This window comes from Bombina bombina, chromosome 3 (assembly GCF_027579735.1).
Source record: "Bombina bombina isolate aBomBom1 chromosome 3, aBomBom1.pri, whole genome shotgun sequence".
NCBI lineage: Eukaryota > Metazoa > Chordata > Amphibia > Anura > Bombinatoridae > Bombina > Bombina bombina.
In genome coordinates this window covers 697,284,412-697,348,182 of record NC_069501.1, presented here as the reverse complement: position 1 = coordinate 697,348,182, position 63,771 = coordinate 697,284,412, and the positions used below count along the sequence as shown (strand labels likewise).

Genomic DNA, 63,771 nt, shown 5'->3' with positions numbered 1-63,771 from the left:
CTGCTACAGCAATACTATTTGTGTCTCTTATTTCTATTTTTTTTTACCTTGCCAATAACAAATGCCTTTAATTTTAATTTCCTTTTTTTGTAAAGTTTGCTACTTTAAAAGGATTTCTCTCTCACCTTTTGCTGCAATATATTTGCTCCAATTTTCTGTAGTTGAGTTAATGAAATGAATATTCTAATGAATAATTGTTTTGTAAATTGTTTAATATTTATTCTTTCATTTTTGCATTAGGTAATTATTTTCCCCCTTCAGAAATAATTCAAAGCTGCAGACTAGGTGCAATCCTTCAGTATGCCTTTCAACCAGAAGTCAAATATGGGTAGTTTTTTTATATATATTTCCTAACACCATTAATGTAGTAATTCTTTTCATGGAAAATAAATAACACACCCTATATTTGTAATGCTCGAGGTTGCTAATGTATTGGGCTCCATTTAAGAAGGGCCTTCATCTGGCATTGCGGCTAATGGGCAGCAATACATTGCCCGCATTTGTCATTGCACATTTCGCTGTGTGTGCAACACCGCCCCCTGCTGTCAATCTCCCCGGACATAGAAGTCTGGGGGGTTTAGAAACACTACTTTAGTTGGTGAAGAAGATTAAGAAGCAGCGGTCTGATGACTGCTGCTGCTTAACTCTCGGCTGCAGGCTCGCACATGCAAAGACGATCTGAGGCTACCTTCATAGATTCTTAAATGGAGCCCATTGTCCACTGTAATTATTATTGTCTTATCCTATAAGAGTTACTTGGGAAAACAAGTAAATAAAAGTTAGGAATAAATCTGCTCGAGCAATCTCTAGCAAAGCAATTAGACATTTTGTAATCTGTAAAAGAAAATTCACACACACACACACACACACACACACACACACAGGCCTAGATTACAAGAGGTGGGCTATTGATAGCCAAGATTAGTACACAATCTGGTATTATAAATCCATGGTAAAACTGAATACCCAGAAAATGTTTATCACTGCTGTATACTTTCAATTAATAGAACATTGCTGATATTACAAGTTGAAAGTTACTGTGACTTTAGATCTGAAGTAAAGTGTTAAGAAAAAAGTATAGCAAAACACATGTAAAACAATAATATATAGTATTACAATTATATATATATATATATATATATATATATATATATATATATATATAACTATAAAATATGTTTATTATTAAAATAAATTTATATGTGTATATATGTGTTTATACATACATATGTATAAACAATAACAAATAATTCAGCCCAAACCATATTTCTTCAACAGAATATCAGTCCTGTATACAGTGTAGAGAAAGTCCATTCTTTGACCCAAAAACAGAAATCATAAAGACAAAACTTGATTAGCCTGGTGATATGAGAACTCAATAAGCCAGTCATTGTCCTCTTAAAAATACAGCTATTTTTTCATGAGATCTAACAAGCTTTTACGTCACCCGTAAAATCAGATGTCTCAATCAAATCAGCTTCTCACTCCAGCTTCATCTCAGTATTTGGATAAAAAGAAAAGAACTGGCATCACAACCATTACATTTAATAATCCCCTATTGCAGAGCATAGTTGCAGTTCCTCCTGCGCTGACGCATACATGGATGCAAGTGAGCCCACCCACTGCTATTGGGACATGTCACCACTCTGGAATAGCTTTACTAAGCTATCAATGGTTGTATCCACAGGTACAGAATATTCACATGTATTTGCCACAGGTAACAGAATATGTTAACTCCAGAATATGCCAACTCTATAGCCTCTGCAAGGCTATCAGTTAGCGATAGTACGCCAGGGTGTCACATGACTCTGAATGTTGCAGGTGATCACTGTAAAAATGTCCCCTATCTCCACCACTGTTTGGGCTAGATGGAGAAGTAACCCATCATTTGAAAGGACATACTCCCCTTTTTCAAATGAGGGATCACTTGCCCCCTGGGATGCAGCTGATAACTGTTAAAAATGTTGATCACCTTCCCTACTGGAAACAAAGTGATTTCTAGCTGTTTGGGGGTTACTACAAAGCCCCTATCTCCCCCTCTAATTTATTTAGAGGGGTTTGTGTGGGGATATAGAAAAGCAAAATGGGAGGTGATCGTGTATGTATGTACATCTGGTTTTGTATCATATATCAGTGCATAATGCAGTTTTATTATTAAAGGGACATTGAACACTAAATAAGTGCTAGATAGAATGAAGCATTCAAAGAAAAGATTAGTCTGAGAATAACATGTAGATGTATTTTTTAAAGTTTCATTAGTTGTTTAATATTGACAAAATAAGTGTAAAGTTTTAGTGTCTATAAAACAATGAGAGCTGCCATGTTGTAACTAAGTTTACATTCTCTGCTGTGGCCAGTTAGGGACAGTTATAAATAGGTCACTTGAGTGTGCAGCCAATGGCTGTGTGGAATATAACAGTGTTCTGCACTTCCATTTCTAACAGGAACTGAAAAGCTCACAATTTCAGAATGGAATTACAAGAAAAGGGGACAAAATAAATAATGAAAGTATAATGCAGAGTTATTTTTATTTATACAGTTTATCATTTTATATTACAATCTCAAAGTGTTTAATGTCCCTTTAAATGCTCTACTGAAAATTTCCAGAGAAGAGGTTTTACAATCCTGATACAATACATGCACACAGAGCGTAGAATAGGAAGAGTGACACACCTTCTGCAAACTTGTCTTTTAGATACACACAAAAAAACAATACAGAGGACAGAAATACTGCAGCCTTCCCCTGTACTTACACAGTTAAAAAAATTTCTCTAGCATAATAGTACAACACACAAACACAAACTTCCCATGTCATCATATGAATTGCACAATAAATGTACCCCTGGCCACGCTTGTCCCACACATTGCAGAACTGACACAATATAGTAATCTCTCAGTTTAAGACAATGCACTGAGGACAGAAAAAGAAAGCAATATGTGCTTGAGATTGGTTGGAGAAAGTTTTTCCCCACTAAAGGGAACTTTCCCCTCAAATATAAATATTAATAATGCTTTTATAATATACACCAGTGTATTCAATTATTCTATTGTGCTTTTATCATTTCCAAAACCAATTCGGTATATCTCTGCCACAATAACTACTAATAGTTAATTGCAATATTACAACATAAATTGACCAATCAGAGCCCAGAACTACTCAGGTTCTTGCTCCACCTCTGATACTGTGTATAGAAAGGAGAAGCAGCCCTAGTAATGCTCAGTTAAAAGAAAGTCACAAAACCTAGTGATCCCAGGTCATCTGGAAACTCAAAAGACAGAAGCCAAGAAGATTCACAGACAACCTCTAAGAAGATCCACAGACAATCAGCGAGGATTAAATCTCTTACAGCAATGGGAGAGCCTTACATCAGGCACGTGCAGCTGCTGGGCTTTGAGAAAAGATTCTACCCAAGCCAACACTATGTGAGTAGGAAATACTTTTTTTTTATTTTGGAGAAAAACATTTACATTGACAATATAAGTTAATCATTTGCATCTAGAAATATATGATTTTTGTGCTATTTGTCAATTATTTCGACCTTATAAATCTATAATCTCTGAAAATGAATTTAGCAAATGGACTGATTAGGACATAAGTACTTTGATAATAATTGTATATATAATGTATCGCTAGATCATATTTAAGTCACAGTTGAGAGTAATAGGTCATTTTGTAACTTCTCAAATTTTTGTCACCAATTAAATACCCAGCAGTTTTATAATGCCTGAAATTAATTTCAACACGGCTATAATGCTTAGAAAAAAGTATTTTATATTATTTTTTATTATTATATTATTTTTATTCCGTTTGGCTCGTATAGATAATTATGCACACACAGTAAGAAACTACCTATGGACACCCCTACACTTACAGGATAGTTTATATTTTTATTTTAAAAAATGAGACCTTATTAATATAACTGCAATATTTTCTAATGAAGTTCAATGTATTTTCTTAGTAAGTAGTTGTTGTCATGGTTAATATACCAGCTGTAATTGATGCTAATAATACTGGACCCCTTTTGGCTTTCTTATTGCTATTGTAAAACAGTCAAGCCTAACAAGCTGTTATTCCCTGATTCTCTTTTACACATGAATATTGCCTGTTTTAAAGACAGTCTAGTCAAAATTAAACTTTCATGATTCCAATAGGACATGTCATTTTAAACAACTTTCCAATTGATTTTTATCATCAAATTTGCTTTGTTATCTTGGTATTCTTAGTTGAATACCATGCTCATATTCTAATTTCTCAGCCCTTGAAGGTCGTTTCTTATCTGAATGCATTTACAGTCTTTCACAGCTAGAGGGCATTAGTTTGTGTGTGCCATATAGATAACTTTGTGCCCACACACGTGGATTTACTTATGATAGGGTACTGGTTGGCTAAAATGCAAGTCTGTCAAAAGAACTGAAATAAGGGGGCAGTCTGTGGAGGCATAGATACAAGGTTATCACAGAGGTAAAAAGTATATTACTATAAAAGTGTTGGTTATACAAAACTGTTGAATAAGTAATAAAGGGATTATCTATCTTTTTAAACAAACACAATTCTGGAGTAGACTGTTTATTTAAATCTGTTTTTTTATTCTTAGGTTTACATGTTCTTGGTAAAATGGAATGATCTTACAGAAAAGATGGTTTACAGAAAATTCACTGAGATTTATGAATTCCATGTAAGTTTTTTTTCTGTTTTCTACTTTTTCCGCACAACAATGCGTATGTTTTTTAATGCTATTATTTTAATCAAACTATTTTTTATTTGCTTGTTATTGTTATTTTAAAGACACATAAAAGTTAAAATTAAACTTTTATGATTTAGATAGAGCATGCAATTTAAGGGACTTTTTATTTTACTAATATTATCAAATTTAGGCCTAGATTACGAGTGGAGTGCAAACTTGCGCTTTCACAAGCGCAATATTTGCACTCTACTCAGTAATACCAGGGCACATAAAGAGAGCGTGCTTCCATAGGCTCCAATGCTGTGGGACACGGCAAACCACCTAGCACAGCGCAGAGGGCAATGCCCGCAGTGTTGGGCATCAAAAAATAAATATATATGTATATGAAAATATACATATATATTTATGTGTGTATCTTTGTATATACATACAGTATATTAACACATAAACATATATGTATATAAGCATATACAATTATATTTATAGTAAAAACACCCATAGACCGCAATGTAAAAGATACTTCAGTGCTGTATTTTTTTCCAAACACCCCATATTCCTTTACCATAACCCCTTATAACTGATTTGTGCAGTTTTTATTTTAAAAAAAAAAAATGCTAATATTTTTATTTTACATTGAACTACTGTCCACTTTATTTGGGGAGAAACTGGGGCACATTTTTTTTTATTAACTAGAGAACTAAGCACAAGCTTGTGGCAACATTAACCAGTCACTTTTAATGGCTGCTTATTTAACATTTACGAGCGCACATTAAAATAGCGCTCTGCTTGTAATCTAGCCCTTACTTTGTTTAATTAAATCTTGATTAAACAGCACACACTTTTAGTATAAAGGGCATAGAATCTTGGATTAGCCATTGCAAATATCAGTAAAGAAATTTGTTTAAAAATGAACCTTTATTGCCCCATATCAGGTTCAGGAACAAAACAAAGTTACGTGCCTAAAATCAGCCCTTGATCATCATGAAAGGGACAGTCTAGTCAAAATTAAACTTTCATGATTCAAATAGGGCATGCAATTTTTTATTTTTTTTTAGGGCATGCAATTTTTTATTTTTTTTTAGGGCATGCAATTTTTTTTTTTTTTTAGGGCATGCAATTTTAAGCAACTTTCTAATTTACTTATATAATCAAATTTACTTTGTCTCTTGGTATTCTTTGTTGAAAGCTAAACTTAGGTAAGCTCATATGCTAATTGCTAAGCCCTTGAAGGCCGCCTCTTATCTCAGTGCATTTGAATAGCTGTTCACAGCTAGACAGTGCTAGTTCATGTGTGCCATATAGATAACATTGTGCTCACTCCTGTGAATTTACCTATGATTCAGTATTGATTGACTTTATTGCAAGTCTGTCAAAAGAACTGAAATAACAGGGCAGTCTGATCACAGAGGTAAAAAGTATATTAATATAACAGTGTTGGTTATGCAAAACTGGGGAATGGGTAATAAAGGGATTATCTATCTTTTTAAACAATAAAAAGTAGTAGACTTTCCCTTTAAGGGTTGATTGTAAGCCCAAATGTATTTATTTTTTCCTGGACCCTGATATGGAGTAATAAAGGGCTCTTTTAAAATGATTTCTTTAGCAAATTTACTCTCTTGTTTACTCTCTTGTTATACTTTGTTAAAAAGCATACCTAAAGTAGGCTCATTGTCTCACCAGAGGTGTTCAGCTATATCCCAATGGTGCATTGTTTCTCAAAGCTGACTTTATATTTGTGTAATACCTTGGCAGTAAAAGTATAAAAAATAAATACTGAATGTATATTGTAAGCTTTTTTCATTTTCAATAATGTATTAATTCATGGGAAATGAAATTGTGGAGTCACAGAGAGATGTAAAAAAGATATTTATTTAATGAGTAAACTATCAGATTAGAAAATCTTTTTAAACTGAAAAGTACCCCATCAGATTGCATAATGATTGTAGAGGTCTCTCTCACATCTATACGTCACTTTATTTTACAAATAGTGATGTTTTATTGGCATCATCTAAAAGTAAAACTATATAAGTCAATAGATTCAAGTCTAAAGTCAAAATTAAACTTTCATTATTGAGATAGAGGGGCATATTTATCAAACTACGTATGGAGCTTGATGCCCCGTGTTTCTGGCGAGCCTGCAGGCTCGCCAGAAACAGCAGTTATGAAGCAGGGGTCACAAAGACCGCTGCTCCATAACCTGTCTGCCTGCTCTGAGCAGGCGGACAGACATCGCGGGAAATCAACCGGATCAAGTACGATCGGGTTGATTGACACCCCCCTGCTGGCGGCCCATTGGCCGCGAATCTGCAGGGGGTGGCGTTGCACCAGCAGCTCTTGTGAGCTGCTGGTGCAATGCTGAATACGGTGAGCGTATTGCTCGCCGTATTCAGCGAGGTCTGGCGGACCTGATCCGCAGTGTCAGATCAGGTTCGCTAGACCTTGATAAATAGAGCCCACTGAACGCAATTTTAAGAGACTTTCAAATTTAGTTACATACAGTTTTTTGTATGAACACTTTCTGAGGCACCAGCTCCTACTGAGCATGTGCACAAGTTCACAGTGTATACGTATACTAGTCTGTCATTGGCTAATAGCTGTCACATGATACAGGGGACGGCCAAGGTGAAAAAAATCTACTGTTTATTTGAAATTTAGAGTGTTATTGCATTGTCTTTTTGTTATGTACTTGTTAATTATGCAAGTCTACTGTATTTAATGGCCCTTAACTGCAGAGATCATCTCTCTAATTTAACACTGTCCTACTCAATGAACCAGTTTATAAGCTGCTGCATTGCAAATGGACTGAACTCAAGGATATATAAACGGGGTTAGAATTGTGGCACAGACATCACACCATTTCCAACTTAACACTTAAATTAAATGTTCATGATTCAGACAGAGAATACAATTTTAAGATACTGTCCCTTTAACTTCTTTTATGAAATATACATTATTCTCATGGTATGCTTTGTTGTAAAGAATACTTACATAGGCTCAGGAGCAACAATGCACTACTAGGAGATAGCTAGTGATGGTAGCTACACAATTATGTCTCTTTGACATTGGCTAACCAGATGTGTTCAGATAGGATCCAGTTGGTTTTAACTATGTGAAAAGAATTAAACACCTAGTTATGTGTGGGCAATAGTGCAATAATAAAATGCTCTAAAATTGGGGGCATGAACTTACGGGGTCACTTAAAAAATGTTGGGGGTCCCCAAAAGATTTGATAATGTACTGTGCAATAAGAGACAGGAGAGGAGTCCTTGGTACAATTGTAGGCTAAGTTTCAATTACTAACCATACACCAGCAGTAAAGCAATTAAGGCAGAAAACAAGAGGAGTTTGCTGTTGAGCTCTGCTTGTTCTTCAAATGTACATTTTGTTTGGGTAAATGTCTTCAACTCTTCATACAACCTAGTTCATAAGGGGACATTAATACAGATAAAAGTATCTATATTAATGCCATGGGAAACCCTTGGTGTGTGTATGTATATTCATGTGCGTGTATAATACATGTATGTTTATGTATGTGTATTGTATATGCATGTGCGTGTATAATACATGTATGTTTATGTATGTGTATTGTATATGCATGTGCGTGTATAATACATGTGTGTTTATGTAAGTGAATGTATGTTTATTGTATATGCATGTGCGTGTATAATACATGTGTGTTTATATGTGTAAGTGAATGTATGTGTATTGTATATGCATGTGCGTGTATAATACATGTGTGTTTATGTGTGTAAGTGAATGTATGTGTATTGTATATGCATGTGCATGTATAATACATGTGTGTTTATGTGTGTAAGTGAATGTATGTGTATTGTATATGCATGTGCGTGTATAATACATGTGTGTTTATGTGTGTAAGTGAATGTATGTGTATTGTATATGCATGTGCGTGTATAATACATGTGTGTTTATGTATGTAAGTGAATGTATGTGTATTGTATATGCATGTGCGTGTATAATACATGTGTGTTTATGTGTGTAAGTGAATGTATGTGTATTGTATATGCATGTGCGTGTATAATACATGTGTGTTTATGTGTGTAAGTGAATGTATGTGTATTGTATATGCATGTGCGTGTATAATACATGTGTGTTTATGTATGTAAGTGAATGTATGTGTATTGTATATGCATGTGTGTGTATAATACATGTGTGTTTATGTGTGTAAGTGAATGTATGTGTATTGTATATGCATGTGCGTGTATAATACATGTGTGTTTATGTATGTATGTGTATTGTATATGCATGTGCGTGTATAATACATGTGTGTTTATGTATGTAAGTGAATGTATGTGTATTGTATATGCATGTGCATGTATAATACATGTGTGTTTATGTGTGTAAGTGAATGTATGTGTATTGTATATGCATGTGTGTGTATAATACATGTGTGTTTGTGTGTGTAAGTGAATGTATGTGTATTGTATATGCATGTGCATGTATAATACATGTGTGTTTGTGTGCATGTGTGTATATGTGAGTGTATGTATGTATGAGTGTGTGTATATGTGTATCTGTATATATGTGTGTGTGTATGAGTGAGTATGTGTGTTTATTTATGATTGTGTTTATATGTGTGAGTGTGCTTGAAAAGAACTACCATCGGTGCAGCAGGTGCGGTTGCACCAGGGCCCAAGGATGGGAGGGGCCCATAGCAGCCAATCTATATTCATAGGCGTGTGCAGAAAGGTAACTCAGTAGTAAGCAATAGTAATAATATACATGGTGCTCTGTATAATGATTCTAAGGATAGACAGAGAAGAAGGACCTGCTACCTGAACTAATAAATGGCTCCTCTGCATTAGAATTGCACACATACAATTCTAATTCTGAGAGAGGAGCCATTTATTAGTTCAGGTAGCAGGTCCTTCTTCTCTGTCTATCCTTAGAATCATTATACAGAGCACCATGTATATTATTACTATTGCTTACTACTGAGTTACCTTTGGGCGGGCCCTAACATTTTTGTGCACCAGGGCCCTCTGTTCAGTAGATCCACTACTGTGAGTGTGTGCATATGCGTATCTGTATATGTGTGAATGTGCGTGTGTATGTATGAGTGAGTAAGTGTGTGTATTTATTAGTATCTGTGTGTGTATGTGTATGGAAGTGTATGTGTATGTATGTATGAGCGTGTGTATATGTGTATCTGTATATGTGTGAGTGTGTGTTTGTGTATGTAAGTGAATGCATGTGTATGTATGAATGAGTATGTGTGTTTATTTATGAGTGTGTTTATATGTGTGAGTGTGTGCATATGCGTATCTGTATATGTGTGAATAAGCGTGTGTATGCATGAGTGAGTAAGTGTGTGTATTTATTAGTATCTGTGTGTGTATGTGTATGGGAGTGTATGTGTATGTATGTATGAGCGTGTGTATATGTGTATCTGTATATGTGTGAATGAGCGTGTGTATGTATGAGTGAGTAAGTGTGTGTATTTATTAGTATCTGTGTGTGTATGTGTATGGAAGTGTATGTGTATGTATGTATGAGCGTGTGTATATGTGTATCTGTATATGTGTGAGTGTGTGTTTGTGTATGTAAGTGAATGTATGTGTATGTATGAATGAGTATGTGTGTTTATTTATGAGTGTGTTTATATGTGTGAGTAGGTGTATATGTGTATTTGTTTATGTGTGAATGAGTGTGTGTATGAGTGAGTAAGTATGTGCATTTATTAGTATCTGTGTGTGTGTGTATGAGAGTAACTTTTTTCTGTATTCTGTAGGCACATAGCAAATTTTGATAAAACAAAAAGAGGGCGCCTCATAGTGTGGTATGTCCCATATGGGTCAAAAGGTATGGATTGTGAATAGGCTTACCAGATAAGGTTGCACTGTGCTATGACCGGTGCCAGCAAGCAGGCTAGCACTTTGCAGTGGCTAGTACACTGATCGGGGTATCCCCGGCGTGATTCTTGGCTGGTATCCAAAACTAAACAGGTTCATTATGGTGGTCAATATGGTGGTTATATATATACACCATTTTTGCTTATGTTTTCATACAGTCAGCATTCACCCTAATTTCGGCATCACAGACCACATTTCTTTTTCAAGGTCCAATTTATTTCTGAATTCAAGATGTCGTTTAAACTATTCAGCATAATAACGTTCATATTCATACATTCACTATGTCTCTTGGTCCGCTTGAACCAATCACACACATCCCATTTGCTTATTTATTTTTAGTCTTTGGATTTATTTATGGTATCAGCCTTGAAGATGCAATGTTGCGATTTTCATGTGTACATATACATATGCATATTTTTAAAAACACAATATCCTTTTTTTTCTCTTTTTTTTTCCTTTGTCACACTTTGACATGCAACGTTGCTCCTCGCTTGTATATACACATATACACACTCCAAAAACAAAAGTTCAAACACACTTTGTATCTTTTGGTTAAATCGCAATATACACCCTGTTACAAATTATTATGCCAATGATATCTTTCTCATTTACCTAAATAATTGATGTAAACAACAGTCCGCATAATTCTCATGTTATCAACTATTAAGAGTACAATTCAAATTTTATTGAACAAACCTCCTAATGATAACAGTATTTTTTTTTTAAATAAAAAACTTACAATGCTCTGTTCCAAATTATTACGCACAGTAAGTTTCAAAGCACTGTATAGGTTGTAAAGAACTGAAAATTGTCATTTGTTGTGTTTGCAGCATATTTACTGAAATCAAAAGCTATTTCAATCAAACTTTGAACAACATTTTAACTTTTTAAACATTTTAACAGGTCACGTTACATTTTAACATAGGACCCCTTATTTGATAGCAGCTTCACAAGTCTTGCATCCATTGAACTTGTGAGTTTTTGGACAGTTTCTGCTTGAATTTGTTTGCAAGATGTCAGAATAGCCTCCCAGAGCTGCTGTTTGGATGTAAACTGCCTCCCACCCTCATAGATCTTTTGCTTGAGGATGCTCCAAAGGTTCTCAATAGGATTGAGGTCAGGGGAGGATGGAGGCCACACCATGACTTTCTCTACTTTTATCCCCATAGCAGCCATTGATGCAGAGGTATTCTTTGCAGCATGAGATGGTGCATTGTCATGCATGAAGATGATTTTATTACGGAAAGCATAGTTCTTCCTTCTGTACCAGGGAAGGAAGTGGTCAGTCAGGAACTCCACATACTTTGCAGAGGTCATCTTTACACCTTCCGGGACCCTAAAGGGGCCAACCAGCTCTCTTCCCATGATTCTGGCCCAAAACATGACTCCACCACCGCCTTGCTGACGTCGCAGCCTTGTTGGAACAGGGTGGCCGTCCACCAACCATCCACTACTCCATCCATCTGGACCATCCAGGGTTGCACGGCACCAAATGCAGCCGTTTGTTCTTGTGAGCATTGGTTATTGGTGGCCGAATGGAAGGTTTATGCACAGTTGCAAGACTCTGGAGGACTCTACACCTTGATGTCCGTGGGACTCCAGAGGCACCAGCATCTTCAAATATCTGTTTGCTGCTATGTAATGGTATTTTAGCAGCTGCTCTCTTGATCCGATGCATGGATCTGGCAGAAATCTTTCTCAATGTGCCTTTATCTGCACGAACGCGTCTGTGCTCTGAATCAGCCACAAATCTCTTAATAGTGCGATGATCACGCTTAAGTTTTCGTGAAATATCTAATGTTTTCATACCTCGTCCAAGGCATTGAACTATTTCACTCTTTTCGGCAGCAGAGAGATCCTTTTTCTTCCCCATATTGCTTGAAAATGGTGCTCTGCTTAATAATGTGGAACACCCTCCTTTAGTAGTTTTTCCTTTAATTGGGCTCACCTGGCAATCACAGGTGTCCGAGATTGTTTTCGTGATCAAAAGAGCCCTGAGACACAATGCCATCCATGAGTTAAACTGAAAAAAAAAATAATAATCTTTGTGACACTGAAATAGAATTTGCATAATAATTTGGAACAGGGTGTAGATATTTAACTTTGAGAGATGAGTTCAAACAGAGAGGAAAAGATTGACCATTGGTGCTCTTTTGCTAATGTGTGAATTAGTTTTTTATTATTTTTATAAGAGTTTTTTTTAGAAGGTATACATCATCTTTAGTAATCCGTATTTAACATTTTAAACCTGTGCTACAACACAAACAAGAGTATTCCTTGCCTTTCACACTACCATTACCATTGGTTCTTCTTTTATGTGACAACTTCCGTTTTTACTTGTTACAAGTGTATATAATGTTACTAATTGAGATGCTTTTTATTCGTTTTTTTGCCTGAAGAAACGACCAGCTTGTTGAGAAACGCATTGCTGTAAAGAATAAAGTGTTCTTTTACCTTTTTAAAACATCGGAAGTTGTCCTTTTGTTTTTATCCATCCATTTACCTCACCAGAGGGCACAAAGAGTGTTTCCAGTTTCATCGGAACCTGGTTAGTTTTGGATTCCAGACGAGAATCACGCCGGGGATACCCCGATCAGTGTACTAGCCACTGCAAAGTGCTAGCCTGCTTGCTAGCACCGGTCATAGCATGGTGCAACCTTATCTGGTAAGCCTATTCACAATCCATACCTTTTGACCCATATGGGACATACCACACTATGAGGCACCCTCTTTTTGTTTTATAATTTGTGTAGATTGCCCTTCACACTGGGTTCAAGCGGAGCTGCCTTGTTTCACGTGAACATCGCTACAGAATCATACTGAGCACAAACAGTGCGAGGGTGTTGCACATCACCACATATGTTGTAGAACCCTACATGGAAAGTACATGGAGTTAACGAGGCTACCATTAGTAGTTAGCAATAGCCATGAAAGTTGAATTGACTTATTTTTGCTAATAATCCCCACACTTGTGTTATAATGATGCATATAAAAAAAATTGTATACTCGTCTGACAAGGGGTTTGTTTTGGACTACATTATAATAATGGAGGTCACAAAAATGTAAAAGGGGTTCAAGGTGAAAAAAGTTGAAATCTGCTCCAACACCTTCTTTTTTACTCGTTTATCTCTCTTTAATCACCATCATTCAGTCATGATTAAATACCTGTAAAATTAATGACTAATAACCAGCATTTAGACACCCACATAAGATGTTTGGAAATCACTCACAATCTTTTACAATAGTATCTAATTCTTATACTGTGTACATCCAAATGAAAAAAAGGTTCATCCTTTTCCTGACACTATTATTTAAAGGGACAGTCTATTCCAAATTTTTATTGTTTAAAAAGATAGAAAATTCCTTTATTACCCATTCCTCAGTTTTGCACAGCCAGCACGGTTATATTAATATACTTTTAACCTTTGTGATTATCTTGTATCTAACCATCTTCTGACAGCCCTTGATCACATGACATTTTATTTATTATCTATTGACTTGCATTTTAGCCAATTAGTGCAATGTCAGACAACTCCACAGGAGAGAGAACAATGTTATCTATATGGCAAACATGAACTAGCAATCTATTGTTATGAAAAGCAAACAAAAAAACATGTGATAAGAGGCTGTCTGCAATGGCTTAGAATCAGGCAGAAATTTAGAGGTTTAGAATTTATAAAAGATATTAAAGGAACATTAAACACTAAATACATGCTAGATAGAATGATGCATTCAAAGAAAAGATTAGTCCATGACTAACATGCAGATGTATTTTTTAAAGTTTCATTAGTTGTTTAAAAAGTGACAAAATAAGTGTAAAGTTTTAGTGTCTATAAAACACTGGGAGCTGCCATGTTGTAACTTGTGTTACCTTCTCTGCTGTGGCCAATTAGAGACCGTTATAAATAGGTCACTAGAGTGTGCAGCCAATGGTTGTGCTGGATTTAACAGTGTTCTGCACTTCCATTTCTAACAGGAACTGAAAAGCTCACAATTTCAGAATGGAATTACAGGCAAAGAGGACAAAATAAATAATGAAAGTATATTGCAGAGTTGTTTTATATATACAATTTATCATTTTAAATCACATCTCAAAGTGTTTAATGTCCCTTTAATATAACAATGTTGGTTGTGCAAAGCTGGGGAATGGGTAGTAAAGGCGTTATCTATATTTTTAAACAATAACAATTTTGGTGTTGACTGTCCCTTTAATGTTTTTGTCTTTAGAATATCCCCTTAGATAACGCAAATATTTATAGCAATGTTAATACATCTGGATTAAAAAAAAAGAAAAAAAGAATCACAAAGGGGGATTTTAGACTTAAAGGGACACTGTACCCACATTTTTTCTTTCATGATTCAGATAGAGCCTGCAATTTTAAGCAACTTCCTAATTTCCTCCTATTATCATTTTTTTTCATTCTCTTGCAATCTTTATTTGAAAAGCAAGAATGTAAATTTAGAAGCCGGACCATTTTTGGTTCACAACCTGAGTTGTCCTTGCTGATTGGACAGCACCAATAAACAAGTGCCGTCCAGTGTTCTGAACCAACAATTGTCTGGCTCCTTAGCTTAGATGCCTTTCAAATAAAGATAGCAAGAGAACAAAGAAAATTTGATAATAGGAGTAAATTAGAAAGTTACTTAAAATTGCATGCTCTATCTGAAAGAAAAAAAATTGAGTTAAAGGGCCACTAAACCCAAAATCTTTCTTTCATGATTCAGATAGAGAATATAAATTTAAACAACATTACAATTTACTTCTATTATTTATTTTGCTTCCTTTTTTAGATATCCTTAGTTGAAGAAAAAGCAATGCACATGGTGAGCCAATCACACAAGGCTTCTATGTACAGCAACCAATCAGCAGTTACTGAGCATATCTAGATATGCTTTTCAGCAAAGAATATCAAGAGAATAAAACAAATGAGATAATATAAGTAAATTAGAAAGATGTTTAAAATTGCATTCTCTTTCTAAATCATGAAAGAAAAAATGTGGATGTCATGTCCCTTTAAGTGTTCCTTTAAAACGTATGTAAACAACAGAAGTGAATGAGGAACAACACTTAGGAATTATTATTTCTGATGAGATTAGGTTTGGTTGTCTAATCTGAAATACTGTATACAGTTATGGACACAATACATACAGAAGAAAATAAATATACCAATACACCCAAAACTAAAATGTGTTAAAGGGACATTGTACACTAGATTTTTCTTTGCATACATGTTTTGCAGATGATCCATTTATATAGCCTATCTGCTGATTTTCAGACTCCTAACCAAGTCCCAAAGTTTTAGATGTATAGTGATATCTACAGGTTCAAGCTTGCTCCTGTTTGTATAATCTATCTTTTCATATGCAGGGAAAGGGAGAGGGGGGTCTGCTCATCCTGATTTTCCAGCCCCTTTCACTGGGTATCTCAGCCTAACCTCATCAACAGTGCTAAACTGGGAGCTTCTAAGGAAGTTTTGAAAAGATTTTATACTGGATTTTTATATCAGTATCTGTGCATATTATTCTTTATAGTAGTGTCTATTTTGCAGTTTTATGAACATTGGTGTATACTGTCCCTTTAAGAGTAGAACAGGGCATTTTAAAACTGGATTACACAGGGTAGCCAGACATAAAGAACCATCATTTGTGCTTTTGCTTCTAACCATTACTATGCTTTTTATTATTCCTATTCTTGTTAAATAGAAGTAGTAAGTCATTTTGTGGCAGGTTGGGAAGTGCTTTGTTCATAGTTACTAACTTGCTAAGTTAAATAACAGTTATATTGACTTCCTTTTTTTTATCTAGAAAGCATTAAAAGAAATGTTCCCAATTGAGTCTGGTGACATAAATAAAGAGCAAAGGACTATACCTCACTTACCAGGTAAACCTTTTGTACTCATTGCAAACTGTCCTCTAAATTGTATGGCGTCCTACTATACAGCAAGATTACAAGTTGTGCACTATACCGGGTGCGTAAATAACGTAAAAAAGATGAGGGTTATCACACTTTCCATAGCGCTGCCATTACGAATTACTGAAAAACCTTCGCTTTTTGTGCGGTATGGTGAGTTAAGCTCCATACCGCACAAAACCCAAGGCCTGACTTTACGTGCTTGTGCACGCTTTCCCCCAAAGACATCAATGTGGAGAAAGTGGCAGAAAAAAACTAACACCTGTGATCTCGAAATGGAGATCGCTGTGTCTATGGGGAAAAGAAAGTTACGTTAAAACCTAATACCCTAACATAAACCCCTAGTCTAAATACCCCTAGTCTGCCGCCCCCCGACATAGCCGTCACTATATAAAGTTATTACCCCCTAATCCGCCGCCCCCTCCAGACATCACCGACACTAAATAAACCTATTAAACCCTAAACCGCCAGCCCCCCACATTGCAACTATTAAATAAACCAATTAACCCCTAATCCGCCACCCACCCACATCGCCAACACTATATAAACCTATTATCCTCTAAACCGCCGCCCCCCCACATCTCCAACACTATAATAAAGTATTAAACTTATTAACCTCTAAACCGCTAGCCCCCCACATTGCAAAACACTAAATTATACTATTAACCCCTAAACCTAACACCCCCTAACTTTAAATTAAAAGTTACAACATAACTATTTTAAAATAAATAAAAACTTACCTGTGAAATTAAAAAAAACTAAGATTAAACTATAAATTAACCTAACATAACTTTTCTAATAAAATAAAATAAACAACAAATTAAAAATCCTAAATTACATGATTAAATAAACCTAACACTATGAAAAAATAAAAAACCTAAATTAAAAATTTAAATAAACCTAAAACGAAAAAATTTAAAAAATATAACTACAAAAAAACCGCTAAAATTACGAAAAATAGGTAAAAACACTAAGATTACAAAAAATAAAAAACGAAATTATCCAAAATAATAAAAATTACACCTAATCTAATAGCCCTCTAAAATAAAAAAAAGCCCTACCAAAATAAAAACACCCCCTAACTTAACAATAAACTACCAATAGCCCTTAAAAAGGCCTTTTGTAGGGCATGGCCTGAAGCAATTAGTTTTTTTACCTAAAAAGTCCACCCTAACAGTAAACCCCCCTAACAGTAAACCCCCTTATCTTAAAAAAACCTAAGCTACCCATTGCCCCTAAAGGGGCATTTGTTTGGGCATTGCCCTTAAAAGGGCATTCAGCTCTTTTACTGCCATCCCTTTTATCAGCAAAGCTCTAGGGGGATGTATGTCTGTTGGCAAATGATACAAAAATGTGTAATAGAGTTGATATTCCAGGGGGGAGTAGATCAACAGAGCAATGATATGAAAAAATTGTAAGATTAGATGTATGACTGGAATCTAAAGTTCAACAAAATTAATTAAAAAATCCAAAGGTTAGTTGCAAACTTAAAGGGACATGAAACCCGCATTTTTTCTTTCATGATTTTGAAAGAGCATGCATTTTTAAACAACTTTCTAATATACTTCTTTTATCTTATTTGTTTTATTATCTTGATATTCTTTGCTGAAAAGCATATCTAGATAGGCTCAGTAGCTGCTGATAGAAGCCTGGGGTGATTGGCTCACCCTTGTGCATTGCTTTTTCTTCAACTTAGAATATTTAAAAAATAAAGCAAAATAAATAATAGAAGTAAATTGTAATGTAGTTTAAATTTGTATTCTCTATCTGAATAATGAAAGAACATTTTAGGGTTTAGTGTCCCTTTAATTAAGGTTTTCTGACGTTATCAAAAGAGGAACATGACTTAAAAGATCAGATTTTTAAAATTTGGTAAACAATACAGTATTGCAGCAAGTAAAGCCAGCAGAATGTTTATTGTATAGGTAGAAGTATGACCTAAACATGTGTAGCTTAGATGAGAGAATGATATGATATAAAGTTTTAAGTATATTGGGGGGTTTAATAAACAGGCCCTAGAACTGATGCCTGAGGAACACCGCTAGTATCTGCTCCCTCACCTAACTAACTCCATTTATTAAGACACTCTGTCATCTACCTAATTCACAATTTTTGAGTCTAGTCCAAAGAATTACAGTTTATGGCCTCTAGTTATCAACATATCTACTTACCTGCATTTTTTGTAGTTTAGTTATTTTTAGTTAATTTTATTTAATTGTAGGTAATTGTAGTTAATTAATTTAATTTATTTAATGATAGTGTAGTGTTAGGTGTAATTGTAACTTAAGTTAGGATTTGTTTTACAGGTAATTTTGTATTTATTTTAGCTAGGTAGTTATTAAATATAATAGTTAATAACTATTTAATAGCTATTGTACCTAGTTAAAATGAATACAAACTTGCCTGTAAAATAAAAATAAACCCTAAAATAGCTACAATGTAACTAATAGTTATATTGTAGCTAGCTTATGGTTTATTTTACAGGTAAGTATTTAATTATAGGAATATTTATTTAGATTAATTTAAATAATATTTAAGTTAGGGGGGTGCTAGGGTTAGACTTAGGTTTAGGGTTAAATTCATTTAATATATTGGCGGCAGTGTAGGGGGATAGATTAGGGGTTAATCAATGTACTGTAGGGGGGGGCAGGATAGGGGTTGATAAATGTAATGTAGGTGGCGGAGGGCTCCGTATGCGGCGGTTTAGGGATTAAACAATTAATTTATTTGCGGCAGGGTCCGGGATCGGCAGGATAGGGGTTAATAACTTTATGTAGGTGGCGGCGGTATAGGGGGCGGCATATTAGGGGTTAATAGGTATAATGTAGGTGGCGGCGGGGTCCGGGAGCGGCAGGTTAGGGGTTAATATATTTATTATCGTTGCGGTGGGGTCCGGGAGCGGCGGTTTAGGGGTTAAACATTTTATTTAGGTGCGGCGGGGTCCGGGAGCGGCGGTTTAGGGGTTAATAAGTATAAAGTAGGTGGAGGCGGTGAAGGGGGGACAGATTAGGGGTGTTTAGACTCAGGGTACATGTTAGGGTGTTAGGTGTAGACATCTCCCATAGGAATCAATGGGATATCGGGCAGCAGCAAACATGAGCTCTCGCTACTGTCAGTCTCCCATTGATTCCTATGGGATCCGCTGCCACCAGGTACGCTGGCCTGGAATAGTGGCAAGCGTACCTGGTTGTTCTTTGATAACTTCCAAAAGTTGTCAGATAGTGCCGAACTTGCGTTCAGAACATCTGTAGTGACGTAACCATCGATCTGTGTCGGACTGAGTCCGGCGGATCGTAGGTTATGTCACTAGATTCTACTATTGCCGGTCTGTAGGGCTTGATAACTATGGCGAATCAGCCTCGCCACAAATACACTACGGAATTCCAGCGTATTTTCGGTTGATGGCTTGATAACTAGAGGCCTATGAGTTTGTTGTTTGAGACAATGTCAAATGCTTTGCTGAAATCTTGATAAGCTACATCTATTGCACCACGTTGGTCTAACATTTTGGTTACATAGTCCTGAAGTAAAATCATTTTATTGTTAAAGAAGCAAATAAAGATGAAAAATAACATTCCCTGCCAATACCCCCCTCCAAAAAAAAAAACACATACACACACCAAAAACAAACCTAAAACAAGAAAGGGGAAATGAGAACTGAAACTTTACTGTTATGACTATTTACTTTATAAGCAAGACAAGACAGCTGTTACTTTCTTTATATTTTTATGAGAACACATCATGCGGAATTTCATTTTATAAATTGTGTTTTCACAACACTCTGGTTACCTACAATTAGTCAGTATTAAAATATTGTCTAAAGATTTCACAATAGCATATTTAGGAAAATTAGATATAAACCTTCTGTAAGAAAGCCTTTACAGCAGCTTACCTAGTGTATCGAGCCGTAAAATGACATAAGGGTTAAAATGAAACTTTATTGTTTGAGGTAGAACGTGTGCACATTCCTGGGTCTACTTCAGTATGCTCTCATGAAAAGTAGTTAAAGGATAAAAATGTCAAATTGAAATGTGCACTTTTGCATTCTAATTTTAAATATATGCATTTTAGCATTATACTTTCATTAGCAAAAATGCTTCTAGAAAGAATTACGGTATTACAGTTTAAGTGTCTTATGCACATATGCTAAATGTGACTAGAGGATCACGATTCAAATACTATGGGGGCGATTTATCAAGCTGAGGCGGACAGGGGCGCACATACGTGCCCCTGTCTGCCGCAGCTCGCCTCTGGCGGGCTCAATTCCCCTGGTGGAATTCAGGATTGCACACGAGCGCTATTTTGTGCTCGCGTGCAATTCCGCCCCCTGCCCGCGCACAGCCAATCACGCGTGGGCAGGAGCTGTCAATCTCCCCGGTTGGACTAGACCGTGGAGATTGAATTTCGTCACTTTAGAGGTGGCATAAGATAAGGGAAGCAGCCGCTGCTTTTCAATACGGCGTGCAGGTTCTCTTGTGAGAACCTGCAGTCGTAGTGGGTCGAAAGGCTTGTGAAGCCTTTGATAAATCGACCCCTATGCTTGCTCAGAAATCTGTCTGTAGTGTGTATTGCCTCAGCAAAAACGTAGTTTGTGTCATAAAAGCCACTGATGACTCTCTAAGAAGGTGTGGTGTTTGAATGCTTGTGCACAGGCACTCACTGCTATATATGCATATGCTGCAGAAAGATAGTAATAACGTTTACTAGAAGCATTTTGCTAATGGAAATATATTGCAAGAATGCAAACTAAAATGCAACCATGCAGACTTCCATTTTGACATTTCCTTTCCTTTCCTTTAAGTTTTGACAAATAAGACTAAGAGAAAAAACAAAACAAGCAAAAAGTGAGGAGAGGCTAAAACTGCAGTTAAGTTTCCCTTAAAATGTGTAAAAATGAAGACTGCATATTGTAACTAGCACCCTATAATGTGATCCTTAGAGAACTGGAAGTAATTCTCTAGCTTAGAACAACGGGGGGCAGGAGTGTTTAGTTTGAGATATCTGACAATTTATTCCAACAAGAAGTTGGGATGTGCAGATGAATTTCAGTCTTTTGAGGGTGGATGTTTTAGAAATCAGCAAAATAAATCAGTAAGAAACCTGGATGATTACTTACTTTTCTACTTTTTCTCTTTTAAAAAAAATTAGTCAAAATTAAACTCTCATGATTAAGATAGAACATGCAATTTTAAACAACTTTCCCTTTTACTTCTATTAACAAAATGTGCACAGTCTTTTTATATTTACATGTTTTAAGTCTAGCATATTGTAGTAGCTTTTTATTGTATGCTATATTTGAGCCAATATTAAGGGATTAATCTGACAACCTATTTTGTCTTTCTAGCTCCAAAGTGGTTTGATGGCTTAAGATCGACAGAGAACAGACAGGACACGCTGTCTGATTACTGCACAGCTTTACTCAGTTTGCCCTCTAAGATATCACACTGCCCTCATGTTGTACAATTCTTCAAAGTGAGAGCGGAAGATGTGAACCCTGTTGCTAACAACAAGTGAGTATATAACAAAATGCTCCTTTTGGGACATTCATAATGTAGAAGACAGTTGTCTAATTTAGCTATAGCAGTCTGGTACGTATTGTGACAGAAAATATGAAGAATGTTAAAAGGATAATTTATTATTTTTTATGTTTAGTGTTACATTTCTGCTTGTATATAAAGTAATAGCTGTCTTAAACATGTAAACATGTTCCATATATAATATTGTAAGCAATAATTGAGGTTAGCTATCAATTGACCCTAGAGCCTTCTCTTCATTTTCTGAACAATAAAACAAGCATATAACTCAAAAAACATATATTGCAAAATAAAAATTAGGTCTACACGTAGCCAACATTTTGGCACTGGATTGAGGCTCTTGACAAATTACACAAAAAAAACAAAAAGGCAATAGTTATTGTTACAAACATAGGCATGCGCAGAAGATTTTATTAGGGTGAGCACCCAGAGATTTTTTTAGGTGACAAAATACGTGAAAAGAAAGGACATTCATTTAATCCATTATAGTGAAAACAAAACCAAACAAAACAAACTTAACATTTCCTAGTAGTGATAACCAGGCAAAAAATGGGTATAAATTGTTAACAGGAGAACTCAAACCCTCTACATGGGGACCCGGAAGTTGTGGCTCCCAACCCCGCCCACACAGGCTGCCTGCTGCAGTGCAGGGGGCTAGTAACTGCCAGGGGCACTAAGATATTGCGTCCTTGTGCTGCTGAAGCTGTTGACATCATGCTAAAAATTGTGCCTAACATGGAGACTACCTTCATGCTGTGCTCAAAATAAAGCACTATGGCAGATACAGAGATGGCAGTGAGTTAATTAAGCCCTTGTCTAGCAAACGGGCAGGGCCTGCCCCGGGTCCCTGATGGCAGTGAACCTGCCTGTACTCTTCTTCTTGCTTCCGGGAGATCGAATGGAGAGGGGATGGCAAGTATTAAAAGTCCCAAGTGACCCTAGGTGATGGCAGTGCACTGGGTAATTCATACGGTTGTGTCATTCAGCTTAGTCTAGGGTCAGCTGCATTAGAGTGTGCCTGGGGACACCCGGCAGACCCTGTGCACACTCCTATGGTTACAAATATGTTTTAGTGCAAACACTGCCACCATTGTGTGTAGAAAACACTGACAACTGTTGAGGTGATATTACTTTTAACACTAAACTTCACAGTTACCATAAAAGCCCATGGCAGTGCTATGCATCTGAAAGAAACAAACAAAAATAATTTCCTATTATCTAAATAAAAAAGGCAAAGAAAAAAAAGAAAATGAAACAAAAAATATAAAATACATGTAATCATGGAGGCAATAATAAAGGGATATTAAAGGGACATTATACACTCATTTTTTCGTTGCATAAAAGTTTTGTAGATGATCCATTTATATAGCCCATACAGTTGTTTTTTTAAATGGATAGTTTTGCTTATTTTTAAATAACATTGCTCGGATTTTCAGACTCCTAACCAAGCCCCAAAGTTTTAAGAGAATACCGACATATACCTACCTCAGCTTGCTTCTGTTTGTGTAAAGAGTCTTTTCATATGCAGAGCAAGGGGGAGGGGGGAGTGTCTGATATTTCCCACTTGCAGTGGGTGTTCCAGTAACCTTTTAAACAGAGCTAAACAAGAAGCTTCTAAGTAAGTGTCCCTTTAAATAAAGTTGCTATTTTACTTTGTTGCTTCTAACAGATTTAACAAAAAATTTTGAGAAAATGGGCGTTCTTGTGCCATTCCTATGTCCGCCAACAGTGTCCTTATCAGCTTCTATCCCATGGACAAGCTGTACACAGATATACATTTTCTGTTAATTTAATTATCAAAATAAAAAGGGTTAACTTAAAGGGACACTGAACCCAAATTGTTTCTTTCATGATTCAGATATAGGGGCTGAATTACTATTGTGCGAGCGGACGTGATCCGATATTGCGGATCATGTCCGCTGCACATCGATAAATGCCGACAGCAAACGCTCTCGGCATTTATCATTGCACCAACAGTTCTGGTGAACTGCTGGTGCAATACCGCCCCCTGCAGATTGGCGGCCAATAGGCCGCTAGCAGGGAGTGTCAATCAACCCGATTGTATTGGATCGGTTAATTTCCGGAGATGTCTGTCTGCCACCTCAGAGCAGGCGGACCGGTTATGGAGCAGCAGAAGGCTCACCAGAAACACGGGGCATCAAGCTCCATACGGAGCTTGATAGATAGGCCCCAGAGCATGCAATTTTAAGCAACTTTCTAATTTACTCCTATTATCAATTTTTCATCGTTCTCTTGCTATCTTTATTTGAAAAAGAAGGCATCTAAGCTAAGGAGCCAGACAATTTTTGGTTAAGTACCCTGGACAGCACTTGTTTATTGGTGGGTGAATTTATCCACCAATCAGCAAGAACAACCCAGGTTGTTCTCCAAAAATGGGCCGGCATCTAAACTTACATTCTTGCTTTTCAAATAAAGATACCAAGATAATGAAGACAATTTGATAATAGGAGTAAATTAGAAAGTTGCTTAAAATTGCATACTCTATCTGAATCACAAAAGAAAACATTTGGGTTCAGTGTCCTTTTAACCTTTTCATGGGAAAAAAAGTATTCACAAGTTTAAACAGTATTCTTTAACATATACAAAATATTTTTTCTTTTAGTTTAATGTCCCTTTAAAGGGCCATAATACTCATATGCTAAATCACTTGAAAGTGATGCAGAATAACTGTAACAAGTTGACAGGAAAATATCACCTGAATATCCCTATGTAAAAAAGGAAGATATTTTACCTCACAATTTCCTCAGCTCAACAGAGTAAGTCCTGTGTAAAAAGTTATACTTTATACTTTATCTGCTGTCCAGTTGCAGGTAAAAAAAAAAGAAGAAATTAACAGCTGCCAATCAGCATCAGCAGTGCTGAGGTCATGAACTCTTTTACTGTGATCTCATGAGATTTCACTTAACTCTCATGAGATTTCATAGTAAACTACCTTAATCTGAATAGGGAAATAACATGAATGTGCATGAGGCTAACTCCCTTGCCTGTCCCGGGACAGGCATACTGATTTGCTGCTTAAAGTCCTTTACAATGGGGGATGAATACTTAGGACATTTTGAGGTAAAATATCTTCCTTTTTTACACAGAGATGTTTAGGTGATATTTTCTAGTCAGCTTTTTACAACTATGCTGCATCACTTTCAAGTGTTTCAACATTTGGGTATCATGGCCCTTAGTAACAAAACAGTACCAAATAATAAGAAAGCAGACCTATCATCAATGCTCTGACAATGTTTAAGCGGCCAAAATAAAGCAATACCCAAGTAACATGTCATCATGCAGGGAGCCATATTTTGAATTTTTACTTTGTTTTTTTGTGTGTCACAAAAGTATTTCTAATTTCAAGCATATTACTAAAATCCTTTACTTGTGTTTTATACTTTTGTGATGTACTTTGCTAATAATGTTTGATATCTTTTCTTTGACTCCCTTATTTTCTGTGTTCTCTTAACTTTTTTAATATTATTGTTTTTTTATTTAGCGGTCGGAAGCCTGAAACATTTTTGTTGAAGGTAGATAATACGAAAAAAAATGTATCAGGTAAGAAAAAACAAAAAAACTAATCTCAGCATTTACCATATATGGATATATTTCTCTTCCAGTGACTGTCTCTTTCAGTGATTCAGTTGACGGCTTTACTAGTTTTTGGGGCCGAATTATCAATGTGAGGATGGACATGATACGCTGTCCCTGCACATCAATAAATGCCGGCATTTAACTGTCGGCATTTATCGTTGCACAAGCATTCCTTGTGAAATGCTTGTGCAATGCCGCCCCCTGACACCCGCTAGCAAGGGGTGTCAATCAACCCAATTGTATCTGATCAGGCTGATTGCTGTCCGCCGCCTCAGAGGTGGCGCACAAGTTAAGGAGCAGCGGGAAATCAACCCGATCGAATACGATCGGGTTGATTGACATACCCTGCTAGCGGGCGATTGGCCGCAAATCTGCAGGGGGCAGCATTGCACCAGCAGTTCAGAAGAACAATGATATGCTGACAGCATTTATCGATGAGCAGTGGACATGATCCGCTATATAGGATCATGTCCGCTCACACTATAATAAATAGGCCCCTTAGAGTCAACAGCCTGACCAAAAATATTGCTTGTTTTAGCTCGTCGTCACTACCTTTAAAAAATCCCTGCTCTGTGTGCTTCATTTTTTCAGGTAACCAAATGAAAATTCTTTTTAAAAAACTGCTTACTTTTATACACATCTTTGGTTGTTCATCAGCATTGATGCTGAAATATAGCCTTATAGGGTGATCCTGTTCAAAGCAATCTCAATTTAAAGGGATCCATTTAAGAAGCTATGAGCAAGCCTGCAGCTGAGAGTTAAGAAGCAGCGGTCACCAGATTTCTGGGACTAGGGGGTTTGACAGCACCTGGGGGCGGCATTGCTCATGAAGCTAAGTGTGCAATGATAAATGCGGGCAGCATACTGCTACCTGCTAGCCGCGATGCCGGGCGGACAGGGGTTGGAGATGTTCACTCATGTCCATCCAGGGATTAGTAAATCTTGCCCTAAATCACAATATTTATCATCACATTTACAAGCCCAGTTTCACTTATGGAATTTGTTTTTCTTTGATGTTCTGTGCTGTTTATTTGCGTTCTCAATCTATATTACGTGTTTTTAGAAGACGTATTTTTCTGTCTGTATCTTGTATCACAATCAGATGTCACTATTAGAAATCTTGTGAGGTTGTAAATTTCTATTATTACATAAAAAAATATAAATATATCATTTGGGAGGACATTTCCTGTGGTTAAACATTTTCAACTATGTGTTTATTAAGGTAACAATTAGCCTAGTAAGCACATAGTTGAAAATGTTTAAAAGCAGAGAGTGCCTGAGAATTGATTTCTATTAATACTGTGTGTGTCTATATATATATATATATATATATATATATATATGTGTGTGTGTGTGTGTGTTAGAGTAGTAGACTGTGTTAAAGAAGGAGTTGTCTTTTTGTTTAATGTTTAATTTTTTAAAATGTTTTATATATTTTATATTGCCATTATCCTACATAGTAAAACCCTATTCTGTACAATGAGAATGTACATTTTAGGTTAATCTCAAGTTTGCTGTTTGATGAGAAGTATTGTAAGATATTTTTAAATTCAACTATTGGCAAACAGAGAAGTTGAAGTCACCTTTCCCCACAAGATATTAAGGGTTCGTTTTGTTGTTTTATCAAATGTCGGGTGGACATGATCCACTGTCGGACGGACATGATCCGCTGTGAAATGCTTGTGCAATGCTGCCCCCCTGCACATTTGCGGTCAATCGGACGCTAGCAGGGGGTGTCAATCATCCCGATCGTGTCTGATTGGGATGATTGCAGTCCGCCACCTCATAGGTGACGTACGAGTTAAGGAGCGGCAGTCTTATGACCGCTGCTTCTTAACTTATGTTTCCGGTGAGCCTAAAGGCCTGCACGGAAACAGTAGCATCCGGCGCATAATAAATCTACCCCTAAGTGTCTTCTTGATTCTTGAACTAAATCACATAAATAATAGAAAAGCTTTCAGTATTATTAGCCCATTAAACACACATGCCCACTATACTCTCCAGGCCCATGTTCAAATGCCATAAATTGTCCTAAATATTTACCACTATGGTTTTGGAACTCACCAGGTTAATTGTGCACATTTCACTTGTTAATATCATCACACACTGTACAAAGAACTCAATCAAAACAACTCAAATGTATTATCTAAACCATGAAATGGCCATTGTATTTCTCATTTTTGTTTCCATTTTGTATTTCAATGAATGAACTTTACAATGGAAAACAATGGATTTGGGATTGTAATCACTTAAGACCCATGCTGACATGCCAAACCAACATCATTTTAAAGGGGAAAATATTATATTATACTCAGATTCAAAATTATGTTTAGTTTACAGAGTAACTGCACTTTAGTTAAAGGGACATAAAACTGGTTGAGATATGTGCATATCCTAAAAGGGCTAATTCATTAAAAATTGTTTCAATAAAAAAAATTGTTTAAAAATTGCTGGCAAGTATTTTAAAATAATTTTCAAAAATAAGCTAAATTAATTATATAGCTAAGCTGCCTGGAGAAGCCAACTCCACCCCCCGTATCAGTGTTTAGACACAGGCATTGTATTTCAACTGAGTTCACAGCTTCTAGGCAAACTCCATCAGATAATACCATTTTTGCATTCTACCAAAACAACAATAAATATAGTTACAGCCATAGAAGGAAATGTGTGGGGGGAGCTAGAGCTTTACAATTCAGAAACTAAAAAGAAAGTGTTAATGGTGAGGCACTGCAGTATAAATTTGCAGGTAAAGTAATTAAAGTACATATTATATTTTGTCACTATCCCAACTTGTTTTATGTCCCTTCAAATAAGAATTTAAGAAAACTACCATTTGTTTTCAATAGGGCATAGTTTCACTTGTGCATGGGCAGGAAATGTGCCTTTATATGTAGCCTTAATATGCTTTTTTTAAATAAGTTACCAAAGTGTGCAAATAGAGGTTTGACTGTAATATACCCAACCACGTATTTCTGTACCATTAGACATGAGTAATATGTATTTTCTTGTAGTATATATATATATATTGGTAATTGAATGTTTGCTTTTTTGTCCCAGATATTACAGGTCCAATTATTCTACAGTCATATCGAGCTGTAGCAGACTTTGAAAAGAGTTCCAAGAGTGAACTAGCGATGAAATATGGTGACATAGTGGAAGTGGTGGAAAAGAATGAAAATGGTATCACCTGTTATTTATACGTATCCTTTTAGTTTATATGTCTGCGTTAGATTATTGCCAATAATAATATGTATACAAATATTATAATACTTGTAAAACGAAAGAAAGTGGTTATCAACCTTTTAAATTCACATGACAGTACAAGAATTCTATTAAAGTAATAATCTGTGAACACTGTAGGCTCAATTGAAAAACAATCCCATTTACCTCCCGTTGTGATTAATCCTAATCATAACCGCAGTTGTATTGTCAGCAAGAAAATTATTACACCCGCCATAACAATGCCACAAGTACAGCAAACTCCGGTTAATCCCTTTGGTGCAATATTGAGCTGCAAATCAATGCTTCAAAGGGGTAAACCTATTCCTAACTACAACCCTAATCCATATTTCCAATCACTAACCATTACTTGAGATCAAGATTGTCAGTGACAATATTCTTTTACTGGATGTCACCAGCCATAAAATTTGCATATTTTTTGTCACATCATCTATTTCAGAACTTCATGAATGGTGATTTCACAGCAGCAACATAGTGGCTAATAATGGTATAGAACATCAAAAAAAGCAACCCCAAGGTAGCTTAGAAAGAGGGCAATGGAAAAAAATAAAATGTATGGACTACAAAAGAAACCTCTATGAAATGTGAAAAAAATAACAAAAGATCCAATGATATAAAGTTAAGTGGGAATAGACATTTCCACAGTAAAATGCTGGTAGATCCTCCAATAAACATCCTCTGTTAAATAAAAGCAATAAACCTTGCCTTTAGTAATAATCAGATAGATTACGAGTTTTGAGCGCAATAGGGAAATTAACGACCGCCACAAAAGCGGCATTATTTCACCTCCCTATAGCCCTGCTATTACAAGTTTACAAAAAGCAGGCTTGTACGGGCGATATGGTGGCGTTGAGCTCCATACCACACCCAAATATAAGCGCTGCTTTAACGTGCTTGTGCACGATTTCCCCATAGATATCAATGGGGAGAGCCGGCAAAAAAAAAGCCTAACACCTGCGATCACGGAAACAAAAGCTCCGTAACGCAGCCCCATTGATGTCTATGGGGTAAGAAAAAGTTACACCCTAACATAAACCCCACGTTTAAACACCCCTAATCTGCCGCCCCCGACATCGCTGCTTAACATTGCCACCACCTACATTACAGTTATTAACCCCTAATCTGCTGCCCCCAATGTCGCCACCACTATACTAAAGTTATTAACCCCTAAACCTCTGGCCTCCAACATCACTAACACTAAATAAATATATTAACCCCTAAACCTAACCCTAACGCAACCCTAAGCCTAACCCTAATGTAACCCTAAGCCTAAATCTAACCCTAACACCCCCTAACTTAAATATAATTAAAATAAATCTAAATAAACCTTACAATTATTACCTAAATAATTCCTATTTAAAACTAAGTACACACTTACCTGTAAAATAAAACCTAAGCTAGCTACAATATAACTAATAGTTATATTGTAGCTATCTTAGGTTTTATTTTTATTTCACAGGTAAGTTTGTATTTATTTTAACTAGGTAGACTAGTTAGTAAATAGTTATTAACTATTTACTAACTACCTAGCTAAAATAAATACAAAGTTACCTGTAAAACAAAACCTATCCTGCCTTACACTAAAAACTAACATTACAATAAAATAAATTCTTAAAATACAATTTTCTAAATTACAAAAAAAATAACACTAAATTACAAAAAATAAAAAACGAAATTATCAAAAATAAAAACGAATTACTCCTAATCTAATAGCCCTATCAAAATAAAAAAGGCCCCCCAAAATAAAAAAACCCTAGCCTACACTAAACTGCCAATGGCCATTAAAGGGGCTTTTTTGGGGATTTGCCCCAAAGAAATCAGCTCTTTTACCTGTAAAAAAATACAAACACCCCCCAACAGTAAAACTCACCAACCAACCAACCAACCAACCCCCCCAAATAAAAACCTATCTAAATAAAACTAAGCTAACCAATGCCCTGAAAAGGGCATGTGGATGGGCATTGCCCTTAAAGGGCATTTAGCTCTTTTACATTGCCCAAACCCTAAGCTAAAAAAAACCCCACCCAAAAAACCCTTAAAAAAACCTAACACTAACCCCCGACAATCCACTTACAGTTATCGAAGTCTGGACATCCATCGTCATCCATCCGGCGAAGTCCTCATCCAAGCGAGAAGAAGTCTTCATCCAGACGGCATCTTCTATCTTCATCCATCTGGCGCGGAGCGGGTCCATCTTCAAGACATCTGGCGTGGAGCATCCTCTGACGGTCACGGCGTCAACTGAAGGTTCCCTTTTTGGAACAGCCAATAGAATGAGAGCTCAATCCTATTGGCTGATTGTTTTTTTTGCCTGTAAAAAAAAACATACAATACCCCCCCCAACATTACAACCCACCAACCACATACCCCTAATCTAATCCAAACCCCCCTTAAATAAACCTAACACTAAGCCCCTGAAGATCTTCCTACCTTGTCTTCACCATACCAGGTTCACCGATCCGTCCTGGCTCCAACATCTTCATCCAACCCAAGCGGGGGTTGGCGATCCATCATCCGGTGCTGAAGAGGTCCAGAAGAGGCTCCAAAGTCTTCCTCCTATCCGGCAAGAAGAGGACATCCGGACCGGCAAACATCTTCTCCAAGCGGCATCTTCAATCTTCTTCCATCCGGTGCGGAGCGGGTCCATCTTGAAGCAGGCGACGCGGATCCATCCTCTTCTTCCGTTGTCTCCCGACGAATGACGGTTCCTTTAAGGGACCTAGTTAAAATAAATACCAAGTTGCCTGTAAAATAAATATTAATCCTAAAATAGCTATAATATAATTATAATTTATATTGTAGCTATATTAGGATTTATTTTACAGGTAAGTATTTAGCTTTAAATAGGAATCATTTATTTAATAAGAGTTAATTAATTTCGTTAGATTAAAATTATATTTAACTTAGGGGGGTGTTAGTGTTAGGGTTAGACTTAGCTTTAGGGGTTAATCAATTTATTAGAATAGCGGTGAGGTCCGCTCGGCAGATTAGGGGTTAATAATTGAAGGTAGGTGTCGGCGATGTTAGGGAGGGCAGATTAGGGGTTAATACTATTTATGATAGGGTTAGTGAGGCGGATTAGGGGTTAATAACTTTATTATAGTAGCGCTCAGGTCCGCTCGGCAGATTAGGGGTTAATAAGTGTAGGCAGGTGTCGGCGACGTTGAGGGGGGCAGATTAGGGGTTAATAAATATAATATAGGGGTCGGCGGTGTTAGGGGTAGCAGATTAGGGGTACATAGGGATAACGTAGGTGGTGGCGCTTTGCGGTCGGAAGATTAGGGGTTAATTATTTTAAGTAGCTGGCGGCGACGTTGTGGGGGGCAGGTTAGGGGTTAATAAATGTAATACAGGGGTCGGCGGGGTTAGGGGCAGCAGATTAGGGGTACATAAGTATAACGTAGGTGGCGGTCGGCAGATTAGGGGTTAAAAATTTAAATCGAGTGGCGGCGATGTGGGGGGAGCTCGGTTTAGGGGTACATAGGTAGTTTATGGGTGTTAGTGTACTTTAGGGTACAGTAGTTAAGAGCTTTATGAACCGGCGTTAGCCAGAAAGCTCTTAACTCCTGCTATTTTCAGGCGGCTGGAATTTTGTCGTTAGAGCTCTAACGCTCACTTCAGAAACGACTCTAAATACCGGCGTTAGAAAGATCCCATTGAAAAGATAGGATACGCAAATGGCGTAGGGGGATCTGCGGTATGGAAAAGTCGCGGCTGAAAAGTGAGCGTTAGACCCTTTAATCACTGACTCCAAATACCGGCGGTAGCCTAAAACCAGCGTTAGGAGCCTCTAACGCTGGTTTTGACGGCTACCGCCGAACTCCAAATCTAGGCCTTAGGTTTTATTTTACAGGTAAGTATGTATTTAGTTTTAAATAGGAATTATTTAGGTAATAATTGTAAGGTTTATTTAGATTTATTTTAATTATATTTAAGTTAGGGGGTGTTAGGGTTAGGGTTACGTTAGGGTTAGGTTTAGGGCTTAATATATTTATGAAGAGTTAGTGATGTGGGAGGTCAGAGGTTTAGGGGTTAATAATTTATTTAAATATATTTTGTTGTGGGGGGCTTGCGGTTTAGTGGTTAATAGGTTTATTATAGCGGCGGTGTGGGCGGACTGCAGATTAGGGGTTAATCTTTATATAGTGTTTATGATGTGGGAGGGCAGTGGTTTAGGGGTTAATAGGTTTATTATATTGGAGACAATGTCGGGAGCATCGGAATAGGGGTTAATACATTTTTTTAGTGGCGGCGATGTCCGGAGTGGCAGATTAGGGGTTAATAAATTATAGTGTTTGCAATGCGGGAGGGCCTCGGTTTAGGGGTTATTAGGTAGTTTATGGGTGTTAGTGTACTTTTAAAAGCACTTTAGTTATGAGTTTTATGCTACAGCTTTGTAACGTAAAACTCATAACTACTGACTTTAGATGGCGGTACGGATCTTGTCAGTATAGGGTGTACCGCTCACTGGCTAAAAGGTGTGCGGTACAGCTATACCTACAAGACTTGTAATACGTTAGGGAAAAAGCAGCGTTATGAAGCATAACAATGCTTTCTCACTCATAATGCAAAACTCGTAATCTAGCTGAATGTTTTTTTTTATATAAATTATTTTTATTGTGTAAGATGTTACATAACAGATGAACCATTAAACAATAATAAAATTGCGGTGAGACATACATTTGTGTCGAATAAACATAGCAAAAAAGCAGATCAATAACAAATCTAGACAAACCTTCTGGAAATCTCTCAAAAGGTATAAGTACTATGTCTATAGAGTATATAGCTTAATCTATTATTCTACCTGTCTGTAAATAAATAAGGCAATCTACTACATGTAGCTAGCAGGTGGGAGCAAGGGTCCAAAATAAATTGGGCTAGTATGTCTATAAGAATCTCATAGAAGAAACGAATAAAACCTTGGTTATATTATGTGAAGAATAGTAATGGTCCTCGCATTGCTATAAGAAAACTTGCATTAGGTTATCCAATCAAAATAGATTGGGGCAAATGGGAGTTGGCATTGTGGCTTTTGGGGAATGGAAATTTAGCGGGCGAGAGCCACTCTAAATGAGGTGAGGGGGAAAATGGGGGGGGGGGGGAGAGGAGCGGAGCCAGTTAGGGTGCTGGACTAATAGAACTTTTGGGCCTCTAAACTTTGTAGTGCAAAAAACTCTAACATGCGGAGTGAGAAGCAGCGGCACTGTAATCAGTAATTCTTAGAAAGCTGGCAAGTGAACCATAAGGCTGGCTACAAGTAAGGCATATCACTTTAACATAGAAATAGTAACATATATAGTGCAGCATAAAATAGAAGCCAACTTCACAACACTAAACATATTATTGTAATTGCGAGGTGAGAGCTTGTTTACAATATTTGTAAAATCATAATACAGGTCCTGGATTAATCCGAACAAGCTATAAACGTACATATAAACTTAAAAAAAGAAACTTAAAAAATAGTGCAGTAATGAAGGGTGACTCCTTATATAAGATAAGCTTAAAAGAAGTTCAGGATGAAGGGCTCTAACTATTATCAGTGCATCAACAAAATCTAGCCACAGGCAGAAGAGAAACGTACCCCATCATTGTGTTTCTGACATATCTTATTCAGCATATGCTACAGGCTATGCTGCCCCGGCCTCTGGCAGCATCTCCCTCAAAATCTATATAGAATAGCAGGTTGAATGGAGTTAAACACTTATCTTATATGGGTATTCATGAAGGTAATTAAGATTAAATATGTGACATGCGGCGTTAATTAAAGCATCTCTCAGATACATGTAATATAAGTGTAGGTGGCTCTGGCAATATACATTAACTTCTGGTATTAGAACGTAAATATAGCAATATGGTGTAAGATATTCACCTTTTGAGGTGAACCATGCAGATTAGACTGAGGGCGGTAGCCGTGCACGTCTAAACAGAGGTGGACTCTGCAAGGAGTTGTATGAGTGCCCAAAATACTAGTATAAACACACACCGCGAACTGGTATAAATATAAAAGATTGAGCTCCTCAGGGGGGGAGGGAGAAAAGAGTAAACACAAAAAATAGAAAACAGAGAACTAGGCTCCCAACAAACTCTGAGGTGCTCTTTCGTTCGAGTCTTAAACTGAAAAGTAAGGTAGGGACTATCAGACAATCAGACTCTAAATGTCCCCTAATCATTTAATAAGTAAATGAAAAACTATCCCACTCTGGTTCTTTTGCGGTATGTAAGGTCCCACACGTCAGCTAGAGTTATCTTGGGGTGTCTCATGTTGGATCTAGCGGTCATAGTGGTCCAGAGTGGTGATTGCTTAATAGCTGAAAGTTCAGAGTGAGGGAGAACTTGTATTGCGATATACCATTCAGATCTATTCTTAAAGTAATTACCCACAGTAGTATTCATACCCCAAAGGATGGGGTTTAGGAGTTCAGCGCAATCTGAGGGATCTGGCCCAGGGTGTAAGTCCGCTGCTGGAGGTATTACAGAGAATTGCCCTGAGCTCTCCGGAGGGGGTTCGTCAATGCAATCACCTTTCTTATGTTGAACCTTCATGGTTACGGACATAGCACTTTGTGGATGATATCTGAGTCGGGTTAGTAGAAGTTCTCAGCTCCCAGAGTATATCCCGGTGATGGCTATCAAGCACTGCCATTAAGTTGCGCAGCATGCTGGTAATGCTCCTCTCTATACATGAAGGGGAGGTTATGGTAGACATATTACAAGTCTGGATGTAATTTACGGGAATTGCGTCTTCTTACTTGTGTCCCCGGCAAGGCTGGTGTAGGAGGGGTAGGATGCGTCCGAAGTCACAACCCATGGGGTGATTGTTGATGCACTGTGAGGTGCGGTGAGGAGCAGACATGTCCCAAGATGGCGGCTCACATTGTCCAAATACAGTTGCTGGCTTTCTGAGCGACGATTTATGTCAACTATCTCTTCATTGTTGTGAGTCTAATAGGTTGTCCTGCAATCTAGGACTTAAGTAAATGTAAGCTTTGTGATAGAGACATTTATATTTGCATTTAATAGTGTTCAATAGTCTCGACAATCAGGAGCTCCTGAGCACTACGATTTACTCCTTCGGCTGCTGGCTCCGCCCCCCCTAGCTGAATGTTTTTTATTCCCTTGCTGGTATTTTATATTTATCCACTATGTGGAACCCACTTCATTCTTGTATTTCTTTTATTTAACATAGTGTCTGAATACCTTTAGTAATCCTGTCTCCATTGCCCAGCACAGTGTTAACTCTAAATGTGATATAAGAACCGACAGCAATTCACCCAAACAGAAAGATAACCGCTCCCCCGTTAATCACTTCCACAGCAACCAATTCACAGTATCACTGGGTGCTGCTCCCACCCATGCCATCACTTTGTATACATCCTACCTCTCAAGCATGCTAAAATATATATATATTTTTTTTTGCATTAAAAAGGCTATGTTTCCACTATTTAAGTTTGTAATGAAACTAATTTGAAAAACATGTTTGTGCACAATTCATCAATAGACATGCAGACAAGGTAGTTTTGCGTACCAAACCTGGGTTTCTTCCTAAGGTGGTATCTAATAAAAATATCAATGAGGAGATTGTTGTTCCATCACTGTGTCCTAATCCTTCATCAAAGAAGGAACGTCTTTTACACAATCTTGACGTGGTTCGTGCTTTAAAGTTTTATTTACAAGCTACTAAAGATTTTCGTCAAACATCTGCATTGTTTGTGGTCTACTCTGGACAGAGGAAAGGCCAAAAGGCTTCAGCAACTTCTCTTTCTTTTTGGTTAAGAAGTATAATCCTCTTAGCTTATGAGACTGCTGGCCAGCAGCCTCCTGAAAGAATTACAGCTCATTCCACTAGAGCAGTGGCTTCCACATGGGCTTTTAAAAATGAGGCTTCTGTTGAACAGATTTGTAAGCGGCGACTTGGTCTTCGCTTCATACTTTTTCTAAATTCTACAAATTTGATACTTTTGCTTCTTCGGAGGCTATTTTTGGGAGAAAGGTCTTACAGGCAGTGGTGCCTTCCGTTTAAGCGCCTACCTTGTCCCTCCCTTCATCCGTGTCCTATAGCTTTGGTATTGGTATCCCACAAGTAATGGATGAATCCGTGGACTGGATACACCTTACAAGAGAAAACAAAATTTATGCTTACCTGATAAATTTATTTCTCTTGTGGTGTATCCAGTCCACGGCCCGCCCTGTCATTTTAAGGCAGGTGTTTTTCATTTTTAAACTACAGTCACCACTGCACCCTATAGTTTCTCCTTTCTCTTGCTTGTCTTCAGTCGAATGACTGGAGGTGGCAGTTAGGAGAGGAGCTATATAGACAGCTCTGCTGTGGGTGATACTCTTGCAGCTTCCTGTTGGGAAGGAGAATATCCCACAAGTAATGGATGAATCCGTGGACTGGATACACCACAAGAGAAATAAATTTATCAGGTAAGCATAATTTATTTATTTTTCGGACCATTCTCTGTAAACCCTAGAGATGGTTGTGCGTGAAAATCCCAGTAGATCAGCAGTTTTTTAAAATACTCAGACCTGCCGGTCTGGTACCAACAACCATGCCACGTTCAAAGTCACTTAAATCCCCTTTCTTACCCATTCTGATGGTCGGTTTGAACTTCAGCAAGTTATCTTCACCACGTCTAGATGCCTAAATGCATTGAGTTGCTGCCATGTGATTGGCTGAGAAGCAATTTGAAATACCAAGCAATTGAACAGGTGTACCTAATAAAGTAGCGGGTGAGTATATATATATATATATATATATATATATATATATCTCTTGGCTCGGCTGTTAAGTTACAGAGAGCTGGAGTTCCTGAGTTCCAGGCATCTGCGTGCATATGGAACCGGAGCATGATCGTGCCCCGGTTCCATATGGGGGCAGATGCCAGACCATTACAGATGGTGACACTGTGTGCTGGTGCAAGCGTTAGGTGTGGGAGGGAATCTGGGAGGCAGCTGGGTGGTCCAGCAGTAGAGGAAGAAGGGAGGAAGGGAGTGAGATGGGAGTAACTAACTATTGCCAGAGGGGGGAGGGGGTGTACCACTACACTACAGAAAATGTTTAAAATATATATATATATATATATATATATAGATATTTTATAAATACTGGCAGACTGCTGACAGTACCTAAAATAGCAGACACTATTTAGAGGGGGAGGGATAGAGAGCTGTTTGGGAGGGGTCAGGGATCCTTCACTGCAGAAAATAGAAAAAATAAAAAAATATTAATTTAAAAAAAAAAAAATTGCCTTCAGACGTCATATTGGCAGATTGTCTGCCAGTACCTAAGATGGTGGTGATCAGTGGGGGGTGAGGGAGGGAAGAGAACTGTTTGGGAGGGATCAGGGGTGGGAGGCTAATCTCTACACTGCAGCTAAAAATAACCTTACAAGCTACCTGATTAACCCCTTCACTATTGGGAATAATAGAAGTGTGGTGCACAGCTGCAATTAACGACCTTCTATTTGCCAAAAAGCAATAGCAAAACCATGTCTGGTATCTTAACAAATGGGGTCCCAGAGAAGCTTTTGCTATCATTTGTGCCATAATTTCACAAGGAGCATGTAATTAATTTCAGTGAGAAACCCACAGTTTGTGAAAAACTTTTTTGATATGATCGCATTTGGTGGTGAAATGGTACTATAATATATGAAGAAGCGCATAGGCTATGCGCGAAACATGTCAGTTAGTTTAAGCTGCCCTGCTAAACTACTCCACAGATGAATAAAAACTAATTGCACTGGCTATCTATCCGGATTTGTTCTTTTCTTTTCTTTGAGTATAATATTATATAATTATATTATATAATAATATCAATCAACTGAAAACAAATATATATAGTTAGGACAGGTAAATAATTTTTTTTAAAAAAAGCTTGTTTTCTTTGTAAATGGAGTAATAACAAAAATACTAAAAATTCTCCAGTATTTTGGGCAAGTTCTTCTCTGAAAGTCCCGGTAGTCAAGGGGTTAAATATGAATATTGCATAAATATGTGTGTGTGTGTCTACATATGTATTTATGTGTATATATGTAAATATATATACTGTGTATATATATATATATATATATATATATATATATATATATATATATATATATATATATATATACAAACAAATTCATATTTAAACATGTATCTCTATGTTAAAGTCCTTTGCCTGATTTTTTTCTAACACCTGAAACCTCATCTCTTTGAGCCATTATAACTTTTTGTGCAAATTTTTATATACTGTATATATAATTTTTATTATATTGTGTTAATATGACTGTAACTGTACTTTTAAATGTAATTTTGATGTCACATGCTCTATATGAATCATGAAAGTTTAACTTTGACTTTGCACTTTAACTGGTTGTTAAGTAAAACACAAAGATAAATGTAACCCTTACTTGAAAAGGTGGCTCCTTCTTTAAAGTCTGTCTGCATATCTCTGTGCGATTTTAGTAAAATATAAAAATGATAGTTAAAGGGATATAATACTCATATGCTAAATCACTTGAAACTTATGCAGTATAACTGTAAAAAGCTGTCAGGAAAATATCCCTGAGCATCTCTATGTAAAAAAGGAATATATTTTACCTCACAATTTCCTCAGCTCAGCAGAGTAAATTCTGTGTAAAAAGTTATACTCAGCTGTTCCCAGCTGCAAGTAAAAAAAATAAATAAATGAAGAAATGAACAGCAGCCAATCAGCATCAGCAGTGCTGAGGTCATGAACTCACTGTGATTTTACTGTGATCTCATGAGATTTGACTTAACTCTCATGAGATTTCATAGTAAGCTGAATAGGGAAATAATATGAGAGTGCACAAGGCTCATCCCCTAAGCTGTCCCAGGACAGACATACTAATTTGCTGCTTAGAAATCCTTTACAATGGGAGGTGGCTACTGAGGAACTTTTGAGGTAAAATATCTTTCTTTTTTACATAGAGATGTTCAGGAGATATTTTCTAGTCAGCTTTTTACAGCTATACTGCATCACTTTCAAGTGTTTAAACATTTGGGTATTATGGCCCTTTAATTTCAGGGTGCCTGACTGCCTGCTACTTACAGGGATTTCTAACATGTCTGAACTTACCTCTTGTCTGTAAATATTGATTCCCTTTTAAACTCCTGAAAAAATATACATTTGAAAACAATGTAATAGTTCTAGATGTCTAAAGCATTGATGGTCACCTTCTTAACACATGGGAGCGGCAGATCAATGGGCCACATATACATTTATGACTATTAAACACTGAAACAATAATAATAATGTGATATAGGTAAGGTTGCAAGGTACCTTGTATTTGTTGTTCTCCCCTCCAGAGAGCTCTTTTGAGTTTTGGCCACTCCAAATCACATATTTTTAGTTTTGCTTTTCACAGGGGGTCACACAATATTAATTCTGCTTTTTCCCAGGGGCCACAAAGACTTTGTTCTGGAATATTAAGACAACGTAATAACTCTAGAAGCCTGAAGCACCTTTATTCTGGAATTTGAATTCAATTATTTGGTGTAAAATTGAAAAAATACAGTTTAATATATGGATTAATAAGTTCAAAAGGACACAGACAACCAGTAATTTACATCATGCACTTAAAGATGTTCTAAACAACATTTATTTTTAAATTAGTCACCTGACCACCACAGCCTACTTGTTTGGCAGCAGCCTGTCTTTGATAGCATTTTCTCACTGTTCTTCATTCTTGTGGCTTCTGCTCGACCTTCAGATGTTTATTGTGTTCCTTTGGGCCACTCATCTATATTTTACTCAAAACAATTTGCAGTTCAGTGTTTGTATTATATAAAGAAGGGTACCAAAGCATTCTTGTATAGTGTATCATATGCCAGTTGGTCTGTGGGTCATGGTTCATTTAGATAGGTATAAGGCCATTTGATTCTGCATTATTCCAATAAACTGCATTATTCACCAGTATTTCTTTTATTGCAGGCTGGTGGTTTGGTCAGCTGAAGAACAAGACAGGCTGGGTACCGGCTGCATATCTAGAACCTTTAGATAGTCCAGATGAGTCTGAGGAACAGGATCCCAACTATGCTGGTAAAATGGATATTATGATCCATATAAAACATCAAAACTGTTAAAGGGACTCCAAAATGAGATCTAAAGCAGAAATAAAATACTGTTTCTACTATATGGCTATTTCTATTGGGGCCTGATGATCCAAAGTGCCACCAGGTGGCGAGATATTCAAAAGGGCCGACAGTACTGTTTAAAGGCAGCATCGCCGTGAGGCGTCTTACCATACATTTGAGTGGGTATGGATGCTGCTCTGATACCCGTGACATATTCAAAGCAGCATCATCACATACATTGAAGGTGTAATGTAAATGATCCCTTTGAACAATATTGTATGGCAATACAATTTACATGTCAACAGAAGCTCAGCCCTGTTCTTACAATATAGTAGTGACTTAAACATATTAATAATACACCTATAGGAGCTGGGGGATTGTGGCTATATGATATATGTATATACTGTATATTGTTGAATGTATATGTATTGTATAGTATAATGTTACAATATGTATGTGAATGTACTAATGTAATTATTTAAAGATTGCGATTGTGCATTCTGAATATTAATTTACATTATATTGAAAACAAGCATTCGCTATCGCAAAGTTCATATTTCACAATATTGTGATTGCGTTTTCGTGTTTCCATATTTCACAATATTGTGATCACGCATATTTTTGCGTTTGTAATATGCATTGTTCATAATATTGCGATCTTGATTGCGCGATAGTGATTTACTTAGAATATTGCGATTGCACTGTAGCAAACTTGTTCTATATTAATTATTAATATTATCATATAGATATATTTTAATATAAAAGACGTTTGCTACAGTGCAGTCGCAATATTATATGTAAAACACGATCACGCATTCGTTTTAAAATTATAAAATATGAATATTACAAACACGAAAATGTGATTGTAATATTGTGAAATATGAATATTGCGATTGCGCATGCATGTTCTTAATATAATGTAAATATTAATATTGAGAAGGTGCAATCTGAGAAGGTGCAATCTTAATCTTAAATAAGTAAAAATACAGTCCTAAGGACACAATAGAAGATTAATACAATCACGATTACAGTTTATACTATACAATACCCCAGCACATATAGTTTAAATAGGAATCGTTTTTTTTTTTTTTGTCTTTATTAATAAAGTCGATTGCAGACATGATGAATATATAGACGTTCCGTGGGAGTTTACTGGGCGTACCATAGTAGTAACCTGTATTTCAATGGGAAAACATCACCGTGGGTTTTTAATTTTCAAAGAACTGTCATCCATATCAGTCTCACCTGCTTTTTCAGTGGCGATATTTCCCAGTGTGACAAAGCTAATGAATGAACAGTGAAACTGAAAATACACATGCACAGAAAACATTTTTTATTTTTGTGTAAACACGCTTTAAAGACAGCAACCCCCCCCCCGGCGGACTTTTTCTGAAGTTGCGATCCTCATTATATCCTACGGCAGACAGATCCCCACCCGTCAGCACAACGAGGTTCAGCTCAATATATACATACATACATACACACACACGCACTTTAAATGTTTTGCAACCTTCTATATTTATTAAATATTTTTTTTTAAAATGCAATCAGATGCTTCCACACCAATGCTTTTCACTGCTTATATGTTAATAAATATACCTGTTACATCACCTATTAAAATTGCTCTAAAGTCACCCATGGTTTATAAATCTGTAATATAAAGAGAGAAGGTACGATGATCAGTCCATCATTAACCCTCAGAGTCTGTTAGCTTTAATAAAATGCAGCTCTACAAGCTGAAATCCTACAGGGAAAGGAGGTATTATCAGTTTGTGAGCCAGATAAAAGAATTTATAAAGCCAGTTAATATAGTAAAAAGAAATAAAAGCTATCCTGTCATACAAACTGTGACAATATTATACAGTGTCACTGACTTATTTGCATAAAGCATATTAATATCATATGGTTTTGTTCCTGGAATGGTGCCCTCAAATAAAACTCATTTTATTTCTGCTGTCTTGTGCTTACCCAGGTGAGCTGTTCATTACCACAAGGGATTATACAGGAGATCTGGATGATGAGCTAACTCTGAAACAGGGTGAAACTGTAGAAGTAATCCATAAACTGCTCGACGGGTGGTGGGTAGTCAGGTAAAGACCATGTAACATGAGCGATGAATGGCAAATTACAACTCTTTATAATCTTCATTTTCAAATTATACATCTCAACACTGATATTTATATATTAAATGGATCTATTTATCTATCATATATTTTCACAATAAAAATCAACAATATACAAAAACAATTTACTAAAAGCCCATAGAAAAATTTCAGTTGGAAGCATCAGTAAAAAATAAATTTATTGATATATGAAGCCCAATTTTTGGTTCTTTTCCAGATAAGCCCCGCCACTAATGCAAAAAGTGTACGTAGCATTATACTCAGGTGGCGGGGCTTAACATTTTGGCGGGGCTTATCTGGAAAAGATCCCAATTTTTTTTCTTTCATGATTTAGATATACAATTTTAAACAACTTTCCAATTTACTTCTATTATCACATTTCTTTATTGTCTTGTTATCCTTTGTTGCAAAGCAGGACGGTAATTTCAGGAGTATGCACGTGTCTGCAGTGCTCTATGGCAGCATCACTGGTACAATGTTCTACATTAGCAAGAACAATAGATGGCAGCACTATTTCCTGTTATGCGGTGCCCGAGGCACACTACCTATCTAGATATCTGTTGAACAAAGAATCACAAGAGAACAAAACAAATTTGATATTAGAAGTAACTTGGAAACATTTTTATGTTAAAATATCTTTTATTGATTTTACAGCGTTTTAACAGAAAAGGAAAAAACAATAACATAGGATTAGATTAAAAGATAGCTTCAGGTAATGTCATTGTCCTGGATCATCTGACAACATTGATACATCAAATAAACCAATATAGTCCTTTATACCTGTTTGTAACTGTCTATTGAACAATCATGGTGGAAACATTTTTAAAATTGCATTCTCTATCTGTACCATGAAAGAAAAAAATTGGGTTTCATTTCCTTTTAATTGAGCATCTGCCAATATAATTATGACATCCGTCTGTATAACTCAACTACCATGTTCCATTAATTAATTAATTTCCTCAGAAAAGTAGCTTGAGAAACAACCTGCTTGTAATGTTGCCTTTTCTGATACGTTTGCAATAAAATAATGCACATTTATATTGAAAAATACAAATAAGTGGCACAAAATATACAAATACCCATGTTTACATCCTTTGTTAATAATTTCATAGATGCACTTCTTAGAATGTCTAATCAGGATATCTAAACAAAATAACTTTGACTGTATTTGTTCTTTGCCCATTACAGAAAAAATGATAACACTGGCTATTTTCCTGCAATGCATCTGCAAAAATCTGGGGAAAGGGCTCCTACAGAAGAAAGTCAGACAAAGAAGAAAGCCCTACCACCTCGCAGGTCAGTACATCAACAGCTTAAAATGAATAGGAGCCATAAATTGAAACGTACAGAGTAATATGAGATTTAAGTTAAAAGAATTAAACCATTACTCATTATGGTATAAACAGTAATGTTAAAGGGCTTAATATTACACAAATAAATGAATCTTAAATTGTTTATCACACTGTTTATTTGATAACTAACAATCATTTATTGATGAAACAACATAGAAAAGGAAGTGGGGATTTCACAATAAGAAATTCCCAAAAGTCTAGGTAAATCCAGCACAACTGTAAAATTAAATAAATACACAACAAAAGCTTGTATGTCAAAAACGATATAAATATTTATTAACTAAATGCACAATACACACATTCACATTCATACAGTGGATCCCACACAAAACAGTGTTATAAAGTACTGGCCAAAAAGTTATTATCTGGTGCACCAGGGGAAATAGATCAAAAACAGTCCGTTTAAGACTTGCAGATATTTGTAATCCAATAAGTGCAGCGTTAATGCAAAAAATGGATGCAGTTATACAGTCCCCGGTGTATAGAGACCAGTTACTTCAGACTTGAACCCCAATTGTTACTGAGTCAAATAGTGCTTTAAAGGCATAGCATAGGAGGAGCAATAGAAACACGCGTCTTTATTCACAGGTGCTGTTTTCTTTTAAGACAGTAATATTCGGTGTACAGATGCGTATAACATATTCTACCTGTATTTGTTCACGCGGTCGCCCCTCCTAGCTGCCTCGTTCTTAGAGCGTCCAAACATCAGGGGTAAGTCAGGATGAGCAGGGGATCTGCTGTAAGGGCTGCCAAGCACGACAAGTCCAAACGCTCGTTTCGCACCTTCAGTCAGTGCAGCATGGAGTTTCTTCCATGCTGCACTGACTGAAGGAGCGAAACGAGCGTTTGGACTCGTCGTGCTTGGCAGCCCTTACAGCAGATCCCCTGCTCATCCTGACTTACCCCTGATGTTTGGACGCTCTAAGAACGAGGCAGCTAGGAGGGGCGACCGCGTGAACAAATACAGGTAGAATATGTTATACGCATCTGTACACCGAATATTACTGTCTTAAAAGAAAACAGCACCTGTGAATAAAGACGCGTGTTTCTATTGCTCCTCCTATGCTATGCCTTTAAAGCACTATTTGACTCAGTAACAATTGGGGTTCAAGTCTGAAGTAACTGGTCTCTATACACCGGGGACTGTATAACTGCATCCATTTTTTGCATTAACGCTGCACTTATTGGATTACAAATATCTGCAAGTCTTAAACGGACTGTTTTTGATCTATTTCCCCTGGTGCACCAGATAATAACTTTTTGGCCAGTACTTTATAACACTGTTTTGTGTGGGATCCACTGTATGAATGTGAATGTGTGTATTGTGCATTTAGTTAATAAATATTTATATCGTTTTTGACATACAAGCTTTTGTTGTGTATTTATTTAATTTTACAGTTGTGCTGGATTTACCTAGACTTTTGGGAATTTCTTATTGTGAAATCCCCACTTCCTTTTCTATGTTGTTTCATATGTATCTTTCTAGGAAGCACCTGTTCTCTAGTGAATTAACTTATTAATGTGCAACTCTCTCTTTTTGTGTCTTTTTAATCATTTATTGATGTACTGTTTATATATGGACAGTAAAATGTTTTACAGATTAATAAAGATCTAATGTTACTCTTGCTAAATTACAGGTGATGTAAGTTTGTAAAACATATTGTAGTTGTTTTACTACACATAACTTAATAATTTATATAGCTGTATTGGAGTTGAGTAATCCTTGTTGAATGAAGGAATAGTTTGTCCCATCAGCAAAATTGTCTGTCTACTCTTTGATTTGAGCTGTTTGACTACTACAGGTATATCCAAAGATACTCCAGCCATCAGAAGAAATCTTTTTTAGAAAAAAACTTTATTCTCATGGGTTGGGTTCAACATGTACATGACTAAGAGCCTATTGTAGGCTTGAAATGTTGTTCATCTGTCTTTTGAACTCAACCCATGAGAATAAAGCTTTTTTTTAAAAAAAGATTTCTGCAGGTGGCTGGAGTATCTTTGGATATACATGTACCTGTTTGGATAAGGACCTGGCAAGTCTGTGACTATGCACCCCTACATCAGGTGTGCTGTTTTCCTTTTTGTGGATATTTATGATTACTACTGGCACCAGAGAATGGACAGAAAGCTTCCAAAGTCCACTATTTTTTCCCATTTGCACTGCTGCAGCTTCCTGGACTCTTTACCTGAAGCTTATGTGAACAGTTGGAACATAGTCTTCCCTGTATAATTTCACTAAATTGTACCAGTTTAATGTGTTTTTGTTAGGACACACAGCAGACCACATTTACTTGCTAAACAATTGGCTTTTTTACCTGCCCTTATATGGCCACTCTATGGTACAGCTGACTTGCCAGTTGTGATATGGTTCTATTGGCCAATACTTTTATTTCTTCATATTTGAAGTACAGCTATATAAAGGCCAAACCAACTATGCATTTTTCTTTGTGCCTAACTACCTATGCCTCTCAAAGTAGTCTGGGCACCAAGCCCTAAGTAAAATCAGTAACTATAGGCAGTGTAACATGTTACTAATACTAATATTTGTCCTAGTTTTACTAATGGCCTAGACAGTTTGTTATCTAAACATAAATTACAGGATGGTTCCTCTTTTAATGTTCCTTCATAACAACAAATATTTTGATGACTGCAGCAGCAGAATAAATATAATAAATCATGTGTATAATCATGTGCATACATCTTGTTTCACCACTCTACGTGATTTCATTTCCTCTTATATTGTAGATCCACTATTTCTAATGCACAAAGTATACATATTAAGGGCCGAAAGCAGATTAGCCAGGACACCTACCGAAGGAACAGCAAAAAGTACCTGAAGGAGCGAAAGTCTATTATTGATGTTGCAATACCCAGCACCGTTGGTATGGATTATGGGTTATAAAATAAATATTTATGTATAATATTCAGCTTTACACCAAGTAGGAAATGTGCTTTGTTCTTACTACTGGCTGCTATTCTCTATCTCTACTCTGCATTAAATATTGCACCATATTTCCACTATAAACACAAGTCAGTATTTCATTACTTTTTCCTGTGTATTTTTTTTAAACTAGTTCTGTTTTCCCTTAATGTGCTCGCAGTTACTTGTCATATCCGCTGCATAGTATTAAGTGTATTAGAATGTTTTTATCTTTATTCTTGCAAATGGCTTTGCTCATTGAAGTCACCATCCATAATAAAAATGTCATTCTTTGTGCATATAGCAAAATATAAGATAATGAGGTCCTTGTGTATATAATGAGATACAATAAGCATGTCCTTCCTGCAGGCTTGGCCCATTTTAACTGATGTGTTCTCAAGGACTATGGGCTATATAAAATACTAAATAAATACAACAAAGCAATTTACCATACATTTAATAAGCTGCAGCTGGCATAACAAATTCCAGGAAAATAATTTTACTAAATAAGAATGTCCAAGTACTGTATTTCATGGAATACCTCCGTGAGCAGTTTTATTTGCACAAGCAGAAATCAATCTATCAGAAAATTTCTGTATGAATTTATTAATGGTTTTGAATCTATCAGAAAACTTAATTATCTAATGGGTTTCTAATAATTTCTAATAATTTCTCATGATCTTTAACCTGATTAACTTGTCAGATAATTTGTATTGTGACTGTGAGCCCTCAACAACAGTATTCTGGCAGAAAACACTTTTTGCAACCAGTATTCAGTATTTTTTTTTTTTTTTTTTTAATTCAACAGCTTTTACTACTTGAAAATCCATTTTGGACAGTTTTTCACAGTATATTTTGGTTTACATACCTCATTTTTAATAACCACAATAGCATTTCAGTTTGTTAAACAGTTAAAATAGTGAAGAGATCATATTTATGAACTGTGAATCAAGTAAATGTATTTAAGCACAAAAGTCAGCCACAATCAATATTAAATCAGTTACCATGTTGTGCTTTACATTGGCTGCTTATTCTATACGTTATAGGGGATCTAAAAGACTACACCTAATAAGTTTTCATGCATTTATATTATCTGAATGTATCTGAATGTAGGATATATAGATTACAAGTGGTATGTTAAATAAAAAATTTTGCTGACATGCAAATACCATTAAAAGTAAACTTTTAATGCAGGCGGGTTAGTGCGTGTCTTACAAGTTGAAAGTAAATTGTTTGAGCATGAGCAAACCCTGTGTGCGCTAACTTCAGAACTTTGGATACTGCAACCACGCTAACTTCTGCTACCCATAGAAAAATAATAATAAATCATCGCTCACTCGCTAACCCAACACCATGTTAGATAAACAGCGCTAAACCTGAAGGTATGTGAAGAACACTGGAATGTACAATATTTACAGTAAAATATACAATAAAAAACAAAATAACATAAAAATTGCTTAAAAGTTATTTGTAAAGTTTTAAGGTATTTGAGTGGGAAGAGCTCCAAAGTGTGTGTGTGTGAGTGTATATATTATAGGTATTTATAAAGTGTGTGTGTGTGTGAGTGTATATATTATAGGTATTTATAAAGTGTGTGTGTGTGTGTGTGAGTGTATATATTATAGGTATTTATAAAGTGTGTGTGAGTGTATATATTATAGGTATTTATAAAGTGTGTGTGAGTGTATATATTATAGGTATTTATAAAGTGTGTGTGAGTGTATATAGTATAGGTATTTATAAAGTGTGTGTGTGTGTGAGTGTATATAGTATAGGTATTTATAAAGTGTGTGTGTGTGTGAGTGTATATAGTATAGGTATTTATAAAGTGTGTGTGTGTGTGTATATATTATAGGTATTTATAAAGTGTGTGTGAGTGTATATATTATAGGTATTTATAAAGTGTGTGTGTGTGTGTATATATTATAGGTATTTATAAAGTGTGTGTGTGTGTATATATTATAGGTATTTATAAAGTGTGTGTGTGTGTGAGTGTATATATTATAGGTATTTATAAAGTGTGTGTGTGTGTGAGTGTATATATTATAGGTATTTATAAAGTGTGTGTGTGTGTATATATTATAGGTATTTATAAAGTGTGTGTGTGTGTATATATTATAGGTATTTATAAAGTGTGTGTGAGTGTATATGTTATAGGTATTTATGCTGTGTTTGGTGCACATTTTTTTTTACCCCGTACAGTTTATGAGTGCAAACCCAGCATGCGCTAAGTTAGTATGCACTAGAGCGCACGAGTTTACTCTCAACTGTTAATATGTGCACAAGTTACTGTGGTAGCGATATTGCTTATGGTGACTCACACCAACAATAGCACAACTTGTAATCTAGCCCATAGATGGCAAATTCCCATTATTAACTTGAGCAATTTAACAAAGTCAGTCATGTTTCTAATGACTTTTTACACAGCAGATACTACTGGATTATAATATACCCCTTAGATTGTTAAAAGGCCTGGAAAACTAGTATTGGGGAGCAATGAATGATACAAAATAGAGAATTTTTCAAATTTGATGACAATTTTATCTGTCAGGAAAAAAAAAACATTTTTGTTTGTTTTTTAGCATCTTTACACACATACACCTCATTATTACTTTGTACTTCCAAACCTGTATTCCAATCTATCAGCAAATACTTTACAAGCATCTTTTATATGATTTCCTTCTTAAATAGACTTCACCTGTTGAAAACACATTTTGGCCATGAATTGCATATTGTGCCTTTTTGCATATATATTTTTTAATGAGACATAAAAGTGCAAAAAAAAGAGTGCTAGAGCATTGTATAACTGCACTGTTGCTGGCACATAACTTTAAAAGAGTGAAACACATAGTTAAATTCAGCTCCAGAGCAGCAATGCACTGCCTTGCTGAGCACATCCACTGAGCCAATGACAAGAGGCATATACAGGTATGTGCAACCACAAATCCCTAGCAAGCTCCCAGTAGTGCATTGCTGCTCATAAGACTACCTAAGTATGCTTTTCGACTTAAGGATAGCTAGAGAAAAAAGTACATTTTATGACAGAAGTAAATTGAAAAGTCTGTTAAAATGGCATGTTTTTTGTGACCAGTGAAAGTTAAGTGTGCACGTGCCTATAGCCACCTGGCAGCAGTGTTTGCAGCTTTGTTTATTGAAGTATTATACAATGTAGCAAATACTGCTGCTATAGACTGCTAAAGTCTGGTATCCTTATGCTTCAACAAAGGATACCAGGAGAACAAAACAAATTTGATAATAAAATTAAATCGGAAAATTGTTTAAAATTGCATGCTCTGTCTGAATCATGAATGTTTAATTTTGACTTCCATGTCCATTTAATGTATGCATTTTTTTGCATGCTCATTTTCTAGTTATAAACACAACTGTTTCCTGGTTTGTAAAAGAACATCATTTAAATCACATGTTTATACAATAAAACTTGTGCAAGCTAAATACTATGTTAATTTGTTGTTTATAAAAAGTTAATCACAATTCAAAACTAACTCACGTTACCTCCCGATTTGTCGGAATCCGCGGTTTGTGCCGGGGTCGCTGCAAATGGTTAGAATGGGGGAGTAACAAGCTTAGATGAGACATCCAAGTGTGTTTGCCTTTTGATAGGCTGTGCAGGTTATACACAATTCCCCAAACTCATATGTTTGATAAAAGATCAGAATGTTCTGGAGACGTGTGTCTTTTTAGTTATCGAACGTGACATTAACTTTCCTATATCATGCTGGCTAGGAAATGTTATCTTTTGTAAATGGCTGTGTGCCCCCTCTATTGTGACCTTGAAATGTGCCCCCTTTATCACAATTCTTAAGCAAGGAACAATTTGATACAATGTCAGATTTAACAATTAGAGTGCTTTCTTAATAAATGGAAACCCTATTTAGAGTTTTTAGACCTGCATACTATACGACAGATATTAGCACCTTTTATGTTTGCCTTGTTGACTTCTATGGGGGAATACGTTAATGTGTGCGCGATATCCTAACTTTGGCTTTTTGCAAGCATTGGTTTCATAGTGAAAACTTTTTACTTTCAACTTGTAATACGAGCGCTACCCGACACGCGCAAAAAGCTTACATCTAGCAGAGTTAGCGTGTGATCGGTATCGATAAATACCGGCCCACAATCTGCATGTTAGAAGCAAATCTTTGAGGGGAGTGGAACATTTGTGAGGTTTAGGAAAATCTAGTAGAAGTGAGATGGGTTTAATATATACAATAGTATAAGGGCAACCTAAGGGTCTTTATGGCTGGACTATGTACTTATGGGTATTTATGTAAAGTTCTTGATTAATGTTGTTATTGTGCTTTTTGCTTGAGTTTAGTATTTTACATATTCTACTGTTTAAAAAATAGAAACTGAAACAGTTAGCATAGTTCTCTGTTTTGATTTTAAAAGTGTGGTTAGGTACAATATATACGAACGGACGGTACAATATAACCTATGTGGTTTGGACATGGTGCCTAGCCACTAATGTTTATTAGTAGTATGACTTTTGGATATTGTGTATAGAATTTATTGTGCTCTTTGTATTATCCTTGTACGTGACTACTACAGTTAGGGTTGCCACCCGACCGGTATTTTTAAGGTTCATGTCAATGTAGAAAATAAAAAATAAATATTGAAAGAAAGCCCCTGTCAAAGTGAAACGTCTTCTGAGTGTGATGAATACTAGTTATAAACAAATGAGCATTTAAAATCAGTCCTATCAGCTTTAGTTTTTGAGTTATGCTGTTTAATTATTTATGCAAATTTATGTTAATTAGCATGGCCGGTATTTTCTTCCAAGAAAGGTGGCAACCCTAACTACAGTACATAAAAAAAGTTTTTTGTTGTTGTTTTTTTTAAAACAAAAACTGGACAGAGTGTTTTTAAACAGTCAGATGCACTTATGTAAGGAATCAATATTGATTAAGTGAACAATAATAACCAATATTGTGAGGAAGTTTTTTGTGAGGAAGTTTTTTAACATATGAATGTAACAAAACCAAGTTTCCAGTTATATTATAGTCATAACTGTGGTGACTTGGATTGGAATCGTATTAAAAATGAACTTCAAAGTCTTCTCATGGCAAATGCTATTAGATTTTACGTGGGCTATGCAGAGTAACGTTGTCAACAGCTTGTGTTTCTTTTCTTTTTTGTCATTAGATTTGCCTCTCCCTTCCCCCATTTTACTGTTATTAATTATCTCTCAAATCACTTGAACACTCTTCAGACTGTGTGATAAAACACAGCTAACTGGCAGTATGATGCTTCTTGTGTTACTTATTTCTTTTTTATTTGCAGAAGAGAGAAAAGAGGTGGAAAATGGATCTAAAGCACAGCCTGCCATCCCACCAAGACCAAGCAAAGAACTAATTCTTGACCGTTGTACAGAGCACACCAGGAGCAAGATCCAAGCAGTGAACTGAGAGAAGTGATTGGTGGATGCCACATCTCATACGACTCTGTGTGTTATATAGACAGCCTCTTTTAGGACCAAAGCAAGCTAATACCCATATCATATTATTTTTATTTTCAATATGTATATAATTAAATGGAATAAACATTTATAATTTAAATTATGTTTTTTTTTATAATTTTTATTGAGGTTTCAATTATTACAGACAATATCTGTTCAAACATAATAATAAGAGTTTGAAATACAAAATATGTCCGCTTTTTCAGAATACACAAGAAATATGTCTGTAGCAGATTTAAACAAACAGAAATAAAACCTCTATTTTACATATAACGGTCCTCGCACTGAACAGAAGGCCACTCTTGGGGCCATAGTTGCTCATGTAACCTAAATAAGGGAGTCTAGCAAGTCTAGAAGGCTATGGAATAATATCATATAAGCTGTTTACAGTTTCGAATGTAAATCTTCCCAGAAATTTTTGTCCATTTTATTGGGCACATAAGTATTAAATAAAGTTAAAATCATTCCCTCGACCTCCAGGTGTAGGATTAGATATCTTTCCTCTGGATCCGATTCAGTTCCCATAATTTTATATTGAAGATTTTTATTAAAAAGGAAAGCAACTCCTTTTTTCCTATTTACAAAAAGGGTGCCCACCACTCTTCCTACCCATTCCATTTTTAGCTTGGCCAGTTCAATTTCTTTTAAATGGGTCTCTTGAAGAAATACTATATCAGGTTTATATCGCATTAATTGTGCTAAAATCTTTTTCTGCTTTTGGGGCGAGGAAATCACACCTACATTCCAGGAGGCCAAATAAATTTGGTCCTTCATTTATTTAAGTATATAATCAGGCACAAAGAGAATATCCACATTTAAAATATGTCGATAGTGAGGAGGGAGGGGCGAGGGGGCGAGGGACAAGAGAAAAAAAAAAGGGAGGGGAATAAAAAAAAAAAAACATCCGAACAACATCAGCAATCTATGGGTATTCAGGCTCAATGTATTACACATCATATAAAATTGAAGATGCACATATATATTTTAGATAAAAAAGAAAGGAAAAAAACTCTAGCGTTGGATACATTTAGAGTTTTATAAAGTAATACCCTTCTTTTTGGCAAATTCCCTAACCTCCTCAGGGTTGCTCAATATCATGCAATCGTTTTCTAAGAGGACTTTCATTTTAGGGGGGTTAATGACTGTGGCCTTGATGCCAATATTAATTAGTTTAGTGCAAAGCGGTGTCATTTCTCTTCTCTTTTGTGATGTCTCAGCAGAAAAATCCTGAAACATTAGTATTTTATCTTCAAATGAAAACGGAATCCTTTGTCTATAGTGATGCAAGATATTGGGCTTATCTTGGAAGTTAAGAAACTTTGCCACAACTGGTCTGGTCTTGACTGTGCCATTGGGCAATATTTTGGGTAAGCCTATGCGGTGTACTCTTTCCACTGAAAGGGGTAATATATTAGGTGCAATTCCTAGGCTTTGTGGTAGTGTCAATTAAATAAATTTAAGTAAATCCTGGAAATCGTTAGATTTCAGAATACCAAGGAATCTAACATTATTGCCTCGTGCGCGGTCTTCTATCTAGTTTAATTTATGTTGTATATCAACTATTTGTATATTTTGCTCTCTAGATATTTGGTCTTGTTGTACATTGGTGTCCTCTAAGTCCGATATACGTTTTTCTGCCTCATTAAGTTTGTGTGTGAACTGTTTAGTTTTGTAAGTTGAATTATATATATCTGGTTTTATTTGTTCAAATTGGGGTATCATAAGTTCTGAAATCTGTTTGACAATGTCTTGGGGATCTGGAGTAGATGTATCTGAAGTAGTTGCCATTAAAGCTATATTTGAAGCGTTGTCAGTACTACTTCTAGTTTTCCTGTCTCTAATTTTAGATGGCAGGTTAGGTGATTGTGTTTTGTAATTAGTGATAAATTTATCCATAGGGTGTGGACAACGTGAAAAAATGCATACACAGTGAAAAAAAATAGTGGTAGATTTTTAGGGGTTTATTATTGAATTTTCCCTACTTTTTTTTTTAATTTTTTTTTTTAATTATAGTGTGTAATTTAATTTTACATCTGTGCAATAGTGTCTATAGTGATTTGGGTTTATTCTGGGCGTAGGCACAACAGTTAATAAAAAAGAGTAATTTAACATCAACTAGTACCTATGTCTTTTTAGTTTGCAGTATTAAATACAGCAGCAAGAATTTTTAGTACTCCAATTATTACATCTAGCTTACATTCCGTATAAATCATTCAAATAATAAAAAAGGAGAGGGGAAAAAAAACTCTACTATGACATTGTGAGTATTTTACAAAAAAACGAATAAATCACTATAGGTTATGCAGATTATGAAACAAGATAATCAAATTTAAACACTTCACAGATGATACAGTTCTCTTAGAGGTATAAGCCTTATTACGCCAACTATAGAGAAAATAAGGAGAGAAAAAAAAACATTACTTCAATTACATCAGAAAAATTGCTGTATACATTTTGCAGCCCTCCCAGGACCAAAGCTTAATCGTTCAGGTATTACGATCCCTATGCAAATGTATAAACACCTGCCATAAGTGCTTATTGTAGAAGAGGCATTCTTTAATTTATAATGAATAGGTGTAACAGACTTAAGCACACTGTGTACCTCTCTTGAATGTACCTTATTCCAGTGCAAAAAGGATATGCAGTGGATATTTCTTCAAGCATAACAGGTCCAATAGCTCAGCCAGTTATGGACCATAGGGTAACTTCTGGGGCTACAACATCATTATGCTTAGCCTGTGATATTAGAGAAATACCAATCACTAGTCGGTCACTGTGGCCTGGGACTTGACTGTCTCCTGTAATATTCAGGCCTCTTGTACTATTGCCTGTATCCTGATGTTTTAGGGAATAAACAAACACCTTCTCAACTTACTCGTTGGATGTGTAGATCATAAATACACAGCCAAAAGGGAATAGGGAAATCTGCGTGGGTGGTCACAAGCCTCTTCCCAACGATCTTTTCCTGCAGCCGCTCATGCTTGGGCATATGCCCGGTATTCCAGCTCGGCAGATTGGTGGTATTCTGTGTGCCTTCTAGTTGATATTAAGGCTTGTGAATCATCTTTGTACCGTCAGATGTTCCAGTCATTCCGTGTGCCCACCGGTCCGCTGTAAGGCAATACCTTGTGCAAGGCTCAAGCGTTTAGGGCCATCTCTGACATTCTGTGATTCAGGAACCGCCACTCAAGCCTGTTCACCGGGTCCAAGAGCTGAGTAAGATTAGTATAATGCAGGTGCAGGTGGCCAGCTTGTTCCAGGGGCTTGTGGATCCTCCTGTGCACTCTGGGTCTGAGGCCATTCACGCCTTCACATGAGAGTATTGCGCAAACCCAGCCAGATGCTGATAGTCTTTGTCTTCAGGTTACCAGTGTGGCTTTTGATGTCAACACCCCTTGCATAGTGCATAGAGGGCTCAATCCGCCTCTAACTGCCTGAAGGTTTGGTACTGTCCTTGCTAATGCTGGCCGGACAGGCCGGGGATGAAGGCCTTCAATCTCCTGTACAGACCGGATTTGCAGTTGCTCTTAGAATAGTTGTTAGGCACTGCTCGTAAGCTGCTCTAACCGTGAGCTTGGTAATCCGACGGCCACCACTAGTATATGGCTCCAAGGATATGCTTGCTGCATAGTAGGTGTGAGAGGCTTGACTCTATCCTGCTAGAGTTGTAACAAAGAACACCTGTTCATGTCTCCGCCCCTTCACGTTCACAACTTATTATAACAGAGGAATGGCAGACAGGTAAATTGTGTTATGTGTTACAACTTCGTACTTCACATGATATTACAGGCAAAATTGCAAAGCTAGATAGAGATACTGATTAATATGACATCATGATTCTATGGATAATAGCATTTTTATAAGAATAAGAATATCAAAGCTTAGTGTATATATATATATATATATATATATACATATATATATATATATATATATATATATATATCCAGTAAATACTGCTAGATCTAATGGGAGCTAAAGCTAAGGAGGGGCAAATGTTTCGCAATATTCGAAAAATGAAACAAATTTTAACACATTCGTTTGTTCGTTTTGAATTTCGAATGTTTGCACAACATTCTAACATTTGTTTAATGTAATACTATTTCTAATGCTTTGTTTAAATGTAATATTCGATTAGAATTTTCTAATAATTCAAATTTATATATTTGTAAAAGTATTTCTAATGCTCTCTTTAAATGTAATATTCAAATTATGCAATGTAGAATTAGAAAAATTCGAATTTATATATTTTTAATAGCATTTCTAATGCTTTCTTTAAATGTAATATTTGAATTATGCAATATTAGAATTAGAAACATTTGAATTGATATATTTGTTTCTATTATGTATCAATTTACTAATTTCCCTACCGCATGAACTATTGAACTTCTGAATAGTATTTGTAAAATCGTATGTTACATTCCAAATTTTGAATGTGGAAATTCAATCTAATTATAAACATTCAAATTCAAAAGTGATATTCGAAAACTGTAAATAGCATTCGATTATAGAATTTTTAAGAATATTCATTCTTATCAACATTTTATTATGTAAATCAAATTTTGACAATAACATTCGAATTCGAATATAAACTAAAGCTAAAGCATACATATTGAGAAGCATAATAACATAGGGTTATTATAAGGGGAAAAAATATAGAAGTTCTTGTTTATTAAACATTTAATATACTTTTTATGTGTTTGTACAAAGCACCTATAAAAAAATAAAATAAAATTAAATCTTTATTAACTAGTGGTACAATAAGCTTGTAAGTGTTAACCCCTTGGGATTTTCAAATGTATCATTACGTCATGAAAATACCAGTCTTAAGGACCCTAATGACGTAATGGTACGTCCTCCCTTTTTCGCTGCATTCTGAGGGGATCGCCAGTGTTCTAAAATTTTCCTGGACTTCATAAGAATGCGTGACTGCGTTACTTTCAGTGATGCTACTCAGCTGTTTGACCACAAATGCCTTCAGAATGCATGCACTCCACTGCATCACTGCATTATCCAGCACTTCACCACATTCCAATCGCCGCAGTCCAGCATTGTTATGGGGCCGAGAACAGGTCTGTGCATGCGCTACACCACAGAACCTAATCTCTAAGTATACATATATACGATGGGCACTGTAATTACCCATCTTCACTATTTTTTTTGCCTCTGCCTGGGGGGTTCAAGGGGGGGGGGACCCGCCGATTCTCTGGCATCCACCCCAAGTGAACCTTGGGGAATGAGGTTTACAAGGGTGGCTTCATCCCCCCTTGAACTCCCCAGACGGAGGCAAAAGTAGATAGTGAAGAAAGGGAAAATAACAGTACCCATCATATACAGTATATGGTTGATGCAGTGACTCTGAAGCGCATGCGCTCTGAGGGGATTTGCAGTCAGACAGCTGAGCAGTGTCACCAGAAGTGACGCGGTCCAGCATTCTTCTGGGTCCAGAATTTTTTTTATTTTAGAACACCAGTTTCTCCCAGCCGACCTCATGCCCGGAACATGCCTCACAACTGAGGCAGTGTGTCCGGGGTCATTTACGGACCAGGTAGTCACATGATTGCTTTGATAGTGAATCACAGCGATCACAATGTTTCTGTATCCATAACAGTAACATTAGAAGTGCAGCTCTGCCTCTCTTGATCTCTCACTGTTCTAGAGAGAGTTGAGATAGACAGAGCTGTTGCTACATTGTGTTTTTGAAGTGCCAAATACACACACACAAAACATCCAACAAATAGTAAACCCTTTCAGAACATCCCTGCCACTGTGATCATTACAAGTGATCTGTGGTGATCAGGGCTGCTTTTTTTAATAGTTCATAATTTTAATAAATTAATTAGTTAAGTATTCATTATTTTGTGTAAAGTTAAGGCTTTGGGGATTTAGGGTAAGAGTAACCCCTTGATCGCAGACCTTCACTGTCATCATTCCAGTCAACAGTATGATCTGTGGTGATCAGTGTTTTAAATAGTTAAATAGTTAAAGTAGTTTTAATAATAGCTTGAATAGTTAAAAAATAATTTATTTTGTGTGAGGTTAAGGGTTTGGGGGTTTAGGGTAATGTTAACCCTTTTATCACAGACCCTTCACTGTGATCATTACAGCCAGATCTTTGGTGATCAGGGCTAATTTATTTATTTTTTTTAAATAGTTAATAATACCATAAATAGTTAATAATACTTTTTTTAGTGTTGGGTAAAGGTTCAGGTTTTAAGATTAATGTTAACCCTTTGATCACAAAACCTTTACTGTGATCATGTGATCATTGGTTATCAGTCCTGAATATTTAATATTATTTTTTTAAGTTTATATGGGCTTTTTTTAAAATGTAATTAATTGGGGGTAATTTCAGGTTTTGGATTAGTGTTAAGCCTGATTAAAACAAGTCACAACCATAAGGTCTTTAGGGTTACTGCAAGGATTTGGGTTTTTGGAGGGTTGAATTAGAGTTACAGTTTGAACCTGGTAAAAAAAACACAAGTTGTACATATTTATATTTAGGAAGAGAAAAGGGAAAAAAAGTTTTGCCATTAAAAATGGCACATTTATATAATACGGAGGAGGCTTACAGAGAAAGTCGATATACCTATACATGTGGGGTACTTGCGGATTAAGAAGATGTAGCCAAGTTTTTTTTACTATAAATTTTGGAAGAAATTAAATGATGAGATGGTGGTTCATAAAAGCTGAAAATGATACAGTTTAGGTTCCCTGGGGTGTCTACCATTGAAAATAGTATGCATTATGGGGTATTTTGAGCAGGTAAGCTACTGCACTACTCTAAATGCAACATGGGTCCTAGTTGGGCCCTATAACTTCACAAAAAGTAGACAAAGCTATACATGTGGGGCACTGGTGGACTCAGGAGATGTAGCTAAACAAATATTGAGGAATTTCTCTGCAGTGGTAGATATCAGGCGTTAACAATTTACAATGAAAACTTTATATTGTGTAAGTTTGTGTGTTAAACCCAAATGACCCAAAATATTACCCCACTATTCTGGCAAATATTGCTAATCACCTACCACATGAATGTACTTCATGTGGTAGGTGACCTTTAAGTGCCAAAAATAGATGATAATCGTACACATGTGAGGCATTTCCAAAATCAGGATAAATACTGTAAATGCAGAGATATTGAGATATTTTTCCAAAGCTGCACTAGATGTATATAAATTATTTTGAACCAAACAAATTATTTCGAACCAAACAAAAATTTGCATTTATTTACAATTTATTCATAGTAAATGATGACACACATATATATATATATATATATATATATATATATATACACACACATACATACTTTTATAAGAAAGCCCTATCAGTCCTTAAAGAAAACTATATATGATATGTACGGGTGCATTAAATATAAAAGCAAAGAATCATGGTTGACTATAAACATATAAAAAATAGGAAAAAAGCTCTGGTCTTTTGTTCATAAATTGCTAACATATTGGTCCAGAAAGGGTTAAGTGTTTATCACTAGATGCTTGGTTAGAACATGCTATTTTTGCACATTGCACTCTCTGAGAAGCACACTGTGATGGGAGGAAGTGTATTGAGCTCCAGCCTCTTTGGGAGATTGGAGCATGCGCATATTTGAAGGTATTTTACAGGAAAAGCAAACAAATTCAACAATTGTATTATATTTTTTTATTAATTAAACATTTAGGGCTAGATTATAAGGGCCGCAGTATTTCCCCCCCGCAATCACTAAAACTCCGCTAGAGTTAAGCATTTTGCACTAGTCAGGATGCGTTCGTATTACAAGTTAAAAAAAAAACAACGCATAGATAAAATGCTTTTAGTGTAAATACCCGTTTTAATCTATAAATCAAGTCTAACTGGTTTGTTGTGTCTTCCTGATAAACAGTTACATCAAATCCATTATGTCCGTCGTTTCACTGGATTTTTCTAAGCTAGGGAGAAATTTGATAGTATTTTCATGTTATGTTTGCCTGCCCTTAATCATCTACTTAAAACTATGAATTAAATAAATTATTTATATAGACTAAGAGATCATAAGAAATGTTTGGTTTTGCTGTAAATTAGATTTATTAGATTTAAAATATAAAATATAAATGAAAAATATAAAATATAAATTAGTAATGCTGTAAATTAGATTTTAAATAAAAAAAAACCAGCATAGAACAAATATGCATACCACTATGCAGAGTATGGGACAGGTGCCGTTATCTACCTCACCAACTTAAAGGGACAGTCTGCTTAAAAACGTTTATTCTTTAAAAAGATAGATAATCCCTTTATTAACGATTCCCTAGTTTTACATAACCAAGTTATATTAATATACTTTTAACTCGTGATTACCTTGTGTCTAAGCCTCTGCAGACTGCCCTCTTATTTCAGTTCTTTTGACAGACATGCATTTTTAGCCATTCAGTTCTGACTCATAAATAATTCCACAGGAGTGAGCACAATGTTATCTATATGGCACAAATCTGTCAAATTGCACTGGAGGTGAGCACAATGTTATCTATATGGCACAAATCTGTCAAATTGCACTGAGATAAGAGATGCCCTTCAAGGGCTTAGAAATTAGCATATGAGCCTACCTATGTTTATCTTTCAACAAAGAATACAAGGAGAACAAAGCAAATTTGATGATAAAAGTAAATTGGAAAGTTGTTTAAAATCGCATGCCATATCGGAATCATAAAAGTTTAATTTTGACTTGACTGTCCCTTTAAAATTTCACCAGCTGCCACTGATTTTCCAATCAACCATTTTCTATCTATTTTAAATTAGGGATTTTTTACCACTTTAGGTTATGAGGGGCCCACTTAATTATAAGCGTTTTAGTCTGTCCCTAAGACTTTCAAAGCCTTGGAACCTGGGGCGCGATCCGATATACGGCGTAGGTTTTGGCGCAAGCGTGGAAACCTGCGCCGCCCGTAGTTTCAGCTCGCAAACTCGAGCTATCCCATATACGGCGCCGTCAGATGCTAAAGTGCCGTAAGTCGGACAAACTAGCTGTGATGAGAGCAGGATGTGATGTCACTAGTATGTGGGCGGGGCTTAGGTCCGGTGTCTGTGTCGCAGTTAGTTTAGTACAATCAACCTGACTAGATGTGTATTGCTATGCTCTGCAATAAAATAGAGTTGTACCATCATTGCTGTGTCCTGCATATGTCCTGCATCTCATGACATGGTGTCAGAAGTTCTGGACTGCGCTTCTGTTCCTGATCGATTGCAATGTCAAAATTTACCCCACCTGAGCCTTTTGACTTCTCTCAGCCTGCAGCTTGGCCCACATGGCGTCAGCGGTTTCAGCGCTTCAGGATTGCATCCAAACTGAACAAGGAGAGTGGTGAAGTACAAGTTAATTCTCTTTTATACTCTATGGGGAAAGATGTGGAGCCAGTATTCAATGCTTTTATTTTCCAAGAAGGGGAAGAATTTAACTTTGATATAGTTATGGATAAACTCAGTGCCCACTTTGTGCCCAAAAGAAATGTGATTCATGAGAGAGCTTGTTTTCACAAACGTAATCAGCGTGTGGGAGAATCTGTGGAGTCATTTGTGCGCAGCCTGTATGAATTAGCTGAATTCTGTGAGTTTGGTGTTGCTAAAGAAGAGCAAATCAGAGACAGAATAGTTATTGGAATTGCAGATGCTGAAGTCTCACTGAAGCTGCAGTTAGAGCTTGATTTAACATTAGATGGGGCTATTAGGATGGCCCGCCAGAGTGAACTGGTGAAAAAGCAAAGTGCTGATCTGAGGTCTGAGAGTATTGTGGATGAAGTGCAACAGTCTAGGAAAAATGCTAGTGAAAGGCACAGTGTGAGCGGTAGATCTAAAGTACTGGAAAGGCCTAGAAATGGATGGGTGCAACATGCCCGATGCACGCGGTGCTACCGTGCTCATGATCAGAGTGTTATATGCCCGGCCAGGGATAAAAGATGCAGAAAATGTAACAGAATGGGCCATTTTGAAGTGGTGTGTAGAACTGAATACATTAAGGAGATGCAGGTGGATGGTGACCAGGAGGGTCAGGAAGTGTCTTTTGTGGGGTCCGTTGTGGAACGGCCAAGCTCAGAGGAAGATTGGAAAGTTACTTTTACTGTAATGGGAGACAAAGTTGATTTTAAGATTGACACAGGAGCAGATATCACTGTAATGTCTTTTGCTGAATTTATGAAACTGCCTCGACAACCCCAGCTGGCGAAGGTTACTACAAATGTCCATAGTCCTGGTGGCCGCATTAATTGTGCGGGGAAATTTCTTGCCAGCTGTGAGTACAAGCAAAGAAAGTTCACCATGTGGGTGCATGTGATTCGAGGTCAGTGTGTTAACAATTTATTGAGCAGAAAAGCAGCCTGTGACTTGGGCCTCGTGGCCAGAGTGAATGAAATTTCCGAAGATATGTTTGGCGAATTGGGCCTACTGAATTGCAAACCAGTCCGTATAGCACTTAAAAGTGACGCAGTCCCATACAGTATTTCTACTCCTCGTAGAATTCCGTTCCCGCTCATGCCTCAAGTGGAGGAAGAGCTTATGCGCATGAAGTCTATGGGGGTTATTGAAGAGGTCGTTGAAGCGACTGATTGGTGTGCCCCCATTGTTCCAGTTGCAAAGAAAAACGGAAAGGTGCGCATCTGTGTGGACCTGAAAAGGTTGAATGAGGCAGTGAAGAGAGAGAGATTTGTGCTGCCGACATTAGAAGATATAGCTCCGAAGTTGGCTGGGGCGAAGTTCTTTTCCACATTAGACGCTTCTAGCGGCTTTTGGCAGATCCCCCTGGATCCAAAGTGCCTCAAACTGACTACCTTTATCACACCGGTAGGTCGGTTCTGCTTCTGCAGACTCCCTTTTGGGATATCCGTCGCTCCTGAAATCTTTCAAAGGGAAATGAGTTCTCTCCTGAGTGACCACGTGGGCACAACGGTCGTCATGGACGACATTCTAGTGTATGGGTCTACAGTGGAGGAGCATGATCAGCGTTTAAGTTGTGT

The 63,771-nt window shown here is 36.4% G+C and overlaps 1 protein-coding gene across 1 annotated transcript; it reads left to right on the top strand.

Annotated features, from left to right (window-relative positions):
* Nucleotides 1-3,083: 3,083 nt before the first annotated feature.
* NCF1 (neutrophil cytosolic factor 1) lies at nucleotides 3,084-52,889 on the top strand. The gene is made up of 11 exons (XM_053707476.1): nucleotides 3,084-3,423; nucleotides 4,596-4,676; nucleotides 16,361-16,436; nucleotides 21,811-21,976; nucleotides 25,503-25,561; nucleotides 28,655-28,777; nucleotides 40,776-40,883; nucleotides 42,891-43,008; nucleotides 44,230-44,337; nucleotides 47,139-47,275; nucleotides 52,615-52,889. The coding sequence occupies exons 1-11, from the start codon at nucleotides 3,352-3,354 to the stop codon at nucleotides 52,737-52,739; spliced, it is 1,173 nt and encodes a 390-aa protein (XP_053563451.1). The 5' UTR covers nucleotides 3,084-3,351; the 3' UTR covers nucleotides 52,740-52,889.
* Nucleotides 52,890-63,771: the final 10,882 nt, after the last annotated feature.

Bases quoted from the DNA above. Each gene is read 5' to 3' on its own strand.
- NCF1 (XM_053707476.1), top strand. From the start codon at position 3,352: ATGGGAGAGCCTTACATCAGGCACGTGCAGCTGCTGGGCTTTGAGAAA. The intron at 4,677-16,360 runs GTAAGTTTTTTT...TTTTTTATCTAG, and splicing joins CTGAGATTTATGAATTCCAT to AAAGCATTAAAAGAAATGTT. The intron at 21,977-25,502 runs GTGAGTATATAA...TTTTTTATTTAG, and splicing joins AACCCTGTTGCTAACAACAA to CGGTCGGAAGCCTGAAACAT.